The sequence below is a fragment of the Bombina bombina genome, chromosome 2 (genome assembly GCF_027579735.1).
Source record: "Bombina bombina isolate aBomBom1 chromosome 2, aBomBom1.pri, whole genome shotgun sequence".
Lineage (NCBI taxonomy): Eukaryota > Metazoa > Chordata > Amphibia > Anura > Bombinatoridae > Bombina > Bombina bombina.
Window position 1 is genome coordinate 371,035,337 of NC_069500.1, and position 72,089 is coordinate 371,107,425.

The following is a 72,089-nucleotide window of genomic DNA, read 5'->3' on the forward strand; positions in this document are numbered from 1 at the left end:
ATAGTATACATAAGTTTTATAAGAGGTAATCTATAAAACCATACTGTAGTATAGTATACATAAGATTTATAAGAGGCAATCTATAAAACCATATTGTAGTATAGCATACATAAGTTTTATAAGAGGCAATCTATAAAACCATATTGTAGTATAGTATACATAAGTTTTATAAGAGGCAATCTATAAAACCATATTGTAGTATAGTATACATAAGTTTTATAAGAGGCAATCTATAAAACCATATTGTAATATAGTATACATAAGTTTTATAAGAGGCAATCTATAAAACCATACTGTAGTATAGTATACATAAGTTTTATGAGAGGCAATCTATTAAACCATATTGTAGTATAGTATACATACGTTTTATAAGAGGCAATCTATAAAACCATACTGTAGTATAGTATACATAAGTTTTATAAGAGGTAATCTATAAAACCATATTGTAGTATAGTATACATAAGTTTTATAAGAGGCAATCTATAAAACCATACTGTAGTATAGTATACATAAGTTTTATAAGAGGTAATCTATAAAACCATACTGTAGTATAGTATACATACGTTTTATAAGAGGCAATCTATAAAACCATATTGTAGTATTGTATACATAAGTTTTATAAGAGGTAATCTATAAAACCATATTGTAGTATAGTATACATAAGTTTTATAAGAGGCAATCTATAAAACCATACTGTAGTATAGTATACATACGTTTTATAAGAGGCAATCTATAAAACCATATTGTAGTATTGTATACATAAGTTTTATAAGAGGTAATCTATAAAACCATATTGTAGTATAGTATACATAAGTTTTATAAGAGGCAATCTATAAAACCATACTGTAGTATAGTATACATAAGTTTTATAAAAGGTAATCTATAAAACCATACTGTAGTATAGTATACATACGTTTTATAAGAGGCAATCTATAAAACCATATTGTAGTATAGTATACATAAGTTTTATAAGAGGCAATCTATAAAACCATATTGTAGTATAGTATACATAAGTTTTATAAGAGGGAATCAATAAAACCATATTGTAGTATAGTATACATACGTTTTATAAGAGGCAATCTATAAAACCATATTGTAGTATTGTATACATAAGTTTTATAAGAGGTAATCTATAAAACCATATTGTAGTATTGTATACATAAGTTTTATAAGAGGTAATCTATAAAACCATATTGTAGTATAGTATACATAAGTTTTATAAGAGGCAATCTATAAAACCATACTGTAGTATAGTATACATAAGTTTTATAAAAGGTAATCTATAAAACCATACTGTAGTATAGTATACATACGTTTTATAAGAGGCAATCTATAAAACCATATTGTAGTATAGTATACATAAGTTTTATAAGAGGCAATCTATAAAACCATATTGTAGTATAGTATACATAAGTTTTATAAGAGGGAATCAATAAAACCATATTGTAGTATAGTATACATACGTTTTATAAGAGGCAATCTATAAAACCATATTGTAGTATTGTATACATAAGTTTTATAAGAGGTAATCTATAAAACCATATTGTAGTATTGTATACATAAGTTTTATAAGAGGTAATCTATAAAACCATATTGTAGTATAGTATACATAAGTTTTATAAGAGGCAATCTATAAAACCATACTGTAGTATAGTATACATAAGTTTTATAAAAGGTAATCTATAAAACCATACTGTAGTATAGTATACATACGTTTTATAAGAGGCAATCTATAAAACCATATTGTAGTATAGTATACATAAGTTTTATAAGAGGCAATCTATAAAAACATATTGTAGTATAGTATACATAAGTTTTATAAGAGGGAATCAATAAAACCATATTGTAGTATAGTATACATACGTTTTATAAGAGGCAATCTATAAAACCATATTGTAGTATTGTATACATAAGTTTTATAAGAGGTAATCTATAAAACCATATTGTAGTATTGTATACATAAGTTTTATAAGAGGTAATCTATAAAACCATATTGTAGTATAGTATACATAAGTTTTATAAGAGGCAATCTATAAAACCATACTGTAGTATAGTATACATAAGTTTTATAAAAGGTAATCTATAAAACCATACTGTAGTATAGTATACATACGTTTTATAAGAGGCAATCTATAAAACCATATTGTAGTATAGTATACATAAGTTTTATAAGAGGCAATCTATAAAACCATATTGTAGTATAGTATACATAAGTTTTATAAGAGGGAATCAATAAAACCATATTGTAGTATAGTATACATACGTTTTATAAGAGGCAATCTATAAAACCATATTGTAGTATTGTATACATAAGTTTTATAAGAGGCAATCTATAAAACCATACTGTAGTATAGTATACATAAGTTTTATAAAAGGTAATCTATAAAACCATACTGTAGTATAGTATACATAAGTTTTAAAAGAGGCAATCTATAAAACCATATTGTAGTATTGTATACATAAGTTTTATAAGAGGTAATCTATAAAACCATATTGTAGTATAGTATACATAAGTTTTATAAGAGGCAATCTATAAAACCATACTGTAGTATAGTATACATAAGTTTTTATAGAAGCAATCTATAAAACCATACTGTAGTATAGTATACATAAGTTTTATAAGAGGTAATCTATAAAACCATATTGTAGTATAGTATACATACGTTTTATAAGAGGCAATCTATACAACCATATTGTAGTATAGTATACATAACTTTTATAAGAGGCAATCTATAAACCATATTGTAGTATAGTATACATAATTTTTATAAGAGGTAATCTATAAAACCATATTGTAGTATAGTATACATAAGTTTTATAAGAGGTAATCTATAAAACCATATTGTAGTATAGCATACATAAGTTTTATAAGAGGCAATCTATAAAACCATATTGTAGTATAGTATACATATGTTTTATAAGAGGCAATCTATAAAACCATATTGTAGTATAGTATACATAAGTTTTATAAGAGGTAATCTATAAAACCATATTGCCAAAAAAGACATGGATATCAAAATGAAAGTTTCATGAATCAAATGATTTCTGGTTTACATTTATTGCCACTTTTACCTACTTCTCTTGGTATACTTTGTTGAAACGTAGCTCCTGCCCATGAGAGCATACCTAGGAGGAGCCTAGGTTGATTTGATAATTATGTATGTTACATTTTTACAAACATTGTTGCATTCACTGATGACATATAGTGCAAGAGACATGCAATAAAAGAAATACGTTAGAAAGCCACCATAAAAGACAAAATTTATAATATCCCAATGCATTGTAGAACACCTAACATGGGATTTCTCACTAATCTCTCTCTCTTTGCTATGGGCCGGATGTACTGAAAGGTAGACAGCCAAGGTTCCTAACCTGTCCGGCCATCTGTGTGGTGAGCAAGCAGCAGACACTGTACGTGCCATTGCACAAGTATTTCATTGTGGAGCACTGCCCCCTGCTCTCAAGTGACCAATCCCACGAGAGCAGGGCCTGTCAGTCACCCCAAGCTTATGAGTTTGCGTGGTTTATTTCCACCACATCAGAGGTTGTAGAGAGTTTAAGAAGTAGTAGTCGTATGAACGCTGCTTCTTGACTTGCGGCATGCAGGCTAGCATTAGTGAGCCTGTGTCATAAGAGCTCCAAAGCAGTCTCTGATGCTTAGTAAATGGAACTCAAAACTTCAATATGGCTCTCGCAGTAAACAAAGACTGTTGGCTGCTAGGCTGTATAGGAATGATCCAGTGCCTCTAGTTACTGTGAACAGGATGCACTGAATTGTGACAGAATAGTAACAGATATTGAATATGATAATACTATGAAAATATGTGTGGAGGCAATATAATAGCTGCAAATCTTCTTTCTCAGTATCTTGATTAAAGGAGGACTAAAGTCATTTTTCTGTACATGGTTAAGGTTGGAATCCCTCCATAGCAGAAGATATACACATGAAATAAATGTTTAAAAAGCATTTAAAACGATATACTACTAATTTTCTTTCAAGTCTAATGTCCCTTTAAGCACAAAAAAACAATTGTACAACAAATTGTAGCGCAAGTGGGAGAGTTAGAGAATCCCACTTTCTTCTAGAGGCAGATAGGTTTACTTTTATATCCAATTTTACATATGTATGTGTGTATGTGTGTATATACAGTATATACAAATAGGGAAAAAGGAAAAAGACTAGATGGATCACAATATACTATCCAAAAACCCAGGGACTTCAGCACTCTTTTTAAAATAGTAGATAAATACAGTTTTTGCTGATATTAATAAATGTAATAAATCTCACAGTATACTGTATAGCAGCACTAATGCATCACACATAAGAAAAGTATACACTCTAAACCCATCAATAGGAAATAAACAAAAAAAGACAATAACAAACTAAAATCTATGACTGGTCATGTGTCAGAGGTGCAGCTGCAGATATGTATAAAGCGTATATATTTTTGCTGATATTAATAAATGTATTTATCTATTTTTCTAAAAAGAGTGCTGAAGTCCCTGGCTTTTAGATGGTTTTGTTGTTATGCATATAGTCTTCTTCTTCTTTTTTCCCTATTTTTATTACTATTTAGGATCTGCGCCATTAGAATTATACAGGCCTTATCTAAAAAAAAAAATAATAATAAAAATATATATATATATCTTTGCCTTCCCCCCCTATACCAGGACAGCATTTACTTGATCATATTTCCAAAATGACAACAATGTTTAAAATAAGAATCAGACTTTTTTATCAGGCATTTTCAAATGCAATTTAAGGCAGTTCTTCTAAAATAGAAATTATAGTTTACATAATAATTCAGTATTTTGTTTATTGAAATACAGAGGTGAATTGAATGCATTAGCACAGATAAAGAAACTTATTTACAATTACAATTGTGTTTTATATTATACTAGTGTCGTGATTCTGGATATAAAGTAATTGAATGTTAACTATATTTAATTACTGTCATCAAGATCATTATGAGCTGTGTCTGAACATAATTGTATGGTGGATTAAACAATGCTTGTTGGTTTAGCATTAATATAAGACTGATGACTCACATTACTCTTTTAAATTCACATCCTTACAGCACCTCCCCCCCCCCCCACCTTCAAAGCAAATACCTACAGTATATGCATCAGTATTATGCAGCCTAAATTATAGCGGACACAGTGCAGTCTTTCAGTCTTACCTATCTCCTTCTTCCTCCTTTCAAATATCATTTAAATGTCAACAACTACCAGATACATTTTCTTTCTTTCATGGAAACAAGAAAAAATGTTTTGTCTCTGTCGTCCTTCCAAATTTCAAGGAAATCATTCAGTATTTGTGGTTACAAAACTGCCAAACCTCCTTGGAAATAAAACAAAAACCTGCCCTAATGAATCTATGTATAAATAAATAAAGATTTGGATCAAATTCAGGGATTGTGGTTATTGCCTGTGAAATATGAAATACCAGATTTCAGCAAATTGGCCCATTCAATCAAGGGATATAGTTATTTTAAAGGTAAGGCTTATAATGGAACCTTCTTTTGAACTTAAAGGGACATGAAACGAAAACTTTTTCTTTCATGATTTACATAGAGCATACATTTTTAAACAACTTTTCAACGTACTTCTTTTATCTAATTTGTTTCATTCTCTTGGTATCCTTTGTTGAAAAGCATATCTGGATAGGCATAGGAGCTGGGAGCTAGTTGTTGATTGATGTTTGCACATATATGCCTCTTGTGATTGGCTTACCGATGTGTTCAGCTAGTTCTTAGTAGTGCACAGCTGCTCCTTCAAGAAAGGATACCAAGAGAATAAATCAAAATGGATAATAGAAGTAAATTAGAAAAATGTTTACAATTGTATGCTTTATCTAAATCATGAAAGAAAAAGCTTGGCTTTCATGTCCCTTTAATTTAGGGATACATTGTTTAACAGTCAAATTCTATAATACAGACCTCTGATGGGTTATTGGAGGCCATGGGACCACAAACAATGCTAGACATTTGTCATGTTATTTCTGTCCTGTTCTTAAGAGTAAGTCATAATATTGGTCTTGCGCAAACACGATATTTGGTTATTAGAGGTTAGAAATCAAATAGAAAATCAAAAGAGACAAGAAAATCAAAGAAAAAGAAGAATAGAGGCTGTAATAATACCAGAAGATACCATATGTGGAATATTTAACTTAAGCGATGTACAATTAAATAAAGAACAGGAAAGGGTTTCAGGTAAAGGCCTTTGATTTGCACCCACAAGCAGATTAAACAAGTTTGAGACTATGATTTATGTAAACCAATTTGTTAGAAAGTTAACACTAATGAGACACTTCCAAAAAACCCCAATAGAAAGAGAAGTACTGCAAGGTAGATCAGAGCCCCATAATAGGTTTATCCACACTACATTGAAACCCAAATCGAGCTATTATCCCTACATGATAAGGGAACATATTTGGAACTCTTTAAGAAACAAGTGAAGGAAGATATTGAAAAAAGTGAACTAAATAGAAAAGTACAATGTATTTAAACAAATTGTCAAAGAATTAAAAGAGGATAACAGGATAATCATTAAAGGGACAGTCAACACCAGAATTTTTGTTGTTTAAAAAGATAGATAATGCCTTTATTACCCATTCCCCATTTTTGCAAAACTAACACTGTTATATTAATACACTTTTTACTTCTGTGACTAACTGGTATCTAAGCATCTTCTGACCGCCCCTAATCACATGACTTTTAGTTATTATCTATTGACTTGCATTTTAGCCAATTAGTGCAGTGTCTGCCACTAGCCACGGGCGTGATCACAATGCTATCTATATGGCCTACATGAGCTTGCTCTCCCCTGCTGTGAAAAGTAAATAAAATAGAGGCGGCCTTCAAGGGCTTAGAAATTATCATATGTGCCTCCCTAGGTTTGCTTTCAACTAGAATACCAAGAGAACACAGCAAAATTGTTGATAAAAGTAAATTGGAAAGTTGTTTAAAATTACATGCCCTATTTGAAAAATGAAAGTTTTTTTGGGACTTGACTGTCTCTTTAAAGCCGCAGATAAAGGAGGTTGTGATTTTAAACACATCAGACTATATAATTAAAGCAATAGATTGTTAACAGACAAAAAAAATGAATCTATTCATTCACAAATACGAAACTTAGATGATGCAAGGGATATGGGAATTATTAACAATGAAGAATATAGATTCTTAAACATTATACATCCAAAAACACCCATATTTTACTATCTCCCTAAGATCCACAAAACTTTGATCAAACCCCCAGGACGCCGCATAATTTTGGGTATAGGATCTTTGACCTCAAATATGTCCCAGTATGTGGATCAATTTCTACAGAATTATCTACCAACCCTCCCATTATATCTAAGGGACACCACTGACTTTCTCTCAAATTTACAGAATATCGTATGGAAAGACCAATACATTTTGGTCACATGCGACATCAACTCTTTATATACAAACATTGAGCACCAACTTGGTTTAAATGTTATAGATCAATTTCTAAATAGGAATTTGGAAAACATAATTTGTGTAAGAACTTACCTGATAAATTAATTTCTTTCATATTGGCAAGAGTCCATGAGCTAGTGACATATGGGATATACAATCCTACCAGGAGGGGCAAAGTTTCCCAAACCTCAAAATGCCTATAAATACACCCCTCACCACACCCACAATTCAGTTTAACGAAGCAGTGGGGTGATAAAGAAAGGAGTAGAAAGCATCAACAAAGGAAATTTGGAAATAATTGTGCTTTATACAAAAAATCATAACCACCATAAAAAGGGTGGGCCTCATGGACTCTTGCCAATATGAAAGAAAGAAATTTATCAGGTAAGTTCTTACACAAATTATGTTTTCTTTCATGTAATTGGCAAGAGTCCATGAGCTAGTGACATATGGGATATCAATACCCAAGATGTGGAGTCTTCCACTCAAGAGTCACTAGAGAGGGAGGGAATAAAACAAAAAAAACAGCCATATTCCGCTGAGAAAATAATCCACAACCCAAAAATAAGTTATTTTCACTTTTGAAAGAAAAAAACTTAAATCAAAAAGCAGAAGAATCAAACTGAAAAAGCTGCCTGAAGAACTTTTCTACCAAAAACTGCTTCCGAAGGAGCAAATACATCAAAATGGTAAAATTTAGTAAATGTATGCAAAGAAGACCAAGTGGCTGCTTTTCAAATCTGATCAACTGAAGCTTCATTCTTAAAAGCCCATGAAGTAGAGACTGATCTAGTAGAATGAGCTGTAATTCTCTGAGGCGGGGTTTGACCCGACTCCAAATAAGCTTGATGAATCAAAAGTTTCAACCAAGAAGCCAAGGAAATAGCAGAAGCCTTCTGACCTTTCCTAGGACCAGAAAATAAAACAAATAGACTGGAAGTCTTCCTGAAATCTTTAGTAGCTTCCACATAATATTTCAAAGCTCTTACCACATCCAAAGAATGTAAGGATTTCTCCAAAGAATTCTTAGGATTAGGACATAAAGAAGGGACAACAATTTCTCTACTAATGTTGTTAGAATTCACAACCTTAGGTAAAAATTGAAAAGAAGTCCTCAAAACTGCCTTATCCTGATGAAAAATCAGAAAAGGAGACTCACAAGAAAGAGCAGATAGCTCAGAAACTCTTCTAGCAGAAGAGATAGCCAAAAGGAACAACACTTTCCAAGAAAGTAGTTTAATGTCCAAAAGAATGCATAGGTTCAAATGGAGGAGCCTGTAAAGTCCTCAGAACCAAATTAAGACTCCAAGGAGGAGAAATTGACTTAATGACAGGCTTAATACGAACTAAAGCCTGTACAATACAGTGTATATCAGGAAGTATAGCAATTTTTCTGTGAAATAAAACAGAAAGAGCGGAGATTTGTCCTTTCAAGGAACTTGCAGACAAACCCTTATCCAAACCATCCTGAAGGAACTGTAAAATTCTAGGAATTCTAAAAGAATGCCAGGAGAATTTATGAGAAGAACACCATGAAATGTAAGTCTTCCAAACTCTATAATAAATCTTTCTAGAGACAGATTTACGAGCTTGTAACATAGTATTAATCACTGAATCAGAGAAACCTCTCTGACTTAGAACTAAGCGTTCAATTTCCATACCTTCAAATTTAATGATTTGAGATCCTGATGGAAAAACGGACCTTGAGATAGTAGGTCTGGCCGTAACGGAAGTGGCCAAGGCGGGCAACTGGACATCTGAACCAGATCCGCATACCAAAACCTGTGTGGCCATGCTGGAGCCACCAGCAACACAAAAGACTGTTCCATGATGATTTTGGAAATCACTCTTGGAAGGAGAACTAGAGGCGGGAAGATGTAAGCAGGTTGATAACACCAAGGAAGTGTCAGCGCATCCACTGCTTCCGCCTGAACATCCCTGGACCTGGACAGGTATTTGGGAAGTTTCTTGTTTAGATGAGAGGCCATGAGATCTATCTCTGGAAGCCCCCACATCTGAACAATCTGAGAAAACACATCTGGATGGAGAGACCACTCCCCTGGATGTAAAGTCTGGCGGCTGAGATAATCCGCCTCCCAATTGTTTACACCTGGGATATGCACCGCAGAGATTAGACAGGAGCTGGATTCCGCCCAAGCAAGTATCCGAGATACTTCTTTCATAGCTTGGGGACTGTGAGTCCCACCCTGATGATTGACATAAGCCACAGTTGTGATATTGTCTGTCTGAAAACAAATGAACGGTTCTCTCTTTAGTAGAGGCCAAAACTGAAGAGCCCTGAAAATTGCACAGAGTTCTAAAATATTTATTGGTAATCTCGCCTCTTGAGATTTCCAAACCCCTTGTGCTGTCAGAGACCCCCAAACAGCTCCCCAACCTGAAAGACTCGCATCTGTTGAGATCACAGTCCAGGTTGGGCGAACAAAAGAAGCCCCTTGAACCAAACGATGGTGATCTATCCACCATGTCAGAGAGTGTCGTACATTGGGATTCAAGGATATTAATTGTGATATCTTTGTATAATCCCTGCACCATTGATTCAGCATACAAAGCTGTAGAGGTCTCATGTGAAAACGAGCAAAGGGGATTGCGTCCGATGCTGCAGTCATGAGACCTAAAACTTCCATGCACATAGCCACTGAAGGGAATTACTGAGACTGAAGTAGCCGACATGCTGCGACCAATCTTAAACGTCTCTTGTCTGTTAGAAACAGAGTCATGGACACTGAATCTATCTGGAAGCCTAAAAAGGTGACCCTTGTCTGAGGAATCAAGAAACTTTTTTGGTAAATTGATCCTCCGACCATGTTTCCGAAGAAACAACACTAGTTGATTCATGTGAGATTCTGCAGTATGTAAAGACTGAGCTAGTACCAAGATATCGTCCAAATAAGGAAACACCGCAATACCCTGTTCTCTGATTACAGATAATAGGGCACCCAGAACCTTTGAAAAGATTCTTGGATCTGTTGCTAGGCCAAATGGAAGAGCAACAAATTGGTAATGCTTGTCTAGAAAAGAGAATCTCAGAAACTGATAGTGTTCTGGATGAATCGGAATATGAAGGTATGCATCCTGCTAGTCTATTGTGGACATATAATGTCCTTGCTGAACAAAAGGCAGAATAGTCCTTATAGTCACCATCTTGAAAGTTGGTACTCTTACTTAACGATTCAAAATTTTCAGATCCAGAACTGGTCTGAACAAATTTTCTTTCTTTGGTACAATGAATAGGTTTGAATAAAACCCCAAACCTTGTTCCTGAGGAGGAACTGGCATGATTACCCCTGAAGACTCCAGGTCTGAAACACATTTCAGAAAAGCCTGAGCTTTTACTGGATTTACAGGAATGTGTGAGAGAAAAAATCTTCTCACAGGAGGTCTTATTTTGAATCCTATTCGATACCCTTGAGAGACAATGCTCTGAATCCAATGATTTTGGACAGATTCTATCCAAAAATCCTTGAAAAACCTTAATCTGCCCCCTACCAGCTGAGCTGGAATGAGGGCCGCACCTTCATATGGACTTAGGGGCAGATTTTGGTTTCCTAAATGGCTTGAATTTATTCCAATTTGAGGAAGGCTTCCAACTGGAAGCAGATTCCTTGGGAGGAGGATTGAGTTTTTGATCCTTATTCTGACGAATGGAACGAAAACGGTTAGAAGCCTTAGATTTACCCTTAGGTTTTTTATCCTGAGGCAAAAAAACTCCTTTTCCTCCAGTGATAGTTGAAATAATAGAATCCAACTGAGAACCAAATAAATTATTACCTTGGAAAGAAAGAGATAGTAATCTAGATTTAGATGTCATATCAGCATTCCAAGATTTAAGCCACAAAGCTCTTCTAGCTAATACAGCTAAAGACATGGATATAACAACAATTTTGATAATATCAAAAATGGCATCACAAATAAAATGATTAGCATGTTGTAGTAGGCGAACAATGCTAGATATGTCAGAATCCAATTCATGTTGCGCTAAATTTTCCAACCAGAAAGTTGAAGCAGCCGTAACATCACCCAAAGAAATAGCAGGTCTGAGAAGATGACCTGAATATAAATAGGTCTTCCTTAGATAAGATTCAAGCTTCCTATCTAAAGGATCCTTAAAGGAAGTGCTATCTTCCATAGGAATAGTGGTACGTTTAGCAAGAGTAGAAATAGCCCCATCAACTTTGGGGATTTTTTCCCAAAACTCTATAGATTTTGCTGGCAAAGGATACAATCTCTTAAACCTTGATGAAGGAATAAAGGAAGTACCTGGCTTATTCCATTCCCTAGAAATCATATCAGAAATAGCCTCAGGAATAGGAAAAACACCTGGAGAAACCACAAGAGGTTTAAAAACAGAATTTAAAGGTTTATTAGACTGAACGTCAATAGGACTGGTTACCTCAATATCCAAAGTAATTAACACTTCTTTTAATAAAGAACGCATATACTCTATTTTAAATAAATAAGTAGATTTGTCAGTGTCAATATCTGAGGAAGGATCTTCTGTTTCAGATAGATCCTCATCAGAAGAGGATGAATTATTATGTTGTTGGTCATTTGAAATTTCATCAGATAAATGAGAAGTTTAAAAAGACCTTTTACGTTTATTAGAAGGTGGAAATGCAGACAAAGCCTTCATAATAGATTCAGAAACAAAATCTTTAAAATTTACAAGTATATCATGCACATTAGAAATTGAAGGAACTGCAACTGGCAATGCACTATTACTGATAGAGACACTATCTGCATGTAAAAGTTTATCATGACAACTATTACAAACGACATTCGGTGGAATACTTTCTACAAGTTTACAACAAATGCACTTAACTTTGGTAGAACCGATGTCAGGCAGCAATGTTCCAGCAGAAATTTCAGAGACAGGATCAGATTGGGACATCTTGCTCAATGTAAGAGAAAAAACAACATATAAAGCAAAATGATCTATTTCCTTAAATGACAGTTTCAGGAATGGTAAAAAATGCAAAAGCATAGGCCTCTTGATAGAAAAGAAAGCAGGAGGCAAACAACAATGGGGTATAGAAATAATGAAAAAAATATGGGCGCCAAGAATGACGCACAACGTAACGAAAACTTTTTTGGTGCCAAAAATGACCGGAAATGACATACTTGCGTCACTAATGACGCCGCCGTGTGAAAGGTCTCGATGTCACGTATGACGCCGGAAATGACGAAGTTGCGTCAAAAACGTAATTTCCCGCGCCAAAAAAGTTTGCGCCAAAAATGACGCAATAAAGTCTAACATTTGACGCACCAGCGGGCCTAATACCCACAAATGCAAAAGTAGTCAAATTGAAAAAGACTAAACCCCAGGTAAGAAAAAATTTCTTAAAGTGTCCCAAATATGAAACTGACAGTCTGCAGAAGGAAATACATGAACCTGACTCATGGCAAATATAAGTACAATACATATATTTAGAACTTTACATAATTTGCATAAAGTGCCAAACCATAGCTGAGAGTGTCTTAAGAAAATGAAAACATACTTACCAAAAGACACCCATCCACATATAGCAGATAGCCAAACCAGTACTAAAACAGTTCTTTAGTAGAGGTAATGGTAAATTTGAGAGTATATTGTCGATCTGAAAAGGGAGGTAGGAGATGAATCTCTACGACCGATAACAGACAACCCATGAAAAAGACCCCCGTTAGGGAAATCATCGTATTCAATAGGTGATACTCCCTTCACGTCCCTCTGACATTCGCTGTACTCTGAGAGGAATCGGGCTTCAACAATGCTGAGAAGCGCTTATCAACGTAAAAATCTTAGCACAAACTTACTTCACCACCTCCATAGGAGGCAAAGTTTGTAAAAACTGAATTGTGGGTGTGGTGAGGGGTGTATTTATAGGCATTTTGAGGTTTGGGAAACTTTGCCCCTCCTGGTAGGATTGTATATCCCATATGTCACTAGCTCATGGACTCTTGCCAATTACATGAAAGAAATTCAAAATTCACAGGTTAAATTTATATTGGATTGTATTTGGAGTTTTACTTACAAATTAAAGGACGGCAATGGGCATAAGGTTTGCACCCTGTTACGCCAATTTATTTATGGGTCTATTTGAACGGAAACATATTGAAAATCCCCCCTGGAGTGCAAACCTTGTGCTTTTTAAACGCTATATAGATGACCTATTTATAATTTGGAATGGTGATCTAGAACTTTTAAATGTATTCTTTGAAGACCTAAATACTAACGATTGGGGTCTGAGTTTTACACACGAACAGAGTAAAATATCAATTAATTTTCTGGATATAAAAATTGAAAATAATAAAATTTTAACACAAACCTATTTCAAACCAGTTAATGCGAACAATTTTGTATATTATAACAGTTGCCAACTAGAAAAATTGAAAACATCCTAAAAGGACAGTTTCTAAGGGTCAGAAAAAATTGGACATAAATCAAGGGCTATGAGCATCAGGCAGACATCTTAGAACAAAAGTTCATAGAGGGGGCTATAATGCTATAAAAGTCCAAGAGTCCAAACAAGTTGCTGGTAAAAAGAACAGAATGGATCTGTTACAATACAAGAACAAGAATAAAAAACACAAAAAAACACAGAATCAAAATACACATAGGGGCTTGTCCTTTATATCCAATTACAGTGAAGATCATAGACTCATTAGAAAGATACTTAATAAACACTGGCACCTGGTGAGGAAAGATCCCCTTCTCAGTGACCTAATAGAGGAACGCCCAGAAATAATTTATAAAAAAGCTAGAATGTTAAAGAGCATTCTTGCACCCAGTTAATTTAATAAGAAGGGACTAAAAGATATTGATCTATAAGGAAATAAAATAAAAGTTTTTTTTTTCTTGTTTGAAATGCAAGGAATGCCAGTACAGCAAAAAACTAATGGCTAGATTACGAGTTTTGCGTTAAGGTGAAAAAGCAGTGTTATCAGGTCATAACGCTGCTTTTTTGGCCTTAACGCAAATAAACTTACGCAAATTGCATAAAGTCTTTTTTCAATGGGATTTTAATAGCGCCTGTATTACAAGCTTGTCCTGGGAGGCCAAAAAGTGAACGGTACACCCTATACCGCCAAGATCTGTAACGCATTCTAAAGTCAGTAGTTATGAGTTTTACGCTACAAAGCTGCAGCATAAAACTCATAACTAAACTGTCACAAAGTACACTAAACACCAATAAACTACCTATTAACCCCTAAACCGAGGCCCTCCCACATCGCAAACACTAAAATAAAATGATTATCCCCGAATCTGCTGCTCCAGACATCACCGCCACTAGAATAAACATATTAACCCCTAAACCGCTGCACTCCCGCCTTGCAAACACTAGAAAAATATTATTAACCCCTAATCTGCTGCCCCTAACATCTCTGCCACCTATCTACATTTATTAGCCCCTAAACTGCCGCCCCCAACGTCGCCGCCACTATACAAAATTTTTTAACCCCTAACCCTAACCCCCCCTAACTTAAATATAATTAAAATAAATCTAAATAAAACCTACTATTAATAACTAAATAATTCCTATTTAAAACTAAATACCTGTAAAATAAACCCTAAACTAGCTACAATATAACTAATAGTTACATTGTATCTATCTTAGGTTTTTTTTTATTTTACAGGCAAGTTTGTATTTATTTTAACTAGGTAGAATAGTTACTAAATAGTTATTAACTATTTACTAACTACCTAGTTAAAATAAATACAAATTTACCTGTAAAATAAAACCTAACCTGCCTTACAATAAAACCTAACCTAACCCTACAATTAAATAAATTCCCTAAATTAAATACAATTAACTAAATTCAATACAATTACCTAAATTACACCCCCCCACTAAATTACAGAAAATAAAAAAACAAATTATAAGAGCTTTAAACTAATTACACCTAATCTAATAGCCCTATCAAAATAAAAAAAGCCACCCAAAATAAAAAAAAACTGTAGCCTAAACTAAACTACCAATAGCCCTTAAAAGGGCCTTTTGCGGGGCATTGCCCCAAAGAAATCAGCTCTTTTACCTGTAAAAAAAAATACAACCACCCCAACAGTAAAACCCACCACCCACACAACCAACCCCCCAAATAAAAGCCTAACTAAAAAAACCTAAGCTCCCCATTGCCCTGAAAAGGGCATTTGGATGGGCATTGCCCTTAAAAGGGCATTAAGCTCTTTTGCAGCCCAAACCCCTAATCTAAAAATAAAACCCACCCAATACACCCTTAAAAAAGCCTAACACTAACCCCCGAAGATCCACTTACAGTTTTGAAGAGCCGACATCCATTGTCAATGAAGCCGGAAGAAGTCTTCATCCAAGCGGCAAGAAGTCCTCAACGAATCCGGCAGAAGTGGTCCTCCAGATGGGCAGAGGTCTTTACCCAGACGGCATCTTCTATCTTTATCACTCCGGCGCGGAGCGGGTCCATCTTCAAGACATCCGACACGGAGCATCCTCTTCCATTGACGGCTTCTTCTACAATGAAGGTTCCTTTAAATGACGACATCCAAGATAGCGTCCCTTAGATTCCGATTGGCTGATAAAATTCTATCAGCCAATCGGAATTAAGGTTGAAAAAATCCTATTGGCTGATGCAATCAGCCAATAGGATTGAGCTTTAATCCTATTGGCTGATCTAATCAGCCAGTAGGATTAAGCTCGCATTCTATTGGCTGATTAATTTAGTGTTTTTTTTTTGTGATTTAGTAACTATTCTACCTAGTTAAAATAAATACAAACTTGCCTGTAAAATAAAAATAAACCCTAAGATAGATACAATGTAACTATTAGTTATATTGTAGCTAGTTTAGGGTTTATTTTACAGGTAAGTATTTAGTTTTAAATAGGAATTATTTAGTTATTAATAGTAGGTTTTATTTAGATTTATTTTAATCATATTTAAGTTAGAGGGGTTAGGGTTAGGGGTTAATAAATTTAGTATAGTGGCGGCGACATTGGGAGTGGCAGATTAGGGGTTAATAAATGTAGATAGGTGGCGGCGATGTTAGGGACGGCAGATTAGGGGTTAATAATATTTAACTAGTGTTTGCGAGGTGGGAGTGCAGCGGTTCAGGGGTTAATATGTTTATTATAGTGGCGGCGATGTCCGGATGGCAGATTAGGGGTTAATAAGTATAATGTAGGTATCGGCGATGTTGGGGGCGGCAGATTAGAGGTTAATAAGTGTAAGATTAGGGTTGTTTAGACTCGGGTTCATGTTAGGGTGTTAGGTGTAAACATAAATTTTGTTTCCCCATAGGAATCAGTGGGGCTGCGTTACGGAGCTTAACGCTGCTTTTTTGCAGGTGTTATGCTTTTTTTCAGCCGGCTCTCCCCATTGATGTCTATTGGCAAATCATGCATGAGCACGTACAACCAGCTCACCGCTGACTTAAACAGCACTGGTATTGGAGTGCGGTATGGAGCACAAGTTTGCTCTACGCTCACTTCTTGTCTGTTAATGCCGGGTTGATAAAAACCTGTAATACCAGCGCTGTAGGTAAGTGAGCGGTTACAATAACGTGCAAGTTAGCAACCCACCCCTCTTAATGCAAAACTCGTAATCTAGCCGTAAGAAAGTATTAGCAACCCATAATAAATATGAACATCAAATTAATGAGAACATCAGATGCACAGATCATAATGTGATATACCTCATACAGTGTACATGCAATTACCAGTATTTAGGGCAGACGAGTCGCCCATTAAGAGATAGAATCAGAGAACACCTCTTAAAAATAAAATGGGGAAACTGCAAACACTTTGTGACGGATACCCCGGCTACCCCGACTGGGTAGCTCCGCCAAACGGGTCCTGCTTCCTCCCTGCCGACTGCAGCTATGTAGCTGGCAAGTGACCACAGCCAGTAGCCACCCCTGATGCCCGACAGCATCAGTACCCAGGGACCCACCCTGTGGCAGACTCCAGCTACCCAGACTGGGTAGCTCTGCCTGATGATCCTTTCTCTGCCTGGAACAGGCTGCTATGTAGCCCAGGAAAGTGATTTTAGCTGGAGCCAACCCAAATAACTAGACAGACTAGAATTCAGGTTAAACAAGAACTGACTTTATTGTAAAACATACACTCCTTTTATACACACAGCTCATCTTGATAACACAAAGGACAATCCCACAATTTCCCCACCATTCCCACCCTTCCAGACTGACCAGCGCCTCCATAGGACTCACAGTCCCACATAATCTCAATACATAGGGGTGGCGGTTTTGGGGTGATCCCGGTTGAGCGGCAGCACTTCCAGGGTGTCATTTTAAAGCTCTTAGTCCCCAGAATTCACAGTCCAAAAATAAGCATGATTAATTACTGGGGACTGGAGTTACAGTCCGTTGAGGTTATGGGGTTAGGGGTGTCCAAAACCCCCGGTTTCCAAAGTAGTTCCCCTCCGGTAATTGCCCCAACTCTTGTCCTCCCTAGGGGCTACTAATCCCCAAAAGAGCGGAGCTCTGGGGCACATGGTTGCTGGAGCGACCAGGGGTAAAGTTAGCGGGTGTCCTGCTGTCCTGTGGCTGACCGGGAGTTCCAGGAGCCTGGACAGCCTGAGAGAGGTTAGGCAGGTGTCCGTTGTGAGGTGACCGACCGGGAGTTCCAGGAGCCCAGCCAGCCTAGGTGGGTTTTCCTGATCATACACCAGCTCTTTTCTAAACAAGTTTGGAACACAAAACCATGCAACCAAAAGCTTCCAGAGATTGTGGTTGCTCTGAGGAGCCCAAAACCACTGAGAAACAACATGGGTGAGGTTGTAAGGGGGTGGGGGGTAGCCTTATCTGTCTGGTATCTGTGACACACTGTCAAAACACTTTAAAATCGTTCACAACCAGAAAGCAACAGGGTTGCAATATTGGGGAATTAAGAAATTGGTTAAGAACAGAGGTAAAGTTCTAGAAAAAAATATGCTATATGCAGAAGCAGAATACATTTTTAAATTCGAAATACTAACCCCTAATGGTTTGAATGCAGATTTTAATCCATTCATATAGCAGCAGGGATAACAATAGGACTATAGCATACTACACTATAGTATAGATCAATATACAAAAGTTGTGTATTTAACATGAACTATCTGATATAGATTTTTTTTAATTTTAACATAAGAGCTAAATGCAGTTTATTGTAAAGCTACTTATTTATAAAAAGGAAGTTGAAAATCACCTATACGATTTTGAAAGAGTAGCACACTTGTAATGAATATGTTAATTCAAAACATGCCCCTTTAAATTCTGGGAGAGCAATTTGGATAGGAGAAGTCCAAAAGGATATAAAAACCACAGGATTTGAATCCAACAGCTAAAAAATTTTGATGAAAATGCAGGTTACAGCACCGAAACGCGTAAAACAAATCTATCTGAACCGGATTCAAGTCTGAGAGTGCACACTCCAATACTTAACTGAAGACTGGAAGATTGAAACTTTGAATCACCCTCGCTTCTTCCCTCTTTACCGGTTACCCATTTGTTAGCCAATCAGGAGATTCAGAAGGATCACGTGATCACATCAGTCTGAGTGAGATGCTAATACACAGAGAACAAACACGCTGGAAGTTAGCAGCAGATTTGGAGCTCATATGCGGTCAGAGAATCAGCGGTATTAGTAGTGAAGGAGAACAACACGGAGGTCCGGTAAGATGGTGTCATGAGATGCAGGACACAGCATAGAAGGTACAATGCTATTTCATTGCAGAGCATAGAAGTATACAGCTTGTACAACACATCTAACTTTGTAACTGCAACATAGACAATAACGGCTATAAGCTACGCCCCCATCCGGTGACCTCACCTCCCACTCTCAACACATCTTCCCCTTTTTTCAAAGGACAAAGCATACATCAAATAACAAGGTATACAAGAAGCATAAAAAATAGTTTTGTTTAGTGTAACAAATAACAAGTTAAAGAGAATATATATGAACAACAAAAAATACAATCCTGACTTGAACATCAGGGTAGACTACTCTACTGCTCTAACTAGTGCTAATCCCGATATCGGGCTGAAAGTTTCACCACTCTTCCACTTGACGTCATTTTACATGAACTGTCCTCTGATACAGAAGAAGGTGATTGAGAGTCTGCTGGAAGCAAAGAAGTATCCCCGCTTTGATCTTGCTGAGGGGAAGGCACTCCTCTTAAAACAGGGGATCCCACCGGCGGTGGCTCTGAAGCATTCAGTGCCAAACTCTCAGGTACTGGCTGAAGATGTCTTCTATTTCGATGTGTGACTGTCCCTCTATCAGTAAGGACTACATAAGACCTTGGTTCTGGAGAGCATCCAATTACCGTAGCAGGCGTCCTCCCTTTTTTCTCATCATCCAGTTTAACTCTGACACTTTGCCTCACATTCAGCTCCTGCAAGGGCCTCACAGAGTTTTTTCTGTCATAGAAGAATCAATAACCCCTTTTAGCCTCTTCATCCTACCTAAGGACCTTGTTCCAAGGAACAGAGCTGGTTAGCTGGAAGACACCCAGAAAGGGTAAAGTGGTGCAAATCTGACGTGCTAGCATCAGCTATGCTGGGCTAAAACCTGTGGCTTGGATGGGAGTCGCCCTATAGGCCAAGAGAGCTAGGTAAGGCTCAGATTGCTTCAAAATGAACTTTGTTGTTTGAACTATCCCTTTCAGCCATTCCATTGGCCTGCGGGTAATGTGGACTTGATGTAGAATGGATGAAATCATATTCACTGTTGAAAGAACTGAATTCCATGGAAGCAAACTGCATTCCGTTATCACATTTACTAACTCCATTGGAATGCCCCACTGGACGAACAAGCTTTTGAGACGAGTGATAACGTCTTGACTGGTGATCTCATTCAAGGGTGCAATCTCCAGATATCTGGAATAGTAGTCAATAACAACTAGGTACTTTTTTCCGTGTAGTTCGCATTAGCAGCTATTTTCTGCCATAGGCCTGCAGGCAGCGGACTAGAAATCAAGGGCTCTCTTCTCTGAGTAGGCCGGCCTTCCTGGCAAAAGGCATATTTTGACAAGTGGCTTGCAATGTCAGAACTGATCCCAAGCCACCATACTGCCGTAGCTGCCCTTTCTCTGAATTTTGTAATGCCCAAGTGGTCATCATGAATCCTGCTTAACATCTCCTGCCGCATGCTAACAGGAATAACAATGCAGTTCTGGAACAGCACCAACCCATCCAGCTTCATGAGCTGCAACCTCTCTTACTGGTAAGAACTTAAAGATATCCAGGCTGCCAGGCTCTCGGGCCAACCTTCTTTTGTGTACTTAATAACTCCTTGAAAGTCTGTATCTAAACGTGTCTCCTTTCTTATTTGCTCTAGCTTCCCTGACAAAATGGATTTGGATGCCAGAACAGAATCCACATACACTTTCACATCTGATTCCATTGAAGATTCTTCAGCAGCAGCCAGCGGAAGCCTGAAAAGTGTATCTGCCACTACCAGTTGTTTCTTTTTGTTCTTTCCTTTTGTAACATGGCCGTATCTTTTCATATCTATCTATGACTGGACACAGCAAAAGAATTCTGCTCTGTCCGTACTTTCTTTTTAAAAAACCACCCTGCTCTAAGGAACCCCATGCCCCTAGAGCTACATCCAACTGCTCTCCCACCCCATGGGGAGGCACTTAATAGTAACCATGGCCATATCTATGCCGTTCATGATGGAGGCAGATTAGCACCCCCCTCCAAGTTAAAAAACTGCGACAGATGGTAAACTAAAATGAAAATACCCACACAACCATCCATCATATGGGACAGGCCGGTGGACAAGTCAATCACAAACTTGCTCTCTCACGTGACTTCTCCTTCCCGCTCAGCTCCTTTTCTATCCTAGGCTCAGCCCCTTACCTTCCTTCACCCAATCAGGGCCTCACTACCACCAGAGGTAAAAAGCCCCCTCCACCTAAGCTTTGCCTATCTCCGGGGGCGAACTTGACCCCTTGAATCATCAAGTTACTCGGCCCTCCCAACACAAACATAAACCTTCATCCTTAAATTCTCATTCTTCTATCTAGCCCCATGCCCCCAGAGCTACATCCAACAGCTCTCCCACCCCATGGGGAGGCACTTAATAGTAACCATGGCCATATCTATGCCATTTAAGATGGAGTACCCTCACCAAAGACATGCCTGACTTAGTCAGCCCAGTCCCGCCAACCTGCAAGATACCCTGCAAACCCTCATGAGATCCAAAAATAAACAGCAGCAGGCCAAATTAATTAAAATGTACCCTATCCTCCATAAAAAAATCACCTTTTCCAACATCCTCTAGATCTGAATAGCGTATCACAGAACCGTTGATCCTCTTCATAAATGACCCAACCAATTTGTTAACTTTTTTTCTGTTCCTGTCTTATCTGGATGGATCCCATGCTTAGCCTCGGGACAATTATTAGACCTTAATCTAAGACCTTAGAATATTAGTACTATATGCATGGCAGGAAACAAAACCACTAACCTGGCCAAGTCACTCTTTATCCTCCTGACCAACTCCTTCTGGGGCATAAAACCCAAATCATTAACTCCTGCATGGACCACCAAAATATCCGGAGGTCTATACTAGCCTTAGAAAAACCTAACTGAAGACCGTCCTCTTTTTGTGCCGCCGTCTTTCTGGCCCAGTGTATAAAAGAATGCCCCAACAATCAGATTATTTGAAAACCTAGGAAAAAACAAGAACAAAAACACACTAAACTTCAAATACCCAGTTCTGGACGAATGTATAAACGATAACTTTTAGATCCCCACCTACCAATATTCTTCAGCAACCTCTCATCCACACCTAAAGCAGCTGCCTCTGTGGCCACTCCTATTCTAAATGAATGAGACCCAAATTCAGCCGAAATCAAACCCAATTTGGACAATGCTCTACTAAGGACAGCCCGAAACTGAAAATGAGACAATGGGAACCCATCTTGATGAACTAACAACGAACCCCCAACTTGAGGCCGCAAACTCAAATACCTACCAAGCGATTTGCAAGGACAAATACTCAAACCACTTGAAAAAAACACAACTCTTTGGCCTTTATCACTTGATTTGTTGGCTCTTTTTCAAATATATCTCCACCCTAGAATCAGACCATAAAACATCCACTGGCAAACCACTATGACATCTACTTTTACTCACCAGCTCCGATATCTGGAAAGCACCAAAAAATGCAATAACAAAAGCCGCCTTAAACAATACCAATATGTCTCTCCCAGAACACAGAAAAAAAACCCACAGACCTTTTCACTCAATTGCTGAAATAGCCATCTAACTTTCTACAGTCTCTCCCAGAACACAGAAAAAAAACCCACAGACCTTTTCACTCAATTGCTGAAATAGCCATCTAACTTTCTACAGGTAGCCTTCTGGAAAATAGCTTCCCTCCCACCCTACCCCTCACCCCACCCACCCCAAGCTCATTTCCTCATTTATAGATAGTCTCCCACACAACTTTAACTCTCCTAAAATGACAGGTGCAAATACTGATCAGCACATCCTTCCATTCCCTTAACCCCATAGAATACACAGTACTTTTATTATATTATGTTTCACATACCTTTTTGTTCCCTTATGCAATTGTTACAGCAATTCTGTGTCTTTTATTTTTAACTGGTTCCCAATTCTGTAAAAATGCTCAACATAATTATATTCCTTTTTGCTACCCTTTGTCTCTATAACAAACTACACTATTCAATTACTCCTTCTCCCTCTCCACCTGCACTGTTCATTAGCCCATCTCTCTTAAACTCACCTTACTTTTCTACTCATGAACTTTACCTACTCCTAAACACTCTCTCTACCCCCTGCAGCTCATCTCAAAAGAAGTCTCACTACTGCAAATCTGTATCTCATCTCATGTCACTCTCCCTCTTGCTTCTACTTACTGCTGGTGACATCTCCCATAATCCTGGTCCCCAACCACTGACAAGCCGTGCACATCCATGTGTACCATCCCATAGACTCAGAAAACAAAACTCTGCTCACCTTACTCACATTCCTCTTGCATCTAAAGCCACTACCCCTTTCACCTGTGCACTCTGGAACTCTCGCTCTGTTTGCAACAAACTCACTTCTATACATGACCTCTTCATCTCCCGCTCCCTCAACCTTCTGGCCCTAACAGAAACCTGGCTTTCTCCCCTAGACACAGCATCCACTGCTGCTCTTTCACATGGGGGTCTCCCCTACAGCCACACTCCTAGGTCTGGTAATAGACAAGGAGGTGGTGTAGGTATTTTACTTTCCTCTCGTTGCACCGTCCAACAAATACACCCTATCTCTTCCCTCACTTTTCCCTCATTCGAAACCCACATGATTCGCTTATTCTCCCCTCTCTCTGTACGTGTTGCAGTCATATACCGACCCCCTGGCTCCGCAACTCAATTTCTAGATCACTTGGCTGCCTGGCTACCCTACTTCCTTTCCTCAGACACCCCTGCCCTCATTCTTGGCGACTTCAACATCCCCCTTAACAATCCCACTGCCTCATCTGCTAAACAACTTCTGCAACTCACTTCCTCTTTCGGTCTGTCACAGTGGACTGATTCTCACACTCACAAAGAAGGTCACTCCCTTGACCTAATCTTTAGCTATCGATGCACTCTCTCAAACTTCTCAAACTCCCCTTTTCCTCTTTCTGACCACCATCTCCTTACCTGCAACATATCATCCCTTCCTACAACTCTCCCACCTTCTACTCCTCACACCAAACTTCACAGAAGTATTAGGTCTTTAGATCAGCAACAACTTGCTAATTCCCTTCAACCACTCCTCTCATCCTTCTCCACCTTTTCCTGCCCTGAACAATCTATCTGCCACTATAATTCCACCCTTATATCCGTCCTTGACAATCTCGCCCCTCTTACCACTGCTAGGAAATCACACACTCATCCCCAGCCCTGGCATACTCCTCTGACACGGTACCTACGCAGATGTTCCCGTACTGCAGAGCGGCATTGGAGAAAATCACGGAGTTCAGCTGATTTTCTTCATTACAAATTCATCTTGAACTCCTACTACTCTGCCCTTAATCTCCACAAGCAACACTACTTCTCTACTCTTATCTCTAATCTTTCTTCAAACCCAAAACGTCTGTTCGCCACTTTCAATACTCTCCTCCGCCCTCCCCCACTTCCTAATACAACTTCTCTGTCAGCTCAAGACTTTGCCAGTCACTTCACTAACAAAATTGACTCCATCAGACATGAAATCAGCTCTCAACACAATTCCATTCTCTCCCCCCCTCAAATACTCTCACTCAACCACAACCCTCATAACCTGAAACTTAGTTCATTCTCTCCTGTCACTGAAGATGAAGTTTCAGCACTTATACTGCGCTCTCACCTCACTACCTGTCCCCTTGACCCTATCCCCTCACAGCTGCTCCCATCTCTCTCTGCTACCCTTACCCCTATGCTAACACACATTTTCAACCTCTCCCTCAGCACTGGTACATTTCCCTCATCGATGAAACATGCTCTGGTCACACCTATCCTCAAAAAACCTTCCCTTGATCCTACTTCCCCATCAAACTACCGCCCAATTTCCCTCCTCCCTCTTGCTTCAAAGCTTCTCGAAAAACTAGTATATGCACGCCTATCCCATTTCCTTACGTTAAACTCCCTTCTTGACCCGCTGCAATCTGGATTTCGTCCCTATCACTCCACAGAGACAGCTATTGTTAAGGTCACCAACGACCTACTTGCAGCTAAATCAAAAGGCCACTTCTCTCTGCTTATCCTCCTTGATCTGTCCGCAGCCTTTGACACTGTCGACCACCCTCTTTTGCTCCAAATCCTCCAATCCTTCGGCATCTGTGACACAGCCCTTTTGTGGCTATCTTCCTACCTGTCAAACCGTACCTTCAGTGTAGCCTTCTCTGGGGCCTCCTCTGCCCCATCACCACTTTCTGTCGGAGTACCACAAGGCTCTGTCCTCGGTCCCCTTCTCTTCTCAATCTATACGTCATCACTAGGTTCCCTAATTAAGTCCCACGGTTTCCAATATCATTTGTATGCCGATGACACCCAAATCTACTTCTCTGCACCAGAACTATCTCCTTCCTTGCTAACCCGTGTCACTAACTGTCTTTCTCACATCTCTTCCTGGATGTCCTCTCACTACCTCAAGCTAAATCTCTCCAAAACTGAGCTCCTCATTTTCCCCCCTTCTTCCAAAATCTCCACCCCCAATATCTCTATAACTGTCGACAACTCCATCATTACCCCTACCCCGCATGCCCGATGTCTCTGGGTTACATTTGACTCAGATCTTTCCTTCACTCCTCACATTCAGTCCTTGGCTACAGCCTGCCGCCTCCACCTTAAAAACATCTCTAAAATTAGACACTTCCTTACACAAGACACAACTAAGATTTTAATCCACTCTCTCATTCTTTCCCGCCTTGATTACTGCAACTCTGTCCTCTCTGGTCTCCCCACCTGCCGCCTAGCTCCTTTACAATCCATAATGAATGCCTCTGCCAGACTCGTCTTCCTTACACGTCGCTCTTCATCTGCTGCGCCTCTCTGCCAATCCCTTCACTGGCTTCCTCTTGCCTCTAGGATCAAACACAAAACTCTCACTCTGACATACAAAGCCCTCAACTGCACTGCTCCCCCCTACATCTCAGACCTTGTCTCCAGCTACTCTCCCTCCCGTCCCCTTCGCTCTACTCATGACCTCCTACTCTCCACCTCTCTTGTCACCTCATCACACTCCCGTTTACAGGACTTCTCCAGACTGGCTCCCATCTTGTGGAACTCTCTGCCTCCCTCCACAAGACTCTCTTCTAGTTTTAAAAGCTTCAAGTGCTCCCTAAAGACTCTACTGTTCAGGGACGCATACAACCTACGCTAACCTTTCCTAATACCAGTTCCTCTCCTCCACTGCAATCCCCTGAACCCTCTTAGTATGTAAGCCTAAAAGTCCAGCTGTTTGCAGATCACCTTCTTAAGAGCTGACTACAACAGTGCAACTCTTGGCAGGGCCCTCTACCCTGTAATTGTTTTGTTGTACTCCCCCTTTGTTTATAGCGCTGCGGAATCTGTTGGCGCTCTACAAATAACCGATAATAATAATAATAATAATAATACCACCTCATAAAAAGAGAAGCATACTTCTGGCAATACCTGACAAATCCTAACCAAAAGTTGAAAAGAAATGGGTCTCCTAGTATCTCTTACCCTTTGTCCAGGCTTAATGCCCTTCAGCACCTGCCTCACACAAAATGTCTTTGTAACATCAGGGAGACCTAATAATTTGAACCGAAAGGCCACAGCAGTCAATTTTCTCTCCCTCACAGCTAACAGCAAGCCATCAACCTTCCACTGCCACATCCATTCCAACAAAACTCCCAAAGCCTCATCCTGACCTTCCACCAGATCCTTCTGATCCAAACATACTTCCCAATCTGACCATGCTCTAGGATAAGCCACCCAAGTACCTGGAACCAGAGAAGACTTCACAAGTGAAGCAAGTCCTTCGTACCGAGCTGCCACAGAAATTCTGAACACACTTGTCCCACCTCGTCTGCTTGTGGGGCCAACTCCCGAAATCACTGCCACTGTGAACGAGATAAAACATCAGCCAAAGAGTTCTTCACCCTTGGAATATGCTTCACCCTAATCAAAACATTCATTCTCAGGCACTGCAGCACCAGAACTCTCATTAATCTAATAACAGAAGGCGACGCTGCCGTCAAATTATTAATAACAGACACAACTCCCATATTATCAGTGTAAAAAACAACAGACTTATTTTCAAGTTCACCCCTCCATACAAACAAAGACACCACAATTGGGAACAACTCAAAGAAAACAAAGTTCTTCACTAAATCCAACTCCCTCCAAAAATCAGGCCACTGTTCGGCACACCAATGGCCCCAGAAAAAAGCCCCAAAACTAATGCCTGCTGCCTCATCCGTAACCAAACCCAGCTCCTCGTTTGACACTCTTACTTCTTGGATCAATGACAAACCATTAAAACTGCCTAAAAAACTCAATCAGACCCTCAAATCTTCCTTAAGTTCCTTGTTGATCCTAACAATGAGTCCTGCTGTCGCTAGGGATAATCCTACAAAAAACACTCCCCATTGGAAGTATGTGGCAGGCAAAATTGAATTTACCTAAAAGTGATTGTAGGTCCTTCAAAGTCACTTTAGGAACCTCTAGAAAACGCTTAATCATCCTGACCAGGTCAACCACCTTGTCTTCTCGAAGTCTACATTCCATTTTCACAGAATCTATAGTTATACCCAAAAAAAACAAGGTAGTGACTGGAACTTTTGACTTATCAATAGCGGAACACCAAAATCCGCAGCAATCCAATAAAAAACATTACTCAACGTTACGCACACTTCCAACCCAGCCGGTCCCACAAACAAAAAATCATCAAGGCAGTGCACTACCGATTTGTAACCCGAACAAAAGAAAAAACGATGGCGCTTACCAATGATGGGGGTCTGTATATTGGAGCAGCGTTGTCTTCAGCGATGGCACCGGTCTGTATAATCCTGCCTGCAGCACCTGGAGCCCAGAAAGACACGCCTCCGTCAAAGGCGTACACTGTATCCACGAAAAACAAAAGCACTCCCGGGCATCACAGGTATGTTGGTTTGACAAAATATCCAGAGTATCCAAGAAGCAGCCTTCCATATAAGGAGATTACTCACTTGTCAAAGGATGCATATTTTACCAATGTTAACTCATCCAGAATGCCATCATTTACTAAACCCCCTTTTGTGTACGATAAATGATGAATTAACCAAAAATTTTTCAAGATTCTGGTTTCACTGCTAGCTTCTGACAAAAATGTTTGTCATAGGTCCACCAGGCCATCCCTCCATATGTCCTCTGTGCAGCCGCTATTTCATCAAAATAGCAAAAAAGAGGGGCCCCTTGGCCAGGAAATTTTTCTGCCATGACACTGGCATAAATTACAAATGCCTGAAACCAATTTGAAAATGTTTTGGGTAATTTACGGTATCGTTTTTTACGCTCCATCTCCTCTTTTTTAGCAGGATCATTTATAAAATTCTTCCGGAACCTCAAACTGCTCTAAGGGAAATAATGAAAAAAGTTCTATAAATTCCCTTTTATAAATCCTTTCCCTAATCTCACTGGACAAATGCAAACCCAATGGGCCAATGGAACAAAGGCAAGACCTTGCCATGGCCGTATCCACAACTCGCAACTCAGGACCACCTACTATTTTTGCTACATTACCTAATGACTGACTACCAGAACTAGCAACCTGCTCCAAAACAACAACATTACTAGCGCCCGCCTTCTCTTGAACCTGTTAGTATATTTATGAAAATCTTAGCAGTATTCTCCAAGCAATGTGTGAGTATATGGCAGGGAATATATTTAACAATCTTCCTTTAGACTGAACCCACAATCAATATACTTCTACTAAGACAACAAATAAAATTAATATAAATACCTGAACTCTTTTATTTAGTTAATATCCATGAACATTTTTGAAAAATATTTGCAATAAAAGGAATATGAAATAATATTATATGCACTTGAAAACTATTTAAATATGCTATGCAAAGTTCATACACGCTTATCTTTAAAACCAACCTTATTTATAAATAGCCTTTACATCCAAGCAACCATGCTTATAATCAATAGGGTAATATATATATTCTGCTATTTAACTGCAATTTATCCTAATACATAATTAACTTACAATATCAGAACTTGCACAGATGAGTTACTTAACAAATCAGATACAGATTTAAACAATATATAGGCTGTGAAATGCTAACTTAAAATCCAAACTATTTCTTTAACTCTGCTACAAACAGCAATAGTAATTGCTTACTTTAAATGCTTGCATACAAATAGGCAGGTTAAAAGCTATCTAAAACAATGACACACAGTTTAAAAGTACTATCTGCTCTTTAAATCTATTAACTGTAATGGCTATGCATATAACTTTTCTTACAAAAAACAAAACAAAAAACAAAACAACAACTTTGTATACATCACAAAATAAACAGCAATCCAGTTTCCAATGTTTCGCAAAAGATCCAATTTCACCTCAGAAATTCAAAATTTGGGGATAATGCATATGGAGTCCAATAGTAGGTGTGTGCTTTAATAATAACCACAGCAGTTATTATTCCTTCAGGAGTCAGCCAGCCACCTCCTCAGTCTCTATGCTGGGGTTTAAATCATCTGATCTCACCCCTCCCCTTTTTTGATTATTTATCAGTCATTGGTGAGTATTGGAAACGCCCACGGAGCCTTGTCATTGGATAATTGGAATATCTTATTTTTAACAGCCAAAAAACCTTTTGGTTGTAGTTCTCGTATGGCAACACCGGGTGGCAGCATTATAAACAGACACAGCAACATTTGAACAAACTTAAATCAGTATTTCTATGAAATGGTTATTAATTTTATCATAATTTACGGCAACAACTATTCACAATATTTGTTTTGGATAAGTTATATCTTAATGAATTTTCTGATCATTTTGATATGAAACATCAAATACATCTAATATTATATTAAAATAATTTATATTTCATTTAGCCTAACAGAAAGTTTATATTTCATAGTCATATCACATCAAAGTAACTTCCATATCTTCATCTCACTATATTTTAAGAGATGTATTTAACACTTTATAAACATTTATTGCACATTCATATGATATGACTTATTTCATCTCACGCAGACATTCCATCTGAAATAAAGTAATAAGTGTCATTTATTATTTTTATTTTTAGTTTCACAAATATCTATTCATGTTCTTAAAAACACAGAGGCTGATGTATTTAGTGCACCTATTTCTAAGTGCATAGATTGATGCCCATGACCAATGGTTGTCTGCAATAAAAATAGAAATAATTATTAGAAATGATCCAAGCATTCATATGTATTTGATGTAGTCATTACTCAACATAGCAATCATTCATTTAATATAAAATGTCTTAGTCCCATATATATATATACCTATCTGGGTTATTTGAATTATTCCAAACACATATGAAACTAGTGTTGTTCCCTTTGCAAAAATGGATTTATTTTTATTTAAAATCTAAGTACAGTTGCTTTGAAATCATAATGTAAGCCATGTGCCCTCACTGTATGCTATCCTTCCCCAGACACAATGTCTGTGTCACGTGTATTCTGGTGTTATCAGCCACACAGCCTGAGTCACTTAACAGGCAGCTGTCAATTTTCAGCTCCTTTGTTGGCAGGAAGTCCATATATGAGTGTGTATCCAGGCTCTTCGTCTCTTGCTCACCACATGGGGTACAGAGTGCTATGAAATTTGCACTTCCTAATTAAGAAGCAAATGTTTTCCCCTTGTTTCTTGGGACCTGTTGTCTGTAGCTCAGCCTGGAGATGTATATTCAATTTGTGAAGGTTTCTGAGTCAAATCCTGACATCAGAATTTAAACCTTATTCCAGTAATATCTGATACAAATATGGTTTCATACATAAACATATTTCCCTGTCCTATTGACATACATATATATATATAAATATGTATTTACCTGTGCCCTGACAAACCTGACTTCCAACTGTACTAGCGCCCACTCCCAAACCCGCTAACACACTCCCTGAAGGAACCTAAACCCTAGATATTGAAGAAACAACCGGCTGAGGTACTGAATTTTCAAGCTTAACCAACAATTCCCTCAAACTAGCTACTAAAGACCCTTACACAGATTCACCACCAACACTTGTTCTGCAAACACTCCCACCCCTAAAAGACCCACCAATTTCTTACCTGCCATCTCTTGTGTGTTACGGGAAGTCGTAGAATTGCCAACTGACTGAACTTCCATGCCGTGAAGCTCATCCTTGTGTGGCTCCGTCACAAGATTTCTCATTTCAGTAGGGATATCTTCGCCTCTAACCACTCCATACTGCTGGGACAGCTGTACGTTATGCTGTAAAATAGGAACATGTGAGAACCCTCTTACTGGGGGGAGAAGATTTCTCCCCTGTCTATTAACACTCAGGCTGGAATCCACAGCCGTGACGCCACCCCTACCCCGCTTAGGAGCTAAACTTCTTAAATCTGAAGACCCAACTTCCCCAGTTACATACCTCCTTTGAGGTCTGCCCCTAATATTTGTATTATGTTCACCTTTCCAAATAGGCCATCCTCTCCTCCTCCAACCCTCAAAATCCATACTGCCCTCGCGGGCCGTGCCAGTGCTGACCCCCCTCCCTCTCTGGCCCGCACCGCAATGATGGGCCATGCTCACCATTTCTGAAGGAGACGAGTTTTGAGGATGACCTTCTGTCCAAAAGGCCAACATCTGGGTTTACACAAATGTTCACTGTCCAGGAATCCAAAAGGCCAATAGGTGTCCCTTCTAGGTCATCTCTTGCTTGCCTAGAGCTCCCCATGCCTGACCGACTGTCAGGCCGTTCCATTCCTGCTTGCACACCTGTAAATGATAAACTTACATCTGAAATACCCCGCCCCTCCTATTTTTTATAAACAGACACAGCAACATTTGAACAAACTTAAATCAGTATTTCTATGAAATGGTTATTAATTTTATCATAATTTACGGCAACAACTATTCACAATATTTGTTTTGGATAAGTTATATCTTAATGAATTTTCTGATCATTTTGATATGAAACATCAAATACATCTAATATTATATTAAAATAATTTATATTTCATTTAGCCTAACAGAAAGTTTATATTTCATAGTCATATCACATCAAAATAACTTCCATATCTTCATCTCACTATATTTTAAGAGATGTATTTAACACTTTATAAACATTTATTGCACATTCATATGATATGACTTATTTCATCTCACGCAGACATTCCATCTGAAATAAAGTAATAAGTGTCATTTATTATTTTTATTTTTAGTTTCACAAATATCTATTCATGTTCTTAAAAACACAGAGGCTGATGTATTTAGTGCACCTATTTCTAAGTGCATAGATTGATGCCCATGACCAATGGTTGTCTGCAATAAAATAGAAATAATTATTAGAAATGATCCAAGCATTCATATGTATTTGATGTAGTCATTACTCAACATAGCAATCATTCATTTAATATAAAATGTCTTAGTCCCATATATATATATACCTATCTGGGTTATTTGAATTATTCCAAACACATATGAAACTAGTGTTGTTCCCTTTGCAAAAATGGATTTATTTTTATTTAAAATCTAAGTACAGTTGCTTTGAAATCATAATGTAAGCCATGTGCCCTCACTGTATGCTATCCTTCCCCAGACACAATGTCTGTGTCACGTGTATTCTGGTGTTATCAGCCACACAGCCTGAGTCACTTAACAGGCAGCTGTCAATTTTCAGCTCCTTTGTTGGCAGGAAGTCCATATATGAGTGTGTATCCAGGCTCTTCGTCTCTTGCTCACCACATGGGGTACAGAGTGCTATGAAATTTGCACTTCCTAATTAAGAAGCAAATGTTTTCCCCTTGTTTCTTGGGACCTGTTGTCTGTAGCTCAGCCTGGAGATGTATATTCAATTTGTGAAGGTTTCTGAGTCAAATCCTGACATCAGAATTTAAACCTTATTCCAGTAATATCTGATACAAATATGGTTTCATACATAAACATATTTCCCTGTCCTATTGACATATATATATATATATAAATATGTATTTACCTGTGCCCTGACAAACCTGACTTCCAACTGTACTAGCGCCCACTCCCAAACCCGCTAACACACTCCCTGAAGGAACCTAAACCCTAGATATTGAAGAAACAACCGGCTGAGGTACTGAATTTTCAAGCTTAACCAACAATTCCCTCAAACTAGCTACTAAAGACCCTTACACAGATTCACCACCAACACTTTTTCTGCAAACACTCCCACCCCTAAAAGACCCACCAATTGTGTGGCTCCGTCACAAGATTTCTCATTTCAGTAGGGATATCTTCGCCTCTAACCACTCCATACTGCTGGGACAGCTGTACGTTATGCTGTAAAATAGGAACATGTGAGAACCCCCTTACTGGGGGGAGAAGATTTCTCCCCTGTCTATTAACACTCAGGCTGGAATCCACAGCCATGACGCCACCCCTACCCCGCTTAGGAGCTAAACTTCTTAAATCTGAAGACCCAACTTCCCCAGTTACATACCTCCTTTGAGGTCTGCCCCTAATATTTGTATTATGTTCACCTTTCCAAATAGGCCATCCTCTCCTCCTCCAACCCTCAAAATCCATACTGCCCTCGCGGGCCGTGCCAGTGCTGACCCCCCTCCCTCTCTGGCCCGCACCGCAATGATGGGCCATGCTCACCATTTCTGAAGGAGACGAGTTTTGAGGATGACCTTCTGTCCAAAAGGCCAACATCTGGGTTTACACAAATGTTCACTGTCCAGGAATCCAAAAGGCCAATAGGTGTCCCTTCTAGGTCATCTCTTGCTTGCCTAGAGCTCCCCATGCCTGACCGACTGTCAGGCCGTTCCATTCCTGCTTGCACACCTGTAAATGATAAACTTACATCTGAAATACCCCGCCCCTCCTATTTTTTCTAATTTTGCCAGCCACCGCCCTAGAACTGGGGCCCAACTGACAAACCACCCCCTGCCCCTATTACCAGCTAAAAGCACCTGCCCATTATCACAAAATGGAAATTGAGATTTGGGCATAGGAAGGACAACCTCCTCATCTGAGGAGGTAAGGAACAGCCCAATATCTTCATCCACACCCAAATCAAAAACATTATTCCTGGACCCATCCAAAAGCCAGATTATTATACATGTTAGACTCTGAATAGCCACTAACAACCTAAAGCTTAGCCCTCCCACCAGGAGCCCCCATAAACTCATTAAAAGTTACCTCAGGCTGGGTCTCAGGTAAAGGGCCACTAACTTAATCAGACTTAAAAGATAAACTCAGACCCTCCACCCTAACAACCCCCACAGCTGCTGAACTGCTCCTAGTGTCAACTAATGAGCCCTGAAATAAAGGTTTAGACTCAGCAGGCTGCTGCTTCCTTCTGCTCAATGAAATCCCTTCAGACAAAGCACCAGCCTGCACTCCTGAAGAAAAGCCAGAACTGGAACCTCCACAGCCTCTCCTCCTATCAGGAACACAAGACAAGCTACCGGCATCTTCACCGGCGCTTGGGCTGTGCCGTCTCTTCCTAGAACCACCCTCTGCCTCAGGACTGAGGCGAACAGGGAGGCGAGAGCGCCGCACTGGCAGAATCCTAGGTGTCTCCAAATGATCCGGCCACACCACCGGAAGAACACCCCTCAGCTGCTCCTGCAACCACAAAGGTCCTTTTGCCTCAGCAATGGCCTTGAGCTGGACCAAAATTTCTTCAAAGTCTGCCATTATGAAGAGCCGAGTGAGAAAGACGAGTCAGTCACAAACTTGCTCTCTCACGTGACTTCTCCTTCCCGCTCAGCTCCTTTCCTATCCTAGGCTCCGCCCCTTACCTTCCTTCATCCAATCAGGGCCTCTCTTCCTCCAGGGGTCAAAAACCCCCTCCACCTAAGCTTCGCCCATCTCCGGGGGCGAACTAATCAGTTAGTCACAAACCTAATTTTTGTGACATTATTTACAGGTAATCACACTTTGCTTTTTATTGGAATTCCTTTGAAACGTAGAACAAGTGGTTGAGAAAAAAAAAAAAATCTTTCAGAATACAGAATAATCAGCATTGTATGCAGCAAAAGAATTATAACTTTGTTGTTGGCCAAAAAAAATATTTATTTTCAGCTTGTAGTCAAACACTTGTTGCATCTCACCAGCTGTGAAATAGGATTGTAATATCCAGAGAATGAAACAGTTGTCTGTTAATGTGCACACAAGTGTATTTAAACAATGTAATGAGAGACAAACGCGCATACAGCTGTTCTGGGGGAAAAAGGCAATGAATACAAAATATCACTTGTTTTATTATGTATTGTATGTGAACATGCAGTTTAACTCTTTGGTTGGCTGTGAAAAAGAAAAAATCTTTAAGGTACTTTTCCCCTCTGGTTTAAAATTCCAAACCAGCTCCAGACTTAAAGGGCCACTGTAAGTAAATATTTTCTATGCCTGTTACTAACTAACTACCCCAAATACGCTTTTTATCAATAGCATTTCATTAACATATCTCTACCGTATATCAGAAATCTTGTCTGCAAATTTAATTGTTTTCCAAACCCACTCTGTGGGTATCCTTTGCTCTGTACCAATCCTTTTACAATACCTAGGTTTCAAAATGGCGCTTTAAACACAAAGTTATTGGTTTAAGTATTTTGAACACACAGTGCTGAAAATAGTGGGCAGGATAACGTGACATCATCGGCGAATAAAAGATATAACTTTTAGAATGTTATGAAACTTCATTTTGGAGAAAATATAGGTCAGTAGGTTTTAATTAATGTTTATTAACTTTAATATGTTAGTTGTTTAGCTTAAAAATTATAACAGAAAGTAATCCTTTAAAGGAACATGGAATTTCATGTAGTATTCTTAATCTTAGCCTGCATTTTTTTATATAAAAAAAAAAAAAAAAAAAAAACTTTGGGCGAGATTACATATAAGGAGCAATCTTCAGTGCAAGTGCTGAAACCCGCGCCACTTGTAATTTCACTTTGCCGTAAATCGGATAAACTAGAGATGTCCAGAAATTAGCATAAATACAAATTTCTGGAGTTGCCAGTGACTTACGGCACTTTAGAAAGTGCCGGCGCCTAAGAAAATAAAAAAAAAATATCAAATATCCCGTAAAAGTCTAACCCGCTACCAAAAATAAACCCGATACGTAAAAACCCCTATATCCGCCATCAAACCCACATTGCAACTAATATTAAAGGAATTAACCCCTAAACCGACAACCCCCCACAACGCAATATGCCTAAACTATTAACCCCTAATCCGCCATTCACATACATCTCAATCTACCTAATAAATGTATTAACCCCTAAATCCGACAACCTCAACATCGCAAACTACCTAATAAAACGATTAACCCCTAAACCGCCAAACCCACAACGCAATAATGCTAATACATCTATTAACCCCTAAACCGCCAACCCCACAACACAAATAACTAATCACTAAGCCCCCTAACCTAACACCCCCTAAATTAACCCCATTACATCCATTAAAATACTAAATTACAATTAAAATAAAAAACCTAACATTACTTAAAAAATAAATAAGTTTAAAATAAGCAAAAATTACAGAAAATAAAAAAGTCTAGCATTACAGAAAATAATAAAGAAAATTATCAAAAATATAAAAATGATACATAATCCCTATGAAAATAAAAAAGCCCCCCAAAATAAAAACACCTCCTAATCTAATACTAAACTACCAGTAGCCCTTAAAAGGGCCTTTTGTAGGGCATTGCATAAAGTTAAACATCTCTTTTCCTTAAAAAAATACTAAGTCCCCCCTCTAACAGTAAAACCCCCCTCCAACCAAACCCACAAAATAAAAAAACCTAACACTAAAAAATCCTAAACTACCCATTGCCCCTAAAGGGGCATTTGTATGGGCATTGCCCTTAAAAGGGCATTCAGCTCTTTTACTGCCCTTAAAAGGGTTTTCAGCTCTTTTAAGATTGCCCCAAATCCCTAATCTAAAAAATAAAAAAGAAATATATATATTTTTTAAAAAGGCCTAACTCTAACCCCCAGATAGGTACTCACTGTTCTTGAAGTCCGGCGGTGAAGTCTTCTTCCAAGCGGCGGCCGGTTCCTGAAGTCCGGCGGTGAAGTCTTCTTCCAAGTGGCGACCTCTTCTATCTTCATCCTGGACCGTGGAACTGTAGACCGGCGACCACTTTACAAATCAGCCAATAAGATTTCAGTAGCTCTCCTCCTAGTGATTAGTTAATTGCATTGTGGGGTTTTGCGGTTTAGGGGTTAATAGATGTTAATAGGTAGTTTGTGATGTGTGTGAATAGCAGATTACGGGCTAATAGTTTAATTAGACATATTGCGTTGTTGGGGGGTTGTCGGTTTAGGGGTTAATACTTTTATTATTAGTTCCGATGTGGGTTAATGGTGGATTAGAGGTTAATATACTTTCTTAGTTATTGCGGTGGGGGATTGCGGTTGACAGGTAGATAGATATTGCGCATGCGTTAGGTGTTATTTTCAGGAGGTAGATATTGTGCATGCATTAGGTGTTAGTTAATATTTTCAGGCAGTTATGGGAGTTACGGTGCTCTTATACTCAGCGTAAGGCTTGCTGCACCTGCCTATGTGTGACGAGGTGAAAATGGAGTAAAATATCTCCATTTTCGCTGCGTAAGTCCTTGCCCTTAATATGTGATACCGATTTGTGACGCGGTTCTATGTTAGCTTATGGTAGTAAAAATTGTGGCAGACGGGTGAAATATACGTGCCGCGTTAAAAGTGCCGGCTTTTGCGGGCGACGCTGCATATGTAATGGAGCCCCTTGCTTCTGCCAGCCAATCAGCATTTGCACTGTCTGGAGCAATGCAGTATTCATTTTTTTTAGTAATCTATATCTATCAATCTATTTATATGTTTGAATATAGTTTATGTTTAAATTTCAAAGTTGGTTACTACTAGTGATTACAAAGCTGCTGAATTTCAATTAAATTGGTAAAGCCATTTTTACAAAGTGATGTTTTTCAGAAAAACTTCATTGATTGATAATTGTTTTTTTGGTCAGTACTACAGCTGACATGGCTGAATGTATTTTCATGAGGCTGAATGTATTTTCATGAAACTTAGCATACTGATAGCTTTTAACTTGTTTTAAGGCCCATTGGCAGATTTAAGTTTATAACTTTTATTATTTTTAATTTTTTTATGCAAATTACCTTTTGCATTTGAGCAGTGCAGGTTAAACATTTATGTCACCACCTGACAAGTAAAGGGCTTCTTCTCCAGCACATTATCAATCTAGATGCAGTGCAGGAGTCTGTAATCAGCAATCATTAACAAAAGTGCTGAGTTCACACTTTGCTCTACTGTGATCTCATGGGATTTCACTGAAATCTTACAAGATTTCATAGTAAACTTCCTTAAACTGAGAAGGGAAATAGTAACTGTGCTGCATATGCCAGATGCACACTTCCTTGCAAGTCCTGGGGCATGCATTCTGATTGGATGCATAAAGGGATACTAAACCCAAATTTTTATTTCATGATTCAGATAGAACATGGAATTGTAAGCAACTTTCTAATTTACTCCTATTATCAATTTGTCTACGTTCTCTTGGTATCTTTATTTGAAAAGCAGGAATGTAAGCTTAGGAGCCGGCCCATTTTTGGTTCAGCACCATGGTAGCAGTATCTAATTGGTGGCTAAACGTAGTACTTTTCAGCATTAAATGATTAGAAAAGTGTAGTATAAAACTGATTATTAAAATGCATGGATAGTGATTAGCATTTTAAAACACTCTTTTTAAAAGAAATGAAGGAATTAAGTTGTTTAAAACCTATATTTTACATTCCCTGCTGATGTAGTTACAGACAGCCCACAGAAATGGGCTCTCTGACATGCTCCACTGCAGTCCTATCATGTCTCTCTTGTTAGCATATTTAAATTAATATTCAGAGCTCCACCAACGCACAAGCACTGCATTACATGAAGCGCACTGCCAGAAGTCTAGCGCCTAGTCTGTGATGTCACAGCAAAGCTCTTCATTGCATTGCACATTTGCTCGGGATCGTCAGAAGGAGTGCATGTGTCTGGAACACCGGAATTAAAGGGACAGTCTAGTCAAAATTAAATTTCATTTTTTAGATAGGAGATGTAATTTTAATCAACTTTCCAATTTACAGTACTTTTATTATCAAATTTGCTTTGTTGTCTCTAAATTCTTAGTTGAAACTAAACCTAGGTAGGCTCATATGCAAATTTTTAAGCCCTTGAGGGCTGCCTCTTATCACATGCTTTTTAAATTGCTTTTAACAACAAGAGACTGTGGGCCATATAAATAACACTGGCCTAGATTTGGAGTTTTGTCGGTAACGACCCGCGTAGCTAACGCTGGCTTTTTTCTGGCCGCACCATAAAAATAACTCTGGTATTGAGAGTCCACAAAAAGGCTGCGTTAGGCTCCAAAAAAGGAGCGTAGAGCATTTTTAACGCAGCTTCAACTCTCGATACCAGTTTTGCTTACGCAAGCGGCCAGCCTCAAAAACGTGCTCGTGCACGATTCCCCCATAGGAAACAATGGGGCTGTTTGAGCTGAAAAAAAACCTAACACCTGCAAAAAAGCCGCGTTCAGCTCTTAACGTAGCCCCATTGTTTACTATGGGGAAACACTTCCTACTTCTGCACCGAACACCCTAACATGTACCCCGAGTCTAAACACCCCTAACCTTACACTTATTAACCCCTATTCTGCCGCCCCCGCTATCGCTGACCCCTGCATATTATTATTAACCCCTAATCTGCCGCTCCGTAAACCGCCGCTACTTACATTATCCTTATGTACCCCTAATCTGCTGCCCCTAACACCGCCGACCCCTATATTATATTTATTAACCCCTAATCTGCCCCCCACAACGTCGCCTCCACCTAACTACACTTATTAACCCCTAATCTGCCGAGCGGACCTGAGCGCTACTATAATAAAGTTATTAACCCCTAATCCGCCTCACTAACCCTATAATAAATAGTATAAACCCCTAATCTGCCCTCCCTAACATCGCCGACACCTAACTTCAAACATTAACCCCTAATCTGCCGACCGGAGCTCACCGCTACTATAATAAATGTATTAACCCCTAAATCTAAGTCTAACCCTAACACTAACACCCCCCTAAGTTAAATATAATTTTTATCTAACGAAATTAATTAACTCTTATTAAATAAATTATTCCTATTTAAAGCTAAATACTTACCTGTAAAATAAATCCTAATATAGCTACAATATAAATTATAATTACATTGTAGCTATTTTAGGATTAATATTTATTTTACAGGCAACTTTGTAATTATTTTAACCAGGTACAATAGCTATTAAATAGTTAAGAACTATTTAATAGTTACCTAGTTAAAATAATAACAAAATTACCTGTAAAATAAATCCTAACCTAAGTTACAATTAAACCTAACACTATACTATCATTAAATTAATTAAATAAAATACCTACAATTACCTACAATTAAACCTAACACTACACTATCAATAAATAAATTAAATACAATTCCTACAAATAACTACAATGAAATAAACTAACTAAAGTACAAAAAATAAAAAAGAACTAAGTTACAAAAAATAAAAATATATTTACAAACATAAGAAAAATATTACAACAATTTTAAACTAATTACACCTACTCTAAGCCCCCTAATAAAATAACAAAGACCCCCAAAATAACAAAATGCCCTACCCTATTCTAAATTACTACATTTCAAAGCTCTTTTACCTTACCAGCCCTGAACAGGGCCCTTTGCGGGGCATGCCCCAAGAAATTCAGCTCTTTTGCCTGTAAAAAAAACATACAATACCCCCCCCAACATTACAACCCACCACCCACATACCCCTAATCTAACCCATGATTCGGATGAAGTCTTCTATCAACGGCATCTTCAATCTTCTTTCTTCCGGATCCATCTTGCAGACCTCCGACGCGGAACATCCTCTTCTCCCGACGCCTACTAGCTGAATGACGGTTCCTTTAAGGGACGTCATCCAAGATGGCGTCCCTCGAATTCCGATTGGCTGATAGGATTCTATCAGCCAATCGGAATTAAGGTAGGAATATTCTGATTGGCTGATGGAATCAGCCAATCAGTATCAAGTTCAATCCGATTGGCTGATTCGATCGGCCAATCAGATTGAGCTTGCATTCTATTGGCTGTTCCGATCAGCCAATAGAATGCGAGCTCAATCTGATTGGCTGATTGGATCAGCCAATCGGATTGATCTTGATTCTGATTGGCTGATTCCATCAGCCAATCAGAATATTCCTACCTTAATTCCGATTGGCTGATAGAATCCTATCAGCCAATCGGAATTCAAGGGACGCCATCTTGGATGACGTCCCTTAAAGGAACCGTCATTCGGCTAGTAGGTGTCGGGAGAAGAGGATGTTCCGCGTCGGAGGTCTGCAAGATGGATCCGGAAGAAAGAAGATTGAAGATGCCGTTGATAGAAGACTTCATCCGGATCATGGACCTCTTCAGCTCCCGCTTGGATGAAGACTTCAGCCGGATCATGGACCTCTTCAGCCCCCCGCTTGGGCTTGGATCAGGACATCGGAGGAGCTCTTCTGGACGGATTGGTGAACCTGGTAGGGTGAAGACAAGGTAGGAAGATCTTCAGGGGCTTAGTGTTAGGTTTATTTAAGGGGGGTGTGGGTTAGATTAGGGGTATGTGGGTGGTGGGTTGTAATGTTGGGGGGGGGTATTGTATGTTTTTTTACAGGCAAAAGAGCTGAATTTCTTGGGGCATGCCCCGCAAAGGGCCCTGTTCAGGGCTGGTAAGGTAAAAGAGCTTTGAAATGTAGTAATTTAGAATAGGGTAGGGCATTTTGTTATTTGGGGGGTCTTTGTTATTTTATTAGGGGTCTTAGAGTAGGTGTAATTAGTTTAAAATTGTTGTAATATTTTTCTTATGTTTGTAAATATTTTTTTATTTTTTGTAACTTAGTTCTTTTTTATTTTTTGTACTTTAGTTAGTTTATTTCATTGTAGTTATTTGTAGGAAATGTATTTAATTTATTTATTGATAGTGTAGTGTTAGGTTTAATTGTAGGTAATTGTAGGTATTTTATTTAATTAATTTAATGATAGTATAGTGTTAGGTTTAATTGTAACTTAGGTTAGGATTTATTTTACAGGTAATTTTGTTATTATTTTAACTAGGTAACTATTAAATAGTTCTTAACTATTTAATAGCTATTGTACCTGGTTAAAATAATTACAAAGTTGCCTGTAAAATAAATATTAATCCTAAAATAGCTACAATGTAATTATAATTTATATTGTAACTATATTAGGATTTATTTTACAGGTAAGTATTTAGCTTTAAATAGGAATAATTTATTTAATAAGAGTTAATTAATTTTGTTAGATAAAAATTATATTTAACTTAGGGGGGTGTTAGTGTTAGGGTTAGACTTAGCTTTAGGGGTTAATACATTTATTATAGTAGCGGTGAGCTCCGGTCGGCAGATTAGGGGTTAATGTTTGAAGTTAGGTGTCGGCGATGTTAGGGAGGGCAGATTAGGGGTTAATACTATTTATTATAGGGTTAGTGATGCGGATTAGGGGTTAATAACTTTATAATAGTAGTGGTGCGGTCTGCTCGGCAGATTAGGGGTTAATAAGTGTAGGCAGGTGGAGGCGACGTTGTGGGGGGCAGATTAGGGGTTAATAAATATAATATAGGGGTGTTAGGGGCAGCAGATTAGGGGTACATAAGTATAACGTAGGTGGCGGTCGGCAGATTAGGGGTTAAAAAAATTTAATCGAGTGGCGGCGATGTGTGGGGGGGCCTCAGTTTAGGGGTACATAGGTAGTTTATGGGTGTTAGTGTACTTTAGAGTACAGTAGTTAAGAGCTTTATGAACCGGTGTTAGCCCAGAAAGCTCTTAACTACTGACTTTTTTCCTGCGGCTGGAGTTTTGTCGTTAGATGTCTAACGCTCACTTCAGCCACGACTCTAAATACCGGAGTTAGAAAGATCCCATTGAAAAGATAGGATACGCAATTGACGTAAGGGGATCTGCGGTATGGAAAAGTCGCGGCTGAAAAGTGAGCGTTAGACCCTTTTTTGAGTGACTCCAAATACCGGAGTTAGCCTAAAACCAGCGTTAGGAGCCTCTAACGCTGGTTTTCACGGCTAACGCCAAACCCCAAATCTAGGCCACTGTGTTCAGGCACAGGGAGTTATTTAAGAGTTTGCACAACACAATGCTAAATGCAACTCAATAGATTTTATATAGTCACAGTCATGTGATCAGGGGGCTGTCAGACGGTTCTTAGATACAAGGTAATCACAGAGGTAAAAAGTGTATTAATATAAGAGTGTTGGTTATGCAAAACTGGGGGATGGGTAATAAAGGAATTATATGTCTTTTAAAACAATAACAATTCTATTGTAGACTGTCCCTTTAAATAGCAAACAGCAATAGCAAACCTAGGTTGCCCACTGTTATTGGCTAATGCAAATTAGCCTCATGGTGGGTTTGGAAACAAGCCAGGTTTCAGATGACGATTGCGGATAAATGGTTTAGAAATAAAAGCGCAAGGTATTTATGCACATTTATGTTTACAAATAACCTATGCTATAACATAATAATCATTTTTGCCCTTACTATCCCTTTAAGGAGACCATTTATTCTGACCAAATTCTCAACTCTTTTTGCAGATATGCAGCCCTTAACTTGCAAGAAACGAACACCATTCTTTTACCTTTGTCAAACAAACTGCCTTCTGCTACAGCCAAATATTTCAAATTTTGACTCATCAGTCCAGAGCACCTGATGCCATTTTTCTGTACACCAGTTCCTGGGTTTTTGTGCATAGTTGAGTAATTTGGCCTTGTTTTTATTTACTTGTACAGTCTACCTAATTAACCAACATTTTAATTTTAATTTTAATGTCACTATAAAGACAGTAGAGTAGTATTAGTTAAGTTTCACTTTGATGCTGCCTGGCCCCAAGAAACATACAATAATCCATGTGTATACATTAAAGGGACAGTCAAGTCCAAAAAAAACTTTCATGATTTAAATAGGGTATGCAATTTTAAACAACTTCCCAATTTACTTTTATCACCAATTTTGCTTTGTTCTCTTGGTATTCTTAGTTGAAAGCTAAAACTAGGAGGTTCATATGCTAATTTCTTAGACCTTGAAGACTGCCTCTAATCTGAATACATTTTGACCACTAGAGGGCATTAGTTCACATGTTTCATATAGATAACATTGAGCTCATGCACGTAAACTGACCTAGGACTGAGCACTGATTGGCTAAACTGCATGTCTGTCAAAAGAACTGAAATAAGGGGGCAGTCATCAGAAGCTTAGATACAAGATAATTACAGAGGTAAAAAGTATATTAATATAACTGTGTTGGTTTTGCAAAACTGGGGAATGGGTAATAAAGGGATTATCTTTCTTTTTAAACAACAAAAATTCTGGTGTTGACTGTCCCTTTAATGTAACCCCAAGTGTGTGGTAATAGCAATACAATAATGATTAGGGTTCCATTTATCAAGCTTCATACGGAACTTGAGATCCCTTGTAGTGAAATGAAGAAGTAAAGGTCTTAAAGGGACATAGCAGTCAAAATATAAATGCACATGGATTTATTGCATCTTTGAATTGAAACATATTTTCAATACACATGTATTGGCAACAATGCTTTTATTTAGAGTTATCACTGTTTTAGTGTTAACATTTTTCTCTGCATGTGCATTTGAAGCATAGCTAGATATTGTCACTGCACCTACATTTTAAATAATGCAGTTGTTTAGATCATCAGTGGGGCTTGTTTCATGTCAGCAATTAACAAATTGAGTCATTACCAGATGGTACAAGCACCTTAGGCTCTCTGAACACAAGTGTTGTGTTTAAAATGCTGGTGCACGGTGCATACTTAAATACACTTTTGAAACAGCTATAGCTTTTATTAGAAGCATTTTTGCTAATGCATGTATATTACAAAATTGCTTCTGTTCAATACCAAAATGCACCCATGTGGTTTCCAATTTTGGCTGAAATTTCCCTTTAAGACTGTAGCTTCCTAACCTCTGCCAGAGTCAGGACATCCCAAAAGGATTGGTCCAGAATGATTGAGAAGCCCTGTTCTTATGTGATTGGCTGTGTGATAGCAGGGGGCGGGGCTGCTCAATCCTGCTTGCTTGTGTAATGTTCCATGTGGGTAGCAGATGCTGCACAAAAACCCTAAATGTGCATTCAAGTTCCCAGGTTGAGAACCTTGTACATTGTCTTCTAGTATCTTCTGTTTTAACACAAATAATCTTGCTTTAGCTGAATTTAATATTTCTCTACGGAATTACTCAGTTTGCCTTGATAGATAAAGTTATTTGCTTTACGCAGCAAAAAGACAATTTTCAAAACAATCATTTCAAATGATATTAAATCACTCTTAGGAAGCAGGATAATGCCTTTTACAAGTAATCAGTTGTATTGTTAATCATCGTCTCTCTTCTCACTGAAAAATATACAATTTAACTGCTGCAGAAAAATGGTCTTGCTCAGAAAATATCATTATATTCTACTCATTCATAGGGCTGGAGAATATATCTCTATATTTTACTGGTTAATATAAGTTATGATGTTAATGACAAGAAAAAGCCTAATTACTTACTCAATTACAGTTTGTTAACATTTCTGGGATCATCTAGGTCTGGTTGACTATTAAATAATGGAAATTGGACATCCCACTAGTTACACAAATGCCTTCCGTATGCTGCAAACTCTCAAAGGGCGGCAGCGTTTTAGGGGTGAAAAAAGTTACACCTGAAAATATGATCGTCAAAAATGCTCATAACTTGTCACAAGATCTGAGGTGAATAATATCACCTACTAAATATTCTGTTCCAAGGCAAATATTTCCCAGAATAATTACATCATTTTGAGAAAAAAAATAATAATAATCACACAATGATAACATGATACCCTCAGAGAAAAAAAAAAGCTCTCTGTGATGTAAAATTTTTAAAAGCTCTGTACACCACATGTGAACATTTTCCAGATGCTTCTCTAAAATAGGGGGCATCCAACTTTTGTAGGTTACTAAAGAAATTCACTTTCTCTCTGCTGAGGGTTGTGGGACTGGTTCTGCTGATTGGGTCAGTGGCAGTTTCTTCTCAGGACCAGAGTTCTCAGTGGCTCCCGAATGGCACTTTAACTATATGTTTAAGCCCTTTGTGAGGGTAAACACATACATTTGCAGGGTCGTTAGTGATAAAATGACATGCTCTAACAAGGCCTTTTACTTTTTTTAATGCAAAAAATAGTTTTTATTGTTTTAAATAGTGCTCTTACATGCACATATTAGAACTTTATATAGTTTAATTAAACAATCAAAAAACAATTGCTCAATAAGTTGAATTACATTTATACAAATTATTTTAAAAATTATATAAGAAAAGGTACCAGATTTTAAAGAAATATCTGCTGATATTATTTGCAGATGGCATGCTTAAAAATATATAAACATTGGCCTAGATTACAAGTGGAAGAGAAGTGGGGGAACGTGATCTCGAGGTTGCAATATCTTTTACCAACAGAACCCCTATTACAAGTCGCTTATAAGAAACAAAAATGGCGACCTTGATTGCTCAAGCTCACAGTAACTAATACTCCGGGTCCGAATGATCAAATGGCGTACGGACATAATTCGCTGTAGCAGATCATGTCCGCCCGACATCGCTGTATGCCACCAGCATACGCTGTCTGCATTTAACATTGCACAAGCATTTCTTGTGAAATGCTTGTGCAATGCCGCCCCTGCACATTTGCGGCCAATCGGCCGCTAGCAGGGGGTGTCAATCATACTGATCGTATCTGATCGGGATGATTGCAATCTGCCACCTCAGAGGTAGCGGATGAGTTAAGGAGCAGCGGTCTTATGATCAGCGAGCCAGAAACATTGGGCGGAGCAAGCAGCATTGGCCGCATGATAAATCACCCCCTCCTTATACTTTTAATGACAGAATCTATAATAATACTTACTTAATAATGACGTTTAATGACAAGCGTAAAGTGGAAACCCATGCTCATATTACAAGTTCATAGTTAACCCTTGTACTTGAGTGATAATAACAGTAACACTAGAGATATTGACCAAAGTGAAAAAAACTCTGGTATAACATTGTGATTGTTGATACCACAGGTTCTATTTTTACACTATTTAAAGACTTTTTACATAGAACATTGCTTATGCATAGACAAATCACTAATACTATATCTAGATGTAATGAAAGGGACAGTGTATTGTAATATTGTTTTCCCCTTGATGACTTTACAATGGCTTGTTATAGCAGCTGCAGAGTGTAAAATGTATGGGAAATGCCTCCTTTATATTTTTAAATGAAATAGCTGTCTTTGCTTATTGAAACCACAACCTAATTAAAATGTATGAGCTTGCAGGAAGAGTAGATCTCATTAGCTTATCTCTATATTTTCAAAAAATCCTCCCTATCTTTTCTTTCATTTTGTATTTTGAGAGAAAAATAAAAACATTTACCCTTTAGTATCTCTCTGTACCACCCACCCCTCCCACTGAAACATTGATTTCTATTAAACTTTCTTTTTCTATAACCAGTAATTGTATTGAAATTTACTTTATAAGTGGGAATACAATTGGCAAAAACAGATAGCTCAAATTATAAAATAAATGAAAACAATTTAACACACTCCAGTAGGTAAAATGGATAACTGGGAACACCTTAAGGGCTCATGCTCGCACATTAACTTCACTAAATGGAGGCTTTTTGCATGCGTTATGTTGCGCTCGTATTACAAGTTAAAAGTAAAAAGTTTTGGCGCAAGCGTAAACCTGACAGATACAAAAAAATTATGGCGACTGCCTTAACTTCTCTCATAAAAGTCAATGGAGTGCAAAAACCCGACTGTGTATATTCAACATTCCTAAATCCAACATGAATTATTAATATTTCACATTCTAATGTTTTTCACATAGAAGAATATGTTCTATTTCTTCTTACATACATATTTCTACATATATCTGTCTGTATATACTGTACCTATACCTACATATTTATTCCTATAGATATATAGGTATAGATATGTGTTTTACATGTACAGTATCAGATATTTAGAGAACAAAAAAAGTACATTATTTTCTATGTGAAGAACATAGGAATGTAAAAATGTGTTTTGTGCATCGTGTTTCGTGATTTCGATTTTAACACGGTCGGGTTAGCGCACATGAAAACATAGAAAATCTTAAGGCGCATTATTCAAATATTACATATAATGGATCAGACTACGAGTGTCACACTAACAGTTATGCATGAGCGAAAAGGGGTTGATCACGTCTGTTTGTACATGTTGGGTGTTGTGCTCGTATTACAAGTTGAAAGTAAAAGCAATCGCCTGAGCACAATTCAAGTTAAAGGAACATGAAACCCAAACATTTTTTTTTTCATGATTTAGGTAGAACATACAATTTAAACAACTTTCCAATTTACTTCTTTTTTTCAAATTTGGTTCATTCTCTTGATATAATTTGTTGAAAGAGCAGCAATGCACTACTGGTTTCTAATTGAACACATGGGTGAGCCAATGACAATCGATATATATATGCAGCCACCAATCAGCCGGTATAAACTAGGTTCTTTGCTGCTTCTGATCTTACCTAGATAAACCTTTCAGCAAAGGATAACAAGAGAAGGAAGTAAATTAAATAATAGAAGTAAATTGGAAAGTTGTTTGAAATTGTATGCTCTTTCTGAACCACGAAAGAAAAAATTTGGGTTTCATTTCCCTTTAACACTCATCGGAATAGCGCATCCTCAGAGTTCAGGTTAACTGTTTTGCAAAACAACCCGTTAACCCGAATTGCGAGAAAAACTTAAATCAAGTTTTCCATACATGTGCATGTATTCCCGCATAGAAATCAATGGAGAAAAAAAGTGTGTGTGGGGGGGAACAATACCCGAGATCGTGCAGACTCCATTGCATTTTCCCATTCTCCATAGAAGTCAATAGAGAAAAAAAATTGTTGGAAAAAAAAAACCATTGCGCAAACAGCATCTTCGCATTAGCAAATGTAATATATTTACAGTAAATACACAGTTAAAATCTTTATTAAATATGAATATTGCATAAATATGTTTTATCATGTTTTCATCTACTTAATGGCAAAGGGCTATAATACATTTATATATATATGTTTATATATGTGTGCATATATATATAAAGCAATGTTTTTATATATGTATATATGACTGTAAAAACATATATACACATATAAATGTATTAATATATATATACACATATACAAACAAATACATATTTAGCAATGTATATGTATGTGTCTCAATGTTAAAGCCCTTTGCTTAGCTTTTATTTTTCTAAAACCCGAGATCTCATATCTTTGAGCCCTTATAACTGTTTTGTGCAATCGCAATTTTGCTCAACTTGTAATATCACAGCAATGAAAAAAGGCTTGCGAAAAGACGATATCACTTGCGCAAAACCATTGGCACCTAATTTGTAATCTAGCGCTTTATATATATATATATATTTTTTTATTTATAACCAACAAAGGGTACAAGCATAAACAATATATCATCAACACACCTCGCAGGGTGAGTTAGAGGCAGAAAAAACAAAACGATAATAGAGGCAACATACATATCACAACGTTTGGATTTTTATGTTATTAAACTAACAACTTAAATAACGTCAACCTAAAATAAAATAAAAATATAAAGTTATTAAACTAACTTAACTTGAATAACCTCAACCGAAAATAAAATAAAAATAAAGTAAGAATTCAAACAATAATTAACTTTAAAAGGGGATTACAGCAAAGGAGTAGCTTAGATCAAATTTGGGTTCAACCCTTAAGGAAAATAGGCTAAATTAAGGCATTAATGTTCGTCAAGATGTCAACCCAAGGATGCTTAATATACAGAAATCTTCAGTGATAAGGAGGGGACATTGGCTAACATTGATATGCTCACTACCAGGTCACTGTTGGATACAGCTATTGGAGTAAGCAGGGCCGTCTTTAACACAGGGCAAAAGGGGCAGCTGCCCAGGGCCCTGTCTTTGTTGAGGGGCCCAAGAGTCCTAAAAAAAATAATAATAATATATATATTTTTTGGTTCATGTTAGACTGCTGATGTAATGTGACATGGGGGGCACATACAGTCAGTCCTAATACTGTCACAGTCAAAAGTTCTCTGCTTATATTTGTGAGAAACTGTGACAAACCGTGCTGTCATGTGACATGCCAAGCTAGTGCCATGTGCTGTTTTAGATGTGCACTGTGCAGCACTAAATGCTAAACCTTAACTCAGCATCCAGCCAATCCCACTGCATCAAAAATGGTCCTGCTGGGGTTACCACTGTAACCAGGTAACTGCTCTGGTGGTGGGGATGGTTTCTGGGTAGGGCTGACTGTAGGCGCATGCAGCAGAAAGCTGGAGCAGCAGGCATGTGAGGATTTGAGCATCTGTTCTGCTCTCTTCAGTCTTGAGGCTGTGTGACTTGTCTCACACTGCATCAATGCAGCCTTGGACAGACAGCATCCAATCTGCTGGTCCCCTTAGCCCTGCTCTTTCTGCTGTGGCCCTAAGATCAACTAACTGAAGTTTGTTAGGGGAACAGTGCTTTGTAGAAATGTGTCAGTGGAAAAAATAAGTACACCCCTCCCACATGCAGCATTGTATAGTGCAGGGTGAGAGGGAACTTGTTCCTATCAAAGAAGTGACATGTGCTGCTGTGGCTGATGTATAGTGCCATGCTGATACTTCACACATTAAGTTAAGGTTTATTTTTATGGGTTTTTTTTTCTCTCTGTCTCAGATTTTACAGCTTCCAATAGTAGTTCTGCTGTTCCAGTCAGTAAACTTATATTTGTCTGCACCTCCATGCTTCCTCCTCAGTCTTTACCTTGCTTTGCTCCTGTTAACTGCCCTAAATATCTTTAACCAGCTAACCTCACACCAGAATCACATTCAAAAGCATATTAAATTAATGTTTATATATTTATTTACCTATTAGTACTGTTTCAGTCCAGTTTCACATATTGCAATTTATTTCATTTTTTTAAATGATTAGCCAAGCTGCTGGGCTAATAATTTAAATAAAAATTATAACATAAATTGATTTAGTTGTTTTTTGGGATGTTGGGGTGGAGAGCGAAATTGCATGGGGGGGGGGGGGGGGCAAGAAAATGTTTGCCCAGGGTCCAGTCAGTATTAAAGATGGCCCTGGGAGTAAGCTGGTAGAACATCCAAGCGGAATATAATATAATAATTAGGAGTTATAGCTACCGATATGGTACAGTTTAGTTGATTTAAGTAAGATTTCTGACAATGGCTTTTGAAAAGTTTGCAATCCTATTCAACTGCAGTGAGAAGCTACTTGATGAGACCAATCAATACTGTTACAGTATAATAAGGCACATTGATCATGAGGGTCCCACTATATAACAAAATACCATGATATATTGCCTATGATATAGTGAAAAGAATAGATATAATTGCATACAGACAAACTATATATCGCTGACAGATTGAGTGATGTATGTAATCCTGTCCTCAAGACAATGATCAACATAAGTATAGCCGAGGGGCAAAGAATTTAGTATACCTAGCAGTGAAATAAGAAGGGACTGTGGGTTTAAGCAATTTTCAATATATATTCAGACCTTATCTTGGAGCTGTACTAAATGTGAGGAAACTAAAAACAAAAATGCTAAGTTGCAGCAAGTCAACTTCAATAACATGTTATTATAACATATCAAATGTACAATTAACTGTTACTATTCATTGAAATGGATTATGGCATTAATGGGAAAATTGGAATGCTTGAGTGTAGAGATTGAAAAGGAGTGTATTTCTTGAAAAATTTGGGATTAAAATTTCAAGATCCAGACCCCATTTTGCAGTACTATACCTGTACCTATATAGAAAATTAAAGCATTGCTTTTTCCATTCAAAACTGGATTTGACATGGCTATCACCCATTCAGCACACCCAGGATATGATTAGACAATATACAAATTAATGAGCCAACATAACTAACATACCAAGTCACATTGAAAGGGCACACAATTAGTATTGGCATGGAAACTGTGCTAGAAGTAACCAGAACTTAAGATAATTCAGGTACTAGTGTACTGAATGATAAGGGATATATCTGAAAATAATAGATTGTAAGATATGAGTGACTCTCAAGTGAGATTTTAAGAAAATATAAACAGTAACAAAATTACATTTAAGCTGATTCAATCAGATTGAGCTCGCATTCTATTGGCTGATCGGAACAGCCAATAGAATGCGAGCTCAATCTGATTGGCTGATTGGATCAGCCAATCGGATTGAACTTGATTCTGATTGGCTGATTCCCATAAACTAAATACCGGCGTTAGGAAGATCCCATTAAAAAGATAGGATACGCAAATGACGTAAGGGGATCTGCGGTATGGAAAAGTCGGGGCTGCAAAGTGAGCGTTAGACCCTTTCCTGACTGACTCCAAATACGGGCGGTAGCCCAAAACCAGCGTTAGGAGCCTCTAACGCTGGTTTTGACGGCTACCACCCAACTCTAAATCTAGGCCTGTATTTGCAATATTTTCTGCCACTCTCTAGCGCTTTATATTTAATATTTCATATAAAAATTATCGGCTAGATTACGAGTTGTGCGTTAGCCTTAAAAAGCAGCGTTGGCCGGTCCCAGCACTGCTTTTTAACGCCCGCTGGTATTACGAATCTTGAAGGTACAGGTGTGCCGCTCACTTTTTTGGCCAGACTTGGAAATACCGCAAATCCACTCACGTCAATTGCGTATCCTATTTTTTCAATGGTAGACCCTCTCCTGTCAAGACTGGTACCGCATTTTAAATTCAGTAGTTAAGAGTTTTACACTACAACGCCATAGCATAAAACTCTTAACTAAAGTGCTAAAAAGTACACTAACACACATAAACTACCTATTAACCACTAAACCGAGCCCCCCCCCATCGCAAGCACTAAAATAATTTTTTTAACCCCTAATCTACCGAACCAGACATAACCGTCACTATAATAAATATATTAACCCCTAAACCGCCGCACTCCCGCCTCACAAACATTAGTTAAATATTATTAACCCCTAATCTGACATCCCTAACATCGCCAACACCTACCTACATTTATTAACCCCTAATCTGCCATCTCCAACGTCGCCGCCACTATACTAAAGTTATTAACCCCTAAACCTAAGTCTAACCCTAACCCTAACACCCCCTAGCTTAAATATAATTTAAATAAATCTAAATAAAATTACTATCATTAACTAAATAATTCCTATTTAAAACTAAATACTTACCTATAAAATAAACCCTAAGCTAGCTACAATATAACTAATAGTTACAGAGCTTAGGGTTTATTTTTATTTTACAGGCAAGTTTGTATTTATTTTAACTAGGTAGAATAGTTACTAAATAGTTATTAACTATTTAATAACTACCTAGCTAAAATAAATACAAAGTTACCTGTGAAATAAAACCTAACCTAAGTTACAATTACACCTAACACTACACTATAATTAAGTTAATTCCCTAAATTAAATACAAATAAACACAATTATATAAAGTACAAAAAAAAACAAACACTAAATTACAGAACATAATAAACAAATTACAAGATTTTTAAACTAATTACACCAAATCTAATCCCCCTAACAAAATAAATAAAAAAAAAATAGAAAAAAGCCCTACCCTGCACTAAATTACAAATAGCCCTTAAAAGGGCCTTTTGCGGGGCATTGTCCCAAAGTAATCAGCTCTCTTACCTGTAAAAAAAATTACAAATCCCCCCCAACATTAAAACCCACCACCCACACAACCAACCCTACTCTAAAACCCACCCAATACCCCCTTAAAAAAACCGAACACTAATTCCTTGAAGATCACCTTACAGGGAGAAGTCTTCACCCAACCGGGCCGAAGTCCCCAACGAAGCCGGGAGAAGTCTTCATCCAAGCCGGGCGAAGTGGTCCTCCAGACGGGCAGAAGTCTTCATCCAGATGTCATCTTCTATCTTCATTCATCCTGCGCTGAGCTGGTCCATCTTCAAGACATCCGACGAGGAGCATCCTCTTTAATCGACGGCTAACACAGAATGAAGGTACCTTTAAGTGACGTCATCCAAGATCCAAGAATTCTATCAGCCAATCGGAATTAAGGTAGAAAAAATCCTATTGGCTGATGCAATCAGCCAATAGGATTGAAGTTCAATCCTATTGGCTGATCCAATCAGCCAATAGAATGCGAGCTCAATCCTATTGGCTGATTGGATCAGCCAATAGGATTGAACTTCAATCCTATTGGCTGATTGCATCAGCCAATAGGATTTTTTCTACCTTAATTCCGATTGGCTGATAGAATTCTATCAGCCAATCAGAATTGAAGGGACGCCATCTTGGATGACGTCACTTAAAGGTACCTTCATTCTGTGTTAGCCATCGATTGAAGAGGAAGCTCAGCGTCAGATGTCTTGAAGATGGACCCGCTCCGCGCCGGATGTATGAAGATAGAAGAGGCCGTCTGGATGAAGACTTCTGCCAGTCTGGAGGACCACTTCGCCCGGCTTGGATGAAGACTTCTCCCAGCTTCGTTGAGGACTTCGGCCTGGTTGGGTGAAGACTTCTCCCGGTAAGGTGATCTTCAAGGGGTTAGAGTTAGGTTTTTTTAAGGGGGTATTGGGTGGGTTTTAGAGTAGGGTTGGTTGTGTGCGTGGTGGGTTTTATTGTTGGGGGGGATTTGGATTTTTTTTTACAGGTAAGAGAGCTGATTACTTTGGGGCAATGCCCCGCAAAAGGCCCTTTTAAGGACTATTTGTAATTTAGTGCAGGGTAGGGCTTTTTTTTTTATTTTGGGAGGGCTTTTTTATTTTGTTAGGGGGATTAGATTAGGTGTAATTAGTTTAAAAATCTTGTAATTTGTTTATTATTTTCTGTAATTTAGTGTTTGTTTGTTTTTGTACTTTAGATAATTTTATTTAATTGTATTTAATTTAGGGAATTAACTTAATTAAAGTGTAGTGTTAGGTGTAATTGTAACTTAGGTTAGGTTTTATTTCACAGGTAAATTTGTATTTATTTTAGCTAGGTAGTTAGTAAATAGTTATTAACTATTTAGTAACTATTCTACCTAGTAAACATAAATACAAACTTGCCTGTAAATTAAAAATAAACCCTAAGCTAGATACGCTGTAACTATTAGTTATATTGTAGCTAGCGTAGGGTTTATTTTACAGGTACGTGATTAGTTTTAAATAGGAATTATTTAGTTAATGATAGTAATTTTATTTAGATTTCTTTTAATTATATTTAAGTTAGGGGGTGTTAGGTTTAGGGTTAGACTTAGGTTTAGGGGTTAATAACTTTAATATAGTGGCGGCAACATAGGGGGTGGCAGATTAGGGGTTAATAAATATAATGTAGGTGTCGGCGATGTTGGGGGCTGCAGAGTAGGGTTTCATAAGTATTATGTAGGTGGCGGCAGTGTCCGGAGCGGCAGATTAGTGGTTAATAATATAATGTAGGTTGCGGCGATGTCGGGGGCGGCAGATTAGAGGTTAATAAGTGTAAGATTAGGGGTGTTTAGACTCGGGGTTCATGTTAGGGTGTTAGGTGTAGACATAAAATGTATTTCCCCATAGGAATCAATGGGGCTGCGTTAAGGAGCTTTAGGCTGCTTTTTGGTAGGTGTTAGACTTTTTTTCAGCCGGCTCTCCCCGTTGATTCCTATGGGGAAATCGTGCACGAGCACGTTACACCAGCTCACCGCTAACATAAGCAGTGCTGGTGTTGGAGTGCGGTAAGGAGCAGAGTTTTTCTCAACGCTCACTTCTTGTCTGGGTTGTAAAAACCCGTAATACCAGCGCTGTCTGTAAGTGAGATATCACAATGAAGTAAGGAAATATTTGGGTAATATGACCGGTATTTGCACTTGCTTGGTTTTATTTGAATGAAACACAGCTATTATTCAGATTATATATTTACACATGCCCAGTTAAATCTTAAGAAAATACAATGTACTGTTCTTGCTTTCTAATTAAAAAATAAAACAGATATTAAAAACACATATTTAAAATATTTTAAAATATATATATATATATTTATATTTATTTAAAGAACATGAACCCCAATTTTTTTTATGATTCAGATAGAGATTGAGAATACAATTTTAAACAACATTCCAATTTACTTCTATTATATAATTTGCTTCATTCTTTAGGTATCCCTTGTTGAAGAAATAGCAATGCACATGGGTGAGCCAATAACACAAAATATCTATGTGCAGCCACCCATCAGCAGTTACTGAGTCTATTTAGATATGCTTTTCAACAAATGATACCAAGAGAATGGATAAATTAGATAATAAAAGTAAATTAGAAAGTTGTTTAAAATTGCAATGCTCTTTCTAAATTATGAAAGAAAAAATGTGGCTTTCATGTCCCTTTAACATATAATTCATGGCCACTTATTAATGGGACACTAATCCCTTGAAAACAGTGCTATTTTTTTCAAAATCTAAATATTTACATACTATATTTTAAACATATATATATATACCGTATATAGTGAAAAGTGATGAGAGCGCCACTGAAATATTGTCTCAAATATGAGTGTTCAAAATAGATATGTTTATATATATATATATATATATATATATATATATATATTTGTATTTTATCTATGTATAAATGGAGCTGCTGTTATATACAATATACGAGAAATAGAAAAAGAAACTAACAGCGCTTGCAATGTGTAATAAACTTGCGTGTGATCAAGTGAATAATTCAATACAAAAAGGTGTATAAAAAATAAATATTTATTTGTTTAACTTCTATCTCATGCAGAAAAGTTAATCGTTATGTCTACTGATACCTTACACATATAATGGTAAAATTATGAGAAAATTGAGCAGACTAAAGCATCTCTCTGTGCTTTAAACAAATCATGCTAATCGCCAATAATATCACAATGAAGGAAATACTAAAACAATAAGGACCTCCAATGTGGTGAGACCAAAGTCTAAAAGGCAGCTGCTAGCCTGTATTATCTAAAACACCAATACAATTGCTATCTGCTGAAGAAACTAAAAGAGTTAAAAAAGTTAAAAGACTACAGGGTCAAATGAGTGCCATTTTTACCTCCTTTTACCTAGTCTTAGATGACCCAGAAAGTTAATTTTAAGCAATCTTTGGTCTCACCTCCCTATACTATTGATACATCCAGGACTTTCAAGGATACTCCAAATTGTTTTTAGTGTGTTATGCTCCACAAACATATTCCAAATTTCTATTTATCTCTTCGTGCAAACAAGGCTGTGTGGGAACAGTCTTGTTTGCACAAAGAGATAAATAGAAAACCTAAGTTACAACATGGCAGCTCCCATTGTTTCTAGACACTAAGGGGTAGATTTACCAATGTCTGTTTGACATGATACGCTGTAGCGTATCATGTCCGACAGACATTGCTGAATGCTGACGCCTACGGAAAAAGCAGCCTACAAAGAAGCCATCACTACCCACCACCACCTCATCAAAACCATCAAGAAAACAGCAATCCAAGACAGAATAAACGCCAACACCCACAGCAGCAAGGAGCTGTTCACAGTCATCAAATAATTGTCCAAACCAAACAGCGACACCAACAACATCCCACCCTCCCAGGAACTCTGCGACAACCTTGTCACATACTTCCATTGCAAGATCGTCAACATCTACGACAGCCTCGGGCCCCAAACCTTAACCACTAACGCCGACCCACCAACCCCCACGACACCGCACCCAAAAACACTTCCACCTACCCCCCACAGACCATCTGGAGCCCCCTCACCACAGAGGACACCCTTAGGATCATGAGATTGATCCACTCCGGAGCACCCTCAGACCCATGCCCGCATTACATCTTCAACAAAGCGGGTGACAACTTCTCACCCAATCTCTGCCGCACCATCAACTGCTCCATCGAGACCAGCACCTTCCCGGAAGACTGGAAGCACGCAGAGGTGAACTCCTTGCTGAAGAAACCCATGGCAGACCCCAAGGACCCTAAGAACTTCCGTCCCATCTCAATACTCCCCTTTCCGGCCAAAGTCATTGAGAAGGCAATCAACTCTCAACTCGCCAACCACACATTGAACCCCTCCCAGTCTGGTTTCAGGAGCAGCCACAGCACCGAGACCGCCCTCCTCGCTGCCACAGACGACATCCGCACCCTACTCCACCGAGGGGAGACTACCACCCTCATCCTCCTGGACCTCTTAGCAGCATTCAAAACCGTCTCCCACCGCACCCTCCACACCCACCTACACAACGCCGGCATCCATGACAAAGCCCTGGAATGGATCACCTCCTTCCTCACCGGCAGAACCCAGAAAGTGAGACTCCTGCCCTTCACCTCCAAGCCCACATAGATCAGCTGCGGTGTACCCCAAGGCTTTTCGCTGAGCCATACCCTCTTCAATATCTACATGGCCCCCCTTGACACAATCATCCGACAACACAACCTCAACATCGTCTCCTACGCTGACGACACCCAGCTGATCCTCTCACTCACCAGAGACCCCACCACCGGCAAGAAAAACGTCCAAGAAGGGATGACAGCAGTCACCGCCTGAATGAGAGACAGCTGCCTCAAGCTGAATACAGACAAGACCGAAGTCCTCCTCCTCGGACCCACCACATCACCTGGGATAACACCCCCACAGCTCTTGGACACCCGCCTACCCCCACCGACCATGCAGAAAACCTAGGCGTCATCCTGGACTCATCGCTCTCCATTGACCGACAAGTCAACGCCATCTCCTCTTCATGCTTCCACATACTCCACCTGCTGCGAAGGATCTTCAAGTGGATCCCAACCGAGACCAGGAAGACAGTCACCCACGTCCTCATCTGTAGCCGACTGGACTACGGCAACGCACTCTACGCCGGCTCCACCATCAAGCTCCAAAACAGACTCCAGCGCATCCAGAACGCCTCAACGAGACTCATCCTCGACCTCCCTCACCAATGCCACATCACCAAACACCTGCGAGACCTGCACTGGCCACCAAGAAAAGGATCACATTCAAGCTTCTCACCCATGCGTTCAAGGCCCTCCACAACATCGGTTTTGAATATGTCAACCACCGCGTCACCTTCTACACCCCCGCCAGACAGCTTTGATCAGCCGACCAAGCCTTCGCAGACATCCCCCTCATCAGGAAGACCACAGTGGGAGGCAGATCCTTCTCTCACCTGGCAGCCAAGACATGGAACACTCTTGCGCTGCACCTCAGACAAGCTACCTCCCTAACTAAGTTCAGAAAGGACCTCAAGACCTGGCTCTTCAACTGAACTTTAGCAACCCCAAGCGCCTTGAGACCTTTACAGGTGAGTAGCCGCGCTTTACAAAAACCCAAAAGATAGATAGTTCACCAGAACTGCATGTGCAATGCCGCCCCCTGCAGATTAGCAGCCAATCCGCCGATAGCATAGGATATCAATCGGATTGCCTTAGAAGCAGCGGACAAGTTATGGAGCAGCAGTTTTTAGACCGCTGCTTCATAACTGCTGTTTCTGGAGAGCCTGAAGGCTCGCGCGGAAACAAGGGCCACTTGGACCTTGTTAAATCTGACCCTAAAACTTTACACTTATTTTATCTATATTTAAACAGCTAATAAACTTTAAAAAAATACATCTACATGTTATTCTCAGACTAATCTTTTCTTTGAATGCATCATTCTATCTAGCATTTATTTTTTCACCAGATTACGAGTGCACACGAGAAAAGAGGGTTTTATCACAGGTGTATGCACTCATCGGGTTTACCACTGGTATTATGAGTTGAAAGTAAATGTGAACGCTTGTGCGCAATTGTGATTTATGCTAGAATGATTACTGCGACTTCAGAGCTCTGGTTAAATGTTTTGCAAAACAAAAAAGTTGCACCAAAACACCTCAAAAGCACATTACAATGTATAGTTACACTCATAATTACACAATTTAATAAAAATTATTTAAAAAAAAATATTGCACAAAAAAGTTATAAAGGCTCAAAGATATGAGGTCTCAGATGTAAGAAAAAAAAAGGCAGGCAAAAGGGCTTTAACATTGAGATACATACATATAGATGTCTAAAGATGGATATGAATGTATATGTGTGTGTGACATTGCATGCTGTGCCTACACATCTACACGGAGCTGCATAAAGGATTGGACTGCTTTATTACGAATTCATATAAAGCAGATCTGCGAATATCCTTTGGTGCTCCATACCTGTTCTTATGTATAGTAGAGCGCATTAGCCACTTGTGTTTCTAGCCTTACTCGCTGGATGTAACACTTGTATGACTACAGCTCTATAGTGATCTTTTGCAATACGAGGAACATTTTCTCTTTGCCTACAAAGAAACGCTTGTAGGGTTTTTTTATCTTGCACTGTTAAAAGCTATTTTATGTATATAAATAAACACCTGTTTTTATCTCTATCTATTGGTAGTTGTATATTTTAAAATACTACATATTACCTTACACCTATGCCCTAGTCCCCGTTTAAATAAAGGTTGCAGAGTTCCAGGGACACACTGCAGACTCCAAGGAATAATTGGAGACCTGAGGACATCAAGGAGGACCACAAGGGACAGGAGTACATTAATAGAAGTACCTTTTATATACCTCATACGTTGAGGTTGAACCAGGTGAGAGCGGATTTTCCCACTGTTACATTATAAGCAAATTATCTGAACGTATTACACGAAGTGTGCCTCTTGGCGCTTGTCTTGTCTCATACTCTTTCAGATCTCTAAGAGGAACCTTGCCCTGCGGGGGATCATTTTTCTTCTCTCAGACGAGCAGCCTACTCCTTCATAGCACACAGGAACTAGCATTGTGGATATTAATGAACAATACATATCCATAGACTTGCCACATTTGACTGAATGAGACTGTTTGCTGCCTAATTGGCTAGTGTCTTGTGTATATATATATTTTCCAGTAGTGGATGGGAAGATATATTAAGACTAACAGCACACTCATACACTTCTAGCACTGATTTGTATAACCTCTAATATATATACATATATATATATATATATATATATATATATACTGTATATATATAAAGTCCAAAAAAGAGCACTCTCACCTAATAAGCATCTGCCAGGGTGCCAGCAGGTAAGATATACAAGATATATGAAGGCACTCACTGGTCTTTTCAAGGTGTATTTGTAGAAAAAAGTGTGACGTTTCGGGGACACACTCCCCTTCCTCAGTCACGCTTTTTTCAATAAATAAACCTTGAAAAGACCTGTGACCTCTGAAGAAGCAACAAACAGTGTTGTGAAACGCGTTAGAATCCGCCCCCGCCATACGTCACAACTTACTAAGTCTCACACGGAGCGAAATAAGGCATCAGCTGTTGCACGCTGTAAAAAGTGCATTATCTGTTAAAGCCTTCGCGCTCTATATAACTATAGACTTGACACATAAAGAGCAAATTAGTCTACAGCTAGTGGGGTTAACAAATGTACTCTGTTACTGTTTTGACTAGTGCTCTTTTTCTGCATAGGAGGTTAATTGTTATCAAACCTCTTGTCCTTAGAGTGTACCTCCATAGGTGGAGAGCTTACCCTGTTTTGGGATTTTGTAACTTTGTATTGTATAAAGTGTCACACTACCTGTTTTATTACCATTTCTGCACATATTGACTAAGTATTATACATTATCAGCCCCGGTACTACTAGCCCCTGCACTGTTATAACCATAGCAGGATCACTTTAACCCATTGACCCTTTTGGGAGTGACGATCAGGGCCGTCTTTAATATTGACTGGACCCTGGGCAAAAATGAAATAAATTGCAATATGTGAAACTGGACCTAAGCAGTACTAATAAGTAAATAAATATATAAATTCCTCCACTGTGGATTCATTTAATATTCTTTCGAATATGATTCTGGTGTGAGGTTAGCTGGTTAAAGAGATTTAGGGCAGCCAACAGGAGCAAAGCAAGGTAAAGACTGAGGAGGAAGCATGGAGGTGCAGACAAATATAAGTTTACTGACTGGAACAGCAGAACTACTATAGGAAGCTGTAAAATCTGAGACAGAGAGAAAATAAAAACTATAAAAATAAACCTTACATTAATGTGTGAAGTATCAGCATGACACTATAAATCAGCCACAGCAGCACATGTCGCTTCTTTGCTAGGAACAAGTTCCCTCTCACCCTGCACTAGACAATGCTGCATGGGGAGGGGCATGTGTACACTCACTTATTCTTCCCACTGACACCTTTCTACAAAGCACTTTTCCCTAACAAACTTCAGTTAGTTGATCTTAGGGCCACAGCAGAAAGAGCAGGGCTAAGGGGACCAGTAGACTGGATGCTGTCTGTCCAAGGCTGCATGGATACAGTGTGAGATGAGTCACACAGCCTCAAGATTAAAGAGAGCAGTGTATGCAGCTGCACAGATGCTCAAATCCTCACGTGCCTGCCGCTCCAGCTTTCTGCTGCATGTGCCTACAGTCAGCCCTACCCAGAAACAATTCCCCACAACCAGAGCAGTTACCTGGTAACAGTGGTAACCCCAGTAGGATCTTTTCTGATGCAGTGGAAATGGCTGGATGCTGAGTTTAGGGCTTTGCATTCAGTGCTGCACAGTGCACATCTAAAACATCACATGGCAATAGCTTGGCATATCACATGATACCTGGCACATTTAAAAAAAATAAAATAATAATTAATATATATATAAAAGCAGAGTACTTTTGACTGTGATAGTATTAGGACTGAATGTGTGTGTTACCCATGTCACATCAGCAGTCTGGTATAAACCATAAAAAAAATTTTTATTATTTTTTTTTTTTTTTTTAAGGACTCTTGGGCCCCTCAACAGAGACTTTTGCCCTGTGTTAAAGACGGCCCTGGTGACGATATTGCAGCATTCTGTCAGATTATTAAAACTAAGGATCCAGGAATAACTGGGCTAATGGAAGGACGCTTGAGGGCTGTGACCGAGGAGAGAACATCTATTAACACTGAGCTGAAAAAAATACCAAATAGAGGATGAGGTAGAAACAAGTGAGTGCGGATTTTTCTTCTTTTTTTAAGTGCATCTTTTTAAAAAACATATTACACTAGGAGTGCCTCCTGTACGCTTGTCTATCCTTACACTTTTTCAGACACCCTGGGAGGGACCTCATTGTGAAGGGGACAACTCCATATCAGACGAGCTGCTGGGTCTATAGGCACACAGGAACCAGTACTGTGGACTGTATTCAAAGATTACGGTTCCAAAGACTATCCACCTTATAACTGTGAGGGACTATTAGATTAATAATCTTCTGTCTTACATGTGGACATATGGGAAAATAGATAAATAGTCCTGCATATCCTCCTAGCACTGAGATTGATCTCCTTTTCTATATATATACACTGTATATACGTGAATTGGAGCCCTTTGCAGTTAAGTAGATGAAAACATGAAAAAGCATATTTATTCAATATTCAAATTCAATTAAGTATTATACTGTGTATTTACTGTAAATAGTTCACATTCCAATGTTCTGCACATAGGGGGATATGTTCTATGTATTTCTAAATAGATATTCCTATATATATATATCTGTATATATAAATACCATCATATATATGTAGAAATATTTATTTACGAACAAAAAGAACATATTCTGTTATGTGAAGAACATTGTAATGGGAAATAGTCATATTTTCATGTTGGGTTAGCACACATGATAATATGCGATCGGATTTGCGCCAGAGTGGAGTGTTTTTTCCAACTTTTTTTCTCCATTGACTCCTATGGGGAAATATGTAAATTCGCACGTGATATTCTAACTTCGGCTTTTTGCACCCGTCCTGTTAGCGAAAACAGTTTACTTTCAATATGAGTGCATCACAACGTGCGCCATAATCTTACTTCGAGTGGTATTAACGCTTGAGCAGGAGCATTAATTAGCGCTCTACTCAGAATCTGGCCCTTAGTGTTTAATGTCCCTTTAAGTTCAAACATAACAGGGCCCATTACTTTCCAGAGACTGAGTGCAATTTACAAAACCAACCATTTTAGAGTTAAATTACGGGAAAGGGGGACAAAATAAATAATGAAATTATATTACAAAGTTTTTTTAACTACACATAATTAAAAATGTTACACTATAATTTCACAATGTTTAATATCCCTGATACAGAATTGCTCTGTTGTTCAATTCCTGCCTCCTGCTCTTGGGTAATCAGTTGCTTTGAACAAGCAAGTTTAAGGTGATTTATCTCTGCCATCTAGGATAAGTAGCAGCGACTACTTCTTAAATTTGTGATTGCAGAGTCAATCGTGCATGTCTGAACTGCAAGTTCTTAGAAGTTGTGAATGCCTATTGATACATTTTCCCAGAAGTATACAGTTTTCAAGCCCTATAATCAAGAATACAATAGATCACATTAACTTGTGGTGGAAAACAGGCAAGTTTTGGTCAGGGCAAAACACCTTACACTTATTTTGCAAAAGTGTCACTGTAAAGAACATTTATACACTTATAAACATAACACTCTGCACTTAATGATAATACAAGGCGCATATACACTAATAAACATGCTGCACTGTATAAGTAATGCAGAGTACCTATACACTGATGACATTGACATATGTGTAACACAGTATAATGATGTTGAGGATTCATGCACTAAATAAAAGAACAGGCTGTCTTGTATAATTATGATGGGTACCTATACACTGATGGTGAGCATATAAATATATAATTACCGGTATCATTATCAGTTATTTGTAGAGCGCCAACAGATTCTGCAGCGTTATAAACAAACGCATAATATGCAGGTAACATTTATAGGGAAAATATGGCCCCTACTATGAAGCTCAAGTTAGACTGCAAATAATAAAATAAATAAATATACACATTAAAAAATATGTATGACATTCACCAATTTTTACCCCTCCCCCAGGGGTGCCCTAAGGTGGTCGCTTTGTCTGAACACTAGCCCTGGGATTAGTGCTATAATAATATACTCATTATATTAGATTACATTTAAAGGATACTCTAGTCAAAATTAAACTTTCATGATTCAGATAGAGCAGGAAATTTTAAACAACTTTCCAATGTATCCACATTAACAAAATGTGCACAGTTTTTTTTTATAGTTACACTTTTTGAGTCACAAGCTCCTACTGAGCATGTGCAATAATTCACAAAATATACGTATATATATATTTGGGATTGGCTGATAGCTGTCACGTGATACAGGGGGAGTTGAAATATACATAACTTTGAAATTTGTCAGAAAAAAATCTACTTATTTGAAGTTCAGACTAAGGGATAGATTTATGATAGTGCGAGCGGACATGATACAATGTAGCATATCATGTCCTCTGCACATCGATAAAGGCCGACAGGATACGCTGTCGGCATTTATCATTGCACCAACAGTTCTTGTGAACTGCTGGTGCAATGCCGCCCCTTGCAGATTCACGGACAATCAGCTGGGGGTGACAATAAACCCAGATCGTATTCGATTGGATTGATTTTTTTTTAATTTTTAACATTACACTATTTACATTGTATTTTTAGAAGAAGATGGATTTTTAACATTGTACATTAGATTTTGTTCCTGAAAATAAAAGAACATGCCAAAACTTAAAAACATGTTTATTTAAATAACAAACTTACTTAAAATACATACTATACTATACTATTGTACAGTATAATACATACATATAACACACCATACACTAGGGTAGCAACCTGTCAGGGAATGACCCGGACAAATCAGGTTTCCATTTGTGTGTTTGGGTTTGGTGCAAAGATGCGCTGCCTTGTAGTACTTCTACTACTGTTCTTCTTACTGAGTGACGACTCCTACAAAATGCTTAGCCATGGAATGCGCTCCCCCACAGCTGGTGATGTCACCGGTGACGCAACTTAGCACAGCATGAGTACAGTTGTGGTCAGGAAAGAGGAGCAAGTGATAACGGTGATCACCACCCATTCAGACTCAGGCCCTGATGATCGAAAGTGCTAGGAGGTGGCGAAATATTCCAAAGGATCCGCCGCTATGTCGAGCGAGCCTGTTGAAATAGCAGAATCGCCAAGAGTCGTTTACTATACATGCCATTGGTCGATGATGCTGGCTATAGATAGCATTGTATACGAAACGATATATATTCTCTGCGCTGATGAGTATATGCTCTCTTAACTGAATATAAGTTTCCTCAGAGCTTCCAGGGGATGTATTCAGGGGAGTATTAGAAATGGAAAAGGGAGCACTGGGTAGCCAATGCCGAATGGTAGAGAGATTAAGTCCTATATCTATTGATACGTAGTGCTAAAATAAATGGTGTGTACCAAAAATAATAAGGTGTCCTGGTGTCTGTATAGAGTCTATTATTACACAAAAAAACTCTTAGCAGTGTTTAATGCTTAAGGTATATTGTGGACTTGTGGGCTGTTTACCGTATAGGACTATCATAGAGCATAAAATCATAGGATATAAAACCAACTATTCTGTAATTATAAAAAATATAGTTAATTTATTGATGTGACTCTTAAAATATAAAAAATATAGAAATTCAATTGATACAATAGTTTCTGTGTTTGTGCACAATAAGTCAATTCATAAAAAAACAATTCTTAAAACATTTCTTATATAACAGTTCATATAGAAGTTTGTTAGTGGTACGTACAATAGTTAATTCACAATTCATATTATTATATACATTGCTTATAGTAAAAAAGGTTGGCCAACCTAAAAAAGTGGTTCAATAGGGAAGCAGAGGCTAAATGAAAAAAATAAGCGCTTTTGAAATTTTAAGCCGTAGCGGCTGTAATGCCATAAATTCAAAGAAAATGTCCCAAGAGTATGTATGCGATACTGAAAATCTGCACGGTGATGGTTCCTTATCAAACTGTACGTTAAAGTGCAGGGTTATTGTATCGAAGTGACTGTGTGCTATACTTAGAGGGAACCTCTTTCTAACCTTAAAACCCTTTTGGGTGAGATGGTGAAAGTTCAGTTGCTCCTATGGTCCGGAGTGTATGTGGGTCTTTAGGGTTTCTAATCCGCCCGCTATCCCTCTTTTCTCTGTAAATTCTCCTCAAAGTTTGCAGCTGCTGCGGTTGCGGTGTGAGGTTTGTCAGCGTCCCAGCGTGTTATATCCTTTTATTCCTTCAGACCCTAGGTTGGGTGTATTGTAAGTAAATCGGCTTTAAGTCTTCTTACGACCGAGAGGTTTTTTCGGCTTCTAGTCTGCCCGTAATCCTTTTCTTCCATCGCATCTCCTTCTTGAAGCTGTGTCAGTCCTGGAGCAGCTAAAGTGGTTCAGCATTTCAGCGTACGATCCCAATGCCTATGGGCGTGACCACTTGAGACTGCTCTATGGCAACAGCGGAGGTATTCTGTGTAGATTCTCTTTCTCTGCTACTGGATAATACAACACGTTTCGGCTGTTTGCCAGCCTTTTTCAAGCATATCCTGAAAAGCCATCTTGTGTGATTTAAGTAGCCTTGCGTTGATTGATGTGATTACTTTCAATTGATCCTTATCTTATTTGGAGCAGCAGAGTATAATTGCTGAATGTTTGCAGGTGTTGGAACTCCAAATGTACAGCATCTTTGATACAAATGTTATAGGGTTATGGTACTCCTTGTTATTAAAATGTTTTCAGATGTTAAACCTTTTAATGCAGCAAAATTTAAATGCATAAATTGTTTTGCACAGCATATTAGGGTACTTCTTATTAGTTAGATCTGTTCATGGGCAGTCATTTCAGTAAATATATAATCTTAGAACAAAGATACAAATTGTAAGAAGCAGTTAATATGAGATAAGCATATCTCGTTACTTCATGCAGCATATATACACTTTGGTAGTATACCGTACAGAGATTATAAATTTGTATATCTTCCATAAGTATGAGCATTTGTTAATGCTATATAGTTTCTATATCTTTATTTTCCTGGAGTAATTGTGTGTTGCTTAGTAGTTATTTTATGCAACATAGGATTTTGCACTTTTGATTTTTACATCTTATTGGAATGTGACAATAGTTATTTTATGCAACATAGGATTATTATTGGAATGGGACAATATTTAAAAAAATATCTACTTTATTCCTATATTTTATTATATATATTCTGAGATTCAGTATGTACAAATCTCAGCAATAAACAGTCCAGCCTGGTGGATGGTGTACTATAGTCTGTTGTATTTAGATTATGGGACATATAGGTGGTTGGTGTTGAAATTATATGTTGTCAAAAGGTCCTTTGTTTTTTATAGGTGTGTCTCTAATATATTAAGGAAGCAATTGAGACTGAAATCTATATTTAGACCTTTTGGTCTTGTTTGGAGTTCGAAGATCCATTGAGCTTCTTTTTTGAGGGGTGTGTTGGATTGATTGCCTCCCCTTTTATTTGGTCTCACTTTAGTTATTGCTGGAAATTTAAATAATTTTAAATTGTTGTTGGTACATTCTCTAAAATGTTTGGGAACTGGTTGATCTATGTTCCTATTGTCTTCTGAATGCTCTATTGATAGGATGTGCTCTCTGATCCTTTCCCTGATAGTTCTTTTGGGCTCCCCTGTATACTGTTTTCCAAATTTTTTTGCATTCTATTAGATATATAATGTTTTTATCCATACATCTTATAGTTTCTTTTATTTTGTATTCCTTATTTGTCTGATTTGATTTGAAAGTTTTGTTTTTTTGTGGCATGTCTGCAAACCTTACAACAGCCACATGGGTAGAATCCTTCTAATTCATCCCCAAGTACTCATTTTTTTTGTTTTTGTTTTTATTATTATTGTTCTTCAGGGTGGGTTCTAAGATACTTTTCAGATTTTTGTTTTTTCGATAGACGAACTTGGGGGTTTGTGGAAGATGTTGTCCTAAATGAGGATCTGTCTTTATAATTGCCCAATGTTTTTTTAATTACGTTTTCTAATTATTTTCTATCCTCACTATATTCGGTAATAAAAGGAATTAATATTTTGTTTGTTCCTGTGTTATTTCTGTTTTTGGGTTTGTATTGTAAAACACTTTTTCTCTCTAGCTATTGTATGTTTTTTCCTCTCTGTTTCTATGTGTTCCTCCGTGTAACCTCTCTCTAGAAATTTCTCTTTGAGGACTGCGGATTGGGATAAATAGTCTGTCTCTTTTTTACAGTTCTTCTATACTTATTTCAATATCGAGATAGTGAACTTTCTCAGTACTGAATTCAGCTGTAAATTTAAGGATGAGTGAATTGATGTTAATGTCTTGTATGCACTTAAGAAGTTTGCATTCTGGACCTTGCCAGATTAAAAAGAGGTCATCTATATATCTTTTGTAAATTATGATTTTTTTTTGGAAGGGACTTGTTTCCAGAAAATGTGATTCCCATAGTCCCATGAACAGATTTGCGTAGCTAGGTGCAAATTTAGTGCCCATAGCTGTTCCACAAATCTGTTCATAGAATGTCCTTCATGCATAAAGTAGTTATGTATAAGGATACATTTAATCCCATCCAGTATAAAATATTTTTGTTCTTTTTTTATACTTGGGTAATTTTTAAGATAATGGTCTATTGATTTTAAGCCATCTTCATGTCTAATACATGTGTAGAGAGATTGATCATCACAGGTGACTAAAATATAGTCTTTCTGCCATTTGAAGTTGTCTATCAAAGTCATTAGATTAGTTGAATCTCTCAAGTAAGATGGAAGGGCAATAACATATTTTTGTAGGTATTTGTCTATGTATGCTGACAGGTAAGAGGAAAGGGATTATATGCCCAAAATGAAAGCTCTACCTGGTGGTTTTTCTGTTGATTTATGTATCTTTTTTAGGGCATACAATACCAGTATTATGGGGTAGTCTGGGAATAGAAAGTGGTATTCTTTATCATTGATCATGCCTGTGGCTCTTGCTTTGTCTAAAAGATGTTTTAGAAATATTTTATAGACTTGTGTTGGGTTACTCTTTAGTTTTTTGTAGGTTCCTTCATCATAAATCAGTTGACCTACTATATCCGTATAAGTGCTTTTGCCGCCGGTTTTATTATAATATCATTATTCTGTTCAAACTCTCTAATAAGTGTTTTCTGTTTGAGGGTAATGTTATGTTTGATTTAATCGTTCTGTTTTATATTACTGATATCATCCAAGACTAGTTTTTTGAAGGTTTCAATAAAGAAACCTTTTTCTTGTTTTGGGTAAGAATTGGAACCTTTTTTCAAACCTGAATGTATGTAACTCACTAACTTTAAAACCGCTACACAGCCACCAGGACACTCTGGTATTGGCTTAGAAATCTGTTACATTTAGACACAATATAAGGTGGTATTAAATATTCAGACCCAACAATTACCTACTTAGGAAATCTTGTATATTATTTGCAAGTGCATGGTTTCAGAGAAGGATGTTTTTTGGGAATGTTTTTGGAGAAGAATTGTAAGATAGCAATATACTAATAATATACAAATAAGGTGTATGTTTTAATGTCTGGTTTTTAAATACATTTTAATCATTGTATTCTAGACCATAGGGAGACATCCCATGTCTTATTAGTTTGTGAATAACACGCATTGTTACTAAGATCATAAATAAACCTGTTTTTTGAGAGCATTGAATCTAGTATCTTAAGCTTTGTTTAGCGCCCTCTTAATATACATTTCTTTACCAACCTACAAAAAACTAAAGTGTAACCCAACACAAGTCTATAAAATATTTCTAAAACATCTTTTAGACAAAGCAAGAGCCACAGGCATGATCACTGATGAAGAATATAACTTTCTATTCCCAGACTACCCCATAATACCGGTATTATATGCACTACCAAAGATACATAAATCAACAGAAAAACCACCAGGTAGGCCTATCATTTCGGGCATAAATTCCATTACCTCTAACCTGTTGGCATACATAGACAAATACCTACAAAAATATGTTATTGCCCTTTCATGTTACTTGAGAGATTCAACTAATCTACTGACTTTGATAGACAACTTCAAATGGCAGGAAGACTATATTTTAGTCACCTGTGATGCTCAATCTCTCTACACATGTATTAGACATTAAGATGGCTTAAAATCAATAGACCATTATCTAAAAAATGACCCAAGTATAAAAAAAGAACAAAAAGATTTTATACTGAATGGGATTAAATTTGCCCCTAGCTACGCAAATCTGTTCATGGGACTATGGGAATCACATTTTCTGGAAACAAGTCCCTTCAAAAACAATTTTATAATTTACAAAAGGTATATAGACGACCTCTTAAGTGCATACAAGACATGAACATCAATTCACTCAACCTTAAATTTACCGCTGAATTCAGTACTGAGAAAGTTCACTATCTCGATATTGAAATACGTATAGAAGAGAAAAATGAGATAACAACCAAAACCTATTTTAAAGAAGTAGATGCCAATAATTTCATTCACGAGACCAGCTGCCATCTGCACATATGGAAACACAACATCCCAAAAGGGATGAAAAGAAACTGTAAAAAAACCTATTTATCCCAATCCGCAGTCCTCAAAGAGAAATTTCTAGAGAGAGGTTACACGGAGGTACACATAGAAACAGAGAGGAATAACATACAACAGCTAGAGAGAAAAATTGTTTTACAATACAAACCCAAAAACAGAAATAACGCAGGAACAAATGAAATATTAATTCCTTTTATTACCGAATATAGTAAGGACAGAAAATAATTAGAAAACATAATTAAAAAACATTGGACAATTAAAAAGACAGACCCTCATTTAGGACAACATCTTCCACAAACCCCTAAGTAAAAAATCGAAAAAGGAGTACTTGGGGATGAACTACAAGGATTCTACCCATGTGGCTGTTGTAAGATTTGCAGACATGCCACAAAAAACAAAACTTTCAAATCAAATCAGACAAATAAGGAATAAAAAAATAAAAGAAACTATAAGATGTATGGATAAAAACATTATCTATCAAATAGAATGCAAAAAATGTGGAAAACAGTATACAGGGGAGCCCAAAAGA